We start from the raw sequence: 72,089 nt of genomic DNA on the forward strand, positions 1-72,089 counted from the left end.
GTATACTTGGACAAATAAAAGAGATGTGGATGAAAGGATTTGGTCCAATCTTGATAGGGTTTTGGTGAATCCTGGTTGGTTGGCGGCATACCCAAATACTCAGGTGACCATTTTACCTTCTGGGATCTCTAATCATTCACCTTTGCTGATCCAGGTGGTGGAAAATTATAAAATTACTAAGAGGTTCAGCTATTTGAATTGTTGGGAGGATTATCCTGACTATGATACTATTGTCCAGAATGCTTGGGATATTCTTGTGAGGGGGAATCCTATGTTTAGGCTGTTTGCTAGGCTCAAAAATGTTAGGCATAGCTTACAATCCTTACATAGAACTCACTTTGCAGGGTTAACTAAAAGAGTTCAGGAAGCTAAGAAGGAACTAGAGGATTGTCAATATCAAATCCAACAGAACCTCCTTACTTCTGGCTGCTTGTCAAAGAGAAAAGCCTGTTGGAAGTTTATTTGAGTTTAAAGAAGACTGAGAGAAGTTCCTTAATTCAGCGTGCTAAGGTGCAAAGCATTCAGCACAATGATGCCCCAAATAGTTTTTTCTCCAGAATTGCTATTAGGAAGAACCAAAGTATAATTGGGAAGATTCATGACAGGAATGGGCAGATCAGAGATGGGATTCATAATGTTAATCAAGCTTTTGTGGAATATTATCAAGCTTTATTGGGTAAGAAGGTGGAGACAATTGGTATGGATTCTAGTTTGCTGAGAGGGTCTCAGGTGCCTGACTCTGAATGGCCTAATCTTTGCAAACCAGTTGAGGAAATGGAAATTCAGAGAGCTTTGTTTTCCATTGACTCCAATAAAAGTCCTGGACATGATGGATTTTCTGCTCAGTTTTTCAAGAAATCCTGGCCTATGATTAAACATGATTTTTGCTGTGCTATACAACATTTCTTCAGAACTGGAGTTATGTCTAAGCAGGCTAACACTACTCTATTGGCTTTGATCCCTAAAAAACAGACAGTTTCCACAGTCATGGACTATAGGCCTATTGCTTGTTGTACTGTGTTTTTCAAGACTGTGAGTAAAATACTATGTGAACGCATGAAGCCTCTTTTACCAAACATTGTGGGACTTGAACAAGGAGCTTTTGTGAAGGGGAGAAGCATCTTTGAGAATATCATGCTCACTCAATCCCTTATTAAAGGATATGGCCAACAAGGAGTGTCCCCTAGATGTCTCATTAAGGTGGATATCAAAAAAGCTTTTGACTCCCTTCAATGGAGTTTTCTAGGTCAGATGCTTGAACTTTATAATTTCCCACCTCAGTTCCAGAAATGGATTATGGGATGTGTAACTTCTACCTAGTTTAGCCTTAAAATCAATGGTACAATAGCTGGGTTCTTTAAAGGAGAAAGTGGGTTGAGACAGGGTGACCCACTGTCTCCTTTTCTCTCTGTTATGGGCATGGAATACCTCTCTCGTATTCTAAGGGGGATTCATAAACAACATCAAGTCTCTTATCATCCCAAGTGTGGTAGAATTGGATTAAATCACTTGATTTTTGCAGATGATTTAATGATTTTTGTCAGAGGGGATACTCCATCTGTCAGGGCAGTTACTCAGTCTCTTGGGGTGTTTGCTCAACTTTCTGGGTTACAGGCAAATCCTGAGAAGACTAGTATTTATATGGGAGGAATAAGGGAGGATATCCAAGGAGAAATACTCAGGGCTAGTGGATACACTGAAGGAAGTTTTCCCTTTAGGTATTTGGGTGTGCCTCTAAATGAGGGCAAACTGAATAAAGCAATGTTTGCAGATCTTCTTCAGAAAGTACAACAGGCAATGCATCATTGGTCCACTCATCAGCTTTCCTATGCTGGCAAAATTAATTTGATTAACACTGTGATTTTTGGGCCAGAACAGTTCTGGTGTTCTACTTTACTGATCCCTAAAGGAGTTATTAAACTCATTACTAAGTTCTGCAGGAATTTCTTATGGAACTCAGAGGAAGGTCACCGGAGACTGATTCTAAAAAGCTGGGCTTCTAGTTGTATGCCACTGAGGGAAGGAGGTTTCAATATTAAGGAAGTACTAGCATGGAATAAGTGCATCCTTTGTAAATGGATTTGGGAGATTGAGAGACATTCTGACAGCTCTTGGGTCATCTGGAATTATACATATAACATCAAACTGTTGGGAAATGTGTCCTCAACAATAGTGCGATCACATGATTTAAATATCATTATTAAATCTCATTTTAAAGAATACAATTGGGAAGTAATATTGTTACTGTCAACTGGTCAACATATATCGGTAATGATTGGCTGACTAGAGTTTGACATTACTGTCGTGTGACGGTGGTGATCAGTTGACCCCCTAGGTCATACCTAAAGGGCAATACTCTTAATTGATTATTTAATTAATCGTATAATGTTGCGAGTTAATTAAATTACTTGAAAATTGACGGACGATTTTGGAAGTATAATTTACGTATCAAATTGAAATGTGATTAAATGAGATACGGTCTGAGTAATCAAATTGTATAATTACTCGGATGAAATAAATTGTTTAAAGAAACAATCAAAACTGAATGAATTATTATAAATACAAGATGTTGTGATTTATAAATTGGTAAAATTTTTGGTACAAGTAATTATGAATTACTAAGTCGTTTTTGTTTATGACGTATTTTTGATGATACGTTGATTTTTAATAAGTTAAAAATACATAACAATTTTATGTGACATGTGATATGTGACATATGACAAATTGACAAATTGACAAAGATAAAATGGAATCCATTTTATCTTATTTGGGCCGAAAATTAGAAGGGAGTATGGTGTTTAAATTATGTTTTATTTTGAGTGGAAAACAACATAATTAGACCTAGCCATAGCCTTGCATGCCTATGTTTTCTTGGAAAGAAAAACTTCACCATGCATTGGCTCCCTCTCACTCTTGGCAACCGGTTTTTCAAGGGGCAAATAGAGAGTTTTCTCTATCAATTATTCATTCATACTTTTGCATATTTTTCCTAGAGAAAGAATGAGAAGATACTCTCTACATCTAATGAAATGAGAGAGATAAAAACTCCAAAAATGCTTCTACTCTATGCCGAAATTATAGAGTGCAAAATAATATTTTGGGTCAATTTTTGGTAAGATTAATATTATACTAGATCAAATAATATTAATTAGATTAAGTGAAAGCCTTGGGTATAAAGCTTAGGGAGAGATCTTATACTTAGATCTTTGTTCTTCCATAAGGATAAGCTCAAGAACAAGAGAGAAAGGTGATCTCTCTTGTGCCCAATATAGCCGAAATATTGAATGTAAGGACATTATTTCTCTTCTTTTATATTGTTGTTTGCATGCATAAAATCCGTTTTAATTTTATGACAAATTAATTTCGACATATATGAGTATGTTATATATGTATATGAATATACATTTCCTTCAATCGGTATCAAGAGCCACGGTTGTTTGCATGCAAATTGGTTAAAAGTTTTTCCGAGTTATAAGAATAACAAAATAAAACTTGTAAATTTTGTGTTATTATGATATATCATGAAATAATTACATGCATGTTAATATTTCTGGTCCTAAAGTGTTTTAGGATATTTTGGTTAAATTTTCGGATTTTTATTGTTCATATTTAATAATAATGACATTTAAATGTGATTTTATGAGTAAAAATGTCATTTTTGGTCTAAAAATAGCTATACTTCGAATTTTCACTTGGTTTTTGGATATGTTGTTACATATATTATTTTGAGATAACCTGCAAATTTTCATAATTTTTGGACTTGTTATGCTCGAAAAATGAATTTTTTCATTATTAAATTCGGATTTAAGAGAAAAATAGGTTAATATGAGTTAAATTTCGAATCTGGTCATAGAAAATTAATATGTTGTCACATGCAATTTTACAAGATGTGTGTAAAATAATTGGCTATAAAGAAGTCTTTTAGCATGATTTATGAATTTTTGAAGAAAAATAGCATAAATAGTGACATTATTAGTTGGAAATTAATAAAACATAATCTATGACTTAGGAAAAACGTCTAATGTTGCATTTTATTATCTTTTTCAGATCTAAAATTGAAAAGTTAGTGAAAATAATTTTTCCATGTTTTTATGATTATTTTATTAAATATCGATAAACCGCAACATTGTTTTTCCGGAAAAATTTCGAAATTTTTAACCTAAGATTTTGAACATTATGAGTGTCATGGATTTTTCCAGAATGTTCATTAATTTAAATTTCAAATTTTGAATTTATTTGAAATTTTTAGATTTATTTGAAGTTTAATGGCTTATTTTTGTAATTTTTGGTCCATTTATGAACAATTTTGTAAATAAAAGTTAATTATGGTCAAATTATTAGTGAAGACTATATTTTGAGTCCTAAGAGGTTAGGGTAATTAACTTATGCATAAATATGAGTTTATGTATTTTTGTGATTGTAAAATGTTGAAATCACGCAAATCCGTAAAAACCGAGTAATATACGATATTGGCAATTTAAAGGCGATTTAGCATAAAATGAAGCATGTTCATACATATTATAATGCTGCATTTTTCTTTATGATTGTCATAATTTTTATTTATGTAATTTTGAATTATGTAATTTTACTTAGTATGGCCTTAGATTTTAATTGGTATTTCCCGAAATGTATGGGAATATCGATTCGGTTGTAATTTTTATTGTGATCTCGTATCACCGTTTTGTAATTTAATAGATTTATTTTGTTTTAGTTACAATTGTATAATAGGAAATTATGTAATTTATTATGTAATTTTATTCATTCCGGAGTTCCTAAAGACGGATTTCTTCAAGAATGGCGATACATAAAGACGGTGTTACCTCGAGATGCGTGCCACAACCGAAGTTCAAGGGACCAATGGAGTTGGTTTCCGAATATGTAATAGTTAAAGAGTTTTTCTATTTTAGGAAAGGCCATACTAGGATTTATTTACTTTTATGCTTGCATTTTATTTTATGTCACATGCATTGCTAAATCGCCATAACTAAACATGCATTGTCATATTATCGAGTTCCTCGACCGTGTCAATTAGAATTATCGTTGTTCACCGCTTTAGTTCACTTAAAACGTGATAGATAATAAATTGACATGACCTCTCGCTAAAACAATCAATTGAGACTAGCCTTACCAAATAGTAGAAACCATGAAAACCTATTTCGTGAGGGAGTGCACTCGGCCACACCGGGGTACAAACCTTGTTACGTAGGGGAAGTGGGTGATGAATGTTAATCCACCGAATTCATGTTGATAAGGGATGTATCGGCCACACCGTGCCCAAGTTAATGTGGGTTTGGATCATGGACACATTTATTCGAAATTTGGATTGAACTCAACAAAAGTATTTGATAAGGGATGTATCGGCCCCACCGTGCCCTTGTCGATGTGTTTTGGGCTAAAGATAATTGTTAATGTAATATTATCGACCGAGAGTTCTAAAAGTAGAATCGATTAAACGTTAATCCACCGAGTTATATTGATGAAGGATGTATCGGCCCCACCGTGCCTAAATCGATATGAATTTGGGTCTTGGAATCATTTATCATAGTTGGGTAGAGGTCACTATGTAAATGCTATACTTGTTTACAAGTATTAATATAACGATAAATTTTTTTTTTCCACTATTCCGTTATCATATTGTTCTATTTCTTTACCACAATTCATATACGATATCATTTCGTTTTTGATTCAAATCTTCATTAAAACATCGTAACTAAAGACAAAATATGAATTTACTTCTAAAACCTCAAATGTACCATTGCTAAGGATCCCTTGCAAGGAGTATAGATTAATGTTATTCATTATCAAACAGGTTTTTGATTCTAGACTAACACATCTACTTACAATGGATTGTTTTTCATATACTTAAATGAATTAAGTACCTTGAAGCGATAAATTGTTTTGGTGATTAGACTTTCAGAATTAGTAATTGACCAAAATAACGCAACCACTTCAATGAAAGTTTTAAGACTAAAACGAACAAATGAAGAGTAATCTTCATAAGATTCAACTTTGCTTCTCTAAGTAAAGACTCATTGAATTAAGTGGGAGCATTCTCTTAAACCGTTAAGATGAGGACGAGGTTCAAGAAGTAAAGATTATAATGGAATTGATACAAGGTAATGTTAAAGGTAAAGTTGTTGAGAATAACGATACTAAACCTATCAATCCCGACCGATAAAGTTTCCATTGTCTTAAAATGTTGGACACGAGAAAGGAAACTACCCCAAATTATTGAAGAATCAACAAGTTAGTTGTGGGACATCTAATGGGACATTCTTCTTTAAAATGTTTATTTGATTAAACATAAATTTTGCTAGTACTACTTCATCAATATTAGAAACCAGTGGAGGTTTTCATCATTATGTTTGATACATAGGATGATTAGAATATGACGACTAGCAACAATGAAGTCGAGAGATAGAGTAATTGTGTACTCAATCTAGTTTTTGGATTTAAAGTGGTACTTAATTGTGACTATTAAGTGCATAAACTCTAAATAAGAATATAAACTTGTTAAGATACAAAAGAGGTTTCACTTTTGTGACCCTATACACCACGATTTGATGTATGGCAAGCCCATTATCAAGATGATTATATTCTAAACCAAACTAGAATGATATATCATGTAGATGATGTAAGATTCAAATTGGTAACCCAAGATTAAACCTTAAATTTTGGAATGATGAACGCAAAGAGTTATCGAGTACTCTTGAAACCATTAGATTGTTAATGGTATATGCGTATCTTGTATTCAAAGCAAGATGTCTCGTGCCTTTTGTTTGAAAAAGGAGATCGAGATTGTAAATCATTGATCCAAAATAGGTTGATCATTTTCTTTTACCAACGATTCAAGTTGACACTAGTGTGTTCACTTAATAAGGTAAATTGAGAAATCTTTGAAGAAGTTCAAAAGTTCAAGGAATCACGATTTAGTCGTGATGGGATTATCAAAGTGAAGACTTTGATATAAGCCAAAGGAAATGTGATATAGTATCACAAGTTAATCTCTCTTAGCACGCATCATGGAATAATGTGTGATTGGATAAGAAATCAAACGCTATTCGATATGGTTTGGATTTCAATCAAGTTACTTTGAGTTACTTGATCCTTTTGGGGATTTTATCATTTTTGTCTAAATTATTTTTCCACTAAATCGAATCATATGAGATATGAAATGGTAAGGGTACCATGGTTGTAAGTTCTCACAAGAAACAAATGCTCAATTTTTCCCTTTCAATTATCACGAGTACGACGGGTTTGCGGCTCATAAAGCTGTCTTTCTAAAATACAAGTTTATTTCTAGAAGACAGAGTGGGAGAAATTATTCAAAGAGCCACAAAGATGTTATGTCGCAAGAAACTGGTCTTTCTTGGCTACGTGAGATGTTTTGTGTAAAACGTTGTCGCAAGAAACTGGTCTTTCTTGGCTACATGAGACGTTTTGTGTAAGACATTGTTTCTTCAAAACCTAGGAGGTTAAAATTCGTCACTTGTTAAAAATGATGAATTCATGTTACTTTTAAGAAAGTAAAGAGCTTATAACTTACAAAAGAAATTGTTTGATTCAAGATGATTACTTCAAGAAAGTAATGAACATATGACTTACATAAGAGTGTTTAAGTCACAACTCAATATAAGGCTTAGAGCCATGAAAATCCGAAATTAAAAGGCTTGATTAGTTGCAAAGGGTTTTGCACTAATAAAGAGAGATTTCAAGGTTTGATTGGTTGCAAAGGGTTTTGCACCAATTGAAATGCTTAAGTCTATTTGGATCTTCTTAGGGATTGTGTTTCATTATTATGAAATACATAGCGAGTGAATCTAAAACCCACTTCTTCAATTAGAAGGAATGTATTCAATACATGTCTTGAGTTTTGAAGATTCTTGCAATCCTAAGATAATGTGAAACTTAAGAGAGGGTCTTAAGTAGGACATCAATGAGTTAGAATCAACATTTTGATCATGTGATAAAACATTTCTCGATAAGTCGAGAAGTTTTGTTTATACATGAAGTTTAGTGGGAGTTACGGAAATTTTAATTAGTCCGATATGTGGATGACATATTGATCATTGAGAATGATTTAAGACTTTTGGAGTATTATAATACATCTTGAATATCCGGATTTATGAAGATAAATCCACATGATATCAGCGTCAGTAAGAAGTCTTATGTTGATAAGATTCATGACTAGTTCAATTAAATTGAACATATTTGATTGATTCCATTTGCTTCCATTCTTGCCGGATCAATTAAATAAGTAATGATGTATAACACTTCATATACTTTGAGTATGATGAACTGTTTTCAAAATCGAATTTAAGTAATCTTTACCTAGTATATAAAGATTACCCTTAAGTGCTTGCAGAAGCATTAAGGATGTAAAGCAAAGTGTTTATGATGCAATTTTGTGTAAGAGTGTTACACAAGTGACAATTGACAATTGAGTTTGCGCATGGTTTCCGACAAAACCATAATCAAAACACATTAGGATGGTTAAGATACCATTGTGGCTATGATAATTAAGAAGTAGATTTTCTAGAATCGTTCTAGGCAATAAAGAACAATGAGAGATATTTATAACGGAAATTGAGTACATTTGCAATCATGAGATGTGCAAGAAGGATGAGTCCCGCACACTTAATGTGAAAACAAAGTGGGAGCTATTCTTAGGCTAGAGGGCCTATGTCTTGATTGGATCTCGACACGTACTCGGAAAGTTTTGTAATGCAAATGTATACATTACAAAGGAAAACGAGTATGTAGTAGGGTTGAGTAAGGTACAAGAAATTGATAAAACCTACTAACCAAAGCCTTCTCAAAGGCTAAACATGATGAGTCGTGTCATTTCAATTGAATTGAAATTAACAACTACATGCAAGATCAAATTAGATTATAGAATATGAAATAGTAATCAGGCATTGACTATTCATATGTGATAATCGCATTTGTCGTTCGAGTTTTTTCTTTAAAAACTCCTTTTATACCTTGTTACATCCAAACGGGTTGTAGAGACAATTGAACCCCGTTAAAGTGAACACGGATTAGCATGGTATTCGCCCATAGTCACTTGTATGAGGTGACGTCTCGAAGTGACTAGAGTGTGATGCGATTGATGGCAAGTTCAAGTGCCATAGAGTCATGTGAGATGACTAGTCGATCACATAGGCAGACTGTTAGGAACATTTTGTCGGGCCTAATGACCGCTTATAGAGTTCTGGCAAATTTATATAGCCTGGTCGTGGCGAGAGCTGCTATAGTATTCAAATGAGTCGATTCTTTTGACTAAAGACTATTCTCCTAAGATGGCTCAGTTTCAGATTAACTTTGATTTGTGTTACTACGACCTTCGTAAATGGGGTCAAATGGGCATATTTTGGGTTATGATGGCTGTGGCTAGTCGAAGGGAATGAGTGCGATAGGAATTGTCCATCCCCTTGTCAGGGTTATAACAATATCTCAGGGCCACTCGAGGAGTAATGAACTGTAAATGCGTGGCCACGCTCGGAAGGTATCCAGAGTGGATAAATCCGGTCAATCAGTTATTCTCCAGATCGAGGAAACCACTCTCGATATGATCACTTGCAAGTACGACCCGAAAGACACCTTGCATTGAGTGGGAGATAGTAATAGGACAAGAGAATTGGTGACGCACACTTGTCGAGGACAAGTGGGAGATTGTTGGGAAATGTGTCCTCAACAATAGTGCGATCACATGATTTAAATATCATTATTAAATCTCATTTTAAAGAATACAATTGGGAAGTAATATTGTTACTGTCAACTGGTCAACATATATCGGTAATGATTGGCTGACTAGAGTTTGACACTAATATCGTGTGACGGTGGTGATCAGTTGACCCCTAGGTCATACCTAAAGGGCAATACTCTTAATTGATTATTTAATTAATCGTATAATGTTGCGAGTTAATTAAATTACTTGAAAATTGACGGACGATTTTGGAAGTATAATTTACGTATCAAATTGAAATGTGATTAAATGAGATACGATTCGAGTAATCAAATTGTATAATTACTCGGATGAAATAAATTGTTTAAAGAAACAATCAAAACTGAATGAATTATTATAAATACAAGATGTTGTGATTTATAAATTGGTAAAATTTTTGGTACAAGTAATTATGAATTACTAAGTCGTTTTTGTTTATGACGTATTTTTGATGATACGTTGATTTTTAATAAGTTAAAAATACATAACAATTTTATGTGACATGTGATATGTGACATATGACAAATTGACAAATTGACAAAGATAAAATGGAATCCATTTTATCTTATTTAAATAAAATTAGAAGGGAGTATGGTGTTTAAATTATGTTTTATTTTGAGTGGAAAACAACATAATTAGACCTAGCCATAGCCTTGCATGCCTATGTTTTCTTGGAAAGAAAAACTTCACCATGCATTGGCTCCCTCTCACTCTTGGCAACCGGTTTTTCAAGGGGCAAATAGAGAGTTTTCTCTATCAATTATTCATTCATACTTTTGCATATTTTTCCTAGAGAAAGAATGAGAAGATACTCTCTACATCTAATGAAATGAGAGAGATAAAAACTCCAAAAATGCTTCTACTCTATGCCGAAATTATAGAGTGCAAAATAATATTTTGGGTCAATTTTTGGTAAGATTAATATTATACTAGATCAAATAATATTAATTAGATTAAGTGAAAGCCTTGGGTATAAAGCTTAGGGAGAGATCTTATACTTAGATCTTTGTTCTTCCATAAGGATAAGCTCAAGAACAAGAGAGAAAGGTGATCTCTCTTGTGCCCAATATAGCCGAAATATTGAATGTAAGGACATTATTTCTCTTCTTTTATATTGTTGTTTGCATGCATAAAATCCGTTTTAATTTTATGACAAATTAATTTCGACATATATGAGTATGTTATATATGTATATGAATATACATTTCCTTCACAAACATGCTGAGTTTTGGACTATGGATGTCAAACCTTATCACTCTGAGAGCTGGAGAAGTATTCTGAAGGTGCGGGATGAGCTATTGGAGAGAACTGGGAGTGCTGCAAATGCTAGAGCTTTCCTGCAGAGCTGTATCAAGCATGGTAAGCTTCAGTTATCAATGGTTTATGATCAGTTCAGGCAACAAGGAACCAAGCTTAGATGGGTAAATGCTGTTTGGAATAGGGCAGTTCTCCCAAAACACAGCTTTATTGTGACTTTAGCACAGCAGCGTAAATTGGCTACTATTGATCAACTTAACTACAGGGGACTGTATTTGGTTAATAGGTGCATCTTGTGTAAAGCTGCTGTAGAAACGCATCAACATCTCTTCTTTCAGTGTTCATTTGCTAAAGAAGCATGGCAAAGTCTTCTACAATGGATGAACATCTCTGGCCGTACTTTGAATTTGAGGAAGGAATTAAACTGGATAGCTGGTAAGCATGTGAGGAGACATTGGAAAGCTAGGTGGTTCACGAGCTGTTTGACTGCACTGGCATATAGTTTATGGGAAGAGCGAAATATCAGAATTTTTCAAGGCATTGAACATGACATACCTTACATAATTAGGAGAGTGCAACACTTAGTTAGTGTAAGACTGATTCATGTAACTCATTCTTCTCACAAGAATGAGATAGTTGAGCTTCTTAATGTTTAGAGGTCTAAGTTATTGGTTATACTTTGTAAGATTTTGCCTATTATTCCCTCAAATGGATGAATAAGATGGCTTGCCTTTCTTGCAAAAAAAAAAGGTTGTAAACAATTGATTAAAAGCACTAGGGTATCATGGGGTCATAGGGGAATCATGGGATTTGATCATACAAACATGTTCTCAAATTATAAGCAAGCAATTATTGTTGTGATGGATTGAGTTGGTTTATATCTTACAATCCTAGGAAAGTTTGGGTCCCGGAGCCGAATCGATTAGATTGTACAACACCTACAAGTCGACTTAATCTTCCCTACTCAACAACATGCATGGTCTAATGAGACTCGAGTTGGTTTATGTCTTACAAGTCTCATTGAAAAGATAGGTGATGGGTAAAAATTGCAAGGATTCATAGGCTCGCATTTCATCAAACATAACATGTGCATGAGTTGAGATCATAACAAGCAAGAAAATAAACCATGAAAGCATATTAATTTAAGCATGAATTATTCCCAATGTTGGTTTCCCCTAATTACCCATTAACTCTAGCTAGGTGACTACTCACTCATTATCATGTTGATCATGCTAGCAAGGTTGTCAATCATACCAACAAAATGAAACATGATGAATAAATGAAAGTAATTAGCAATAATTAAAAAGGGATTAAGAGGATTATACCTACTAATGATTCCAATAATAAAGCAAGAATAAAATAAGTACTTGATGCATGATTGAGAGGTTGTCAATCTCCCAATAATAACCCAAATAATCTTCAATTACCCAAAATAAAGGATGAACAAAAGAGAGATTAAGGAAATAAAACTTGTATTAAAACTTGATTAATTGTTGATTACAAAACTAAAGAGAGATTTGATTGATATTAACTACACTAGGAATTTATAAGAAAAAACATGATCTTCTCATTAGACTAATGGGGTATTTATAGTGGAAATTAGGGGGATGCATTAGGGTTAACTAAGGGCTAAACTAGTAATTACACTTTTTAGATTGAGCAGGGAGGAGCCGGTATTTTTCGAAGGAAGGGCTTCTTTCTTTGTAGCTTGGAGAAGACGAAATTGCGTTGTACAGGAATCCGTGCGTTTTGGAGTCGGGACGGGCGGATTCAGGTGGTCGAACACGGGCGGCTTCAGGTGAATCCGGGCGGATTCTGGTGGCTGCAAACCCGAGCGTCTTTGGAGGAAACCGCACGGATTGTGCATGTGGAGGACGGCCGGATTGTAGACAATCCGCACGGATTGTTCCTCAGCAACATTTCTTCTTCTTTTCTTCCCTTTTCTTCATAAAATCCTTGGGGATTTCCTCGGGGACTCAAGGATCCTTTCTCAACATTGCTCATCTACTATAATATGTACAAAGGCCTTCTAATCTTGTCTCTCCTTGATGCTTGGTCATTGGATTCGATCAATTTAGTCTCGTTTTGCCATGAAAATGCAAGATTCTTACTCCTTTCCTACCAAGGGATCAAAATCTCAAAGAATATGCAAAACAAAGAACTAAAGATAATAAATGACCCAAATATGCACTAAAAAGCATGGGAACAAGGCTAATTCGGGGGCTAAATATGCGCTAATTATGGTCACATCAAATATCCCCAAACCGAACCTTGGCTCGTCCCGAGTAAAGAGGTGACAAAGACTAGGACCATTATTTAAACTAACCTAACAACATAGCTGATATGAGACAATTAGCGGGTCTCACTCCGCCCCTTCAACTCACAACAAGACAACCATGAGGTAGGATGCCTTCTTGCAAGGCAAGGTGGGTCTTGCCAAAATGGCGACACATCCATACATTAAGCACACAAAATCACATAATGGATGCATCTACAAAAAGAATAGCCACTTTCCTCATCTAAGTGGCGGAAATTATCTACAAGGGAAACAATTCAAGGGTACACACTCCTTCATAGATGCAATTTCTTCAAACTACTAAGCCTAGAAGGATACCAATAAATCACCTCCAAATTGTGTCAAGCTAGGGTACCTTTGTCCTCAATCGTTAAATGCTTTTGTCAAGAATAGACTCCCTATGGTGTTAGAAACACTGGAGGATCGCGGAATTCCCCCTCTTGCCTAGACAAGAAGAAGGGTCGTCCCCTCTCTACCATGCACAAAAATGGATACGATGGATAAAGGGATCGATAGATATTTGAGTTTCATTTTGGGAGTTTGCTTTGTTGTTGTTTTTCCCCCCAATTTCTTGTGGCATTTGACATTTTGAGAACATTTTCTTTTTGCCATTTCTTTTTGATTTTTGGCAATTCAACACTTGACAACTTTCAACTTTTCTTTGCATTTTTCTTTGAACATTTTCAAAGTCACCCCATATGTAGGGAGGGTGGCTTATATTTGAAGCATAGGAGTTCTATTTTTGTTACTCCTCTTTTCTTTTGATGCATTTTGCAAACTTTTTCTTTTCTTTTCATTTCTTTGAACTCAAATTGATTTCTTTTTGTGCCCGTTCCCTTTTGTTGACAAAAATGTGGTAGAACATGGATGATGGATGGATGGATGGATGCATGGTTTCAAGGGTCACCTTGGAATAAACGGTAGCCAAGGAGTTATCACACCACAAGGTACTCTTGACTAGGCCTTAATACATGGGTCAAAGGATACTAGCATGACACATCCTAGGGTGTTTTACAAGCATTCTAACAAGCAAAGTCTTAAGAACAAAAAGCATCTACTAGGGCCTATATACACTTGTTAAGCTTCCCAAGTAGATGGTTTCGCAAAATTTTTCTAACATGCAACTACATGCCATGATGCAACTAACATATAAACATCCTAATGCAAATGATTCTACCAACTAATATGCCATATAAACTAAATGCAAGTCCTAAGTTCACATTGTTATACCGCATCGATCAAAATAAAGCCACATAGTCATTAACATAAAGAGGAAAAAGGAGATTGGAAAGATCATACCATGCGGTCTTCAATATCCTCATGTCTCGGATGTGGCGTAGTAGATCAATGTGAACAAGGATAGAACAAACACAATATATACAAGCAATATATACAAGACTACACTACAAAGGAAATGAACATGTTTTTGGTTTTTCAAATTTCAAATTTTTATGGATTTTCGAAAATTTTCAATTTTTTTGGATTTTTAAATAAAAGTTAAGTTAGAATTCCCCATCCCCACACTAATATGGGCATTGTCCTCAATGGCCAAAATGATGGGAAATTATGCAAATATGATGCATGATTTCTACACTAAATGCAAGCTACACTAATCTACACTACATGATGCATGGTTTTTGTTTATGACGGAGAGGATAATTTAGATTACCTCCCGTTGTGTATGTATTAACTTCCCCAAACCGAGTTAGAAACTATTGCTAATGTCCTAAGGATGGGTATAGTTCATGCATACACTATGCAATGCATGAAACTAATTTGTCATTTTGGATTTTGAAAGTGGGAACAATAAAATGAGAACACCTCAATGGTACCGAGGTATGAGTCCTCTATGATGCTAGGACTACTCCAACAATGATCAAGAAAAATAATTAAAACAAAGAGAGAAAGAAGCCAACCTCAAGAGGGTAGGAGCCTCCAAGCTTGCTAATCTTCCATCATATCATCACTATCATCATCTTCCTCATTAGAAGTGGTCTTATTGCCACTTCCCTCTTCATTTGCTTCTTCATCTTCTTCTTCACCTTGCTCATCATCCTCTTCTCCTTCTTCACTTGCTTCCTCATCAATGTTATCATCAACCTCTTCATTACCAACAACCTCATTATCACCCGAAACAACCCTAGATGCACTCGGAAAAAGGAGTTCTCTATCCGCCCAACTAGGCAAAGGACATGAAGGATCGAGTAGTCCTTGCCTATCTAAGTGTAGGAGGGGTGGATATTGAGCTAAGTAAGCATTTTTCCGATCTTCAAAGGCTTGCTTGTGCATCTCTTGCATGAGAAGAGTCAAATAATCATTTCTTGCTTCAATGCCATCGGGCTTGAACTCTTGGTACTCGAAAGGGTAGGGTGGTGTGACAATGGAAGAGGAGGGCATTTCAAGTTCACCCTTTTGTTGTCGGATAATGTACTCGGCCTCTTTTTAAAGGGGAGGTAGATAATTGGTCCGGTGGACGCTTAGACGACAAATCTTCGAAGGCAAAGTAAACGATCTAGCCTCACTACTGAGCCATCCATACTTGGTGTCAAGAGGGTTATGGGCAACCCACTTATACTTGTGTATCATAGTATGCATATCAATAAGATGACCACCCTCTTTCGCCTCATACTTGTTATCTTTGTTGAAGTTAGGATCAAAGTATTTAGCTAGGATAGTGACTAGGCCGCCATTCACAATAACGGTAGTGCCTTTCTTCCCACAATCAATGGTGAGCCATCTATCTACCAAAAGCCTTAGAGAGTTGAAAGGCTTGGTGTGTACTCTTCCAATGTTCAAAGCCGACTCAAGAAGAACAAAATCAAGTTTGGTGAAATGGTTGGTATCTTTCCTTGCGATGATGGTGTTTCCTATGACCTTGTGCCATACTCTTATGCCTGGATGGTGGACTAAAAGAGCACGACTCGTATGAAAGTCCTCAAATTTCCTTCCGGAAATCGCCTCCCAAAGAGGGTCAGGGTCATACTTGCCATAATTCTTGAAATAACTCGGTTCATCACTAAGACCCAAAGCTTTACCCATTTCCTCAAAGGAGATGCATCTACTAACATTAGCTAGACGAAACTCGAGGTTCTCCCTAGTCTCAACCTTGTTGACTTTCAAAGAACTCAAAAATTCCAAGGTAAGGGAGGGGTATGTCAACTCTTTTGATTCAAACAATTTCTTCAACCCCATGGCTTTAAAGAAAACTCTAGTTTGCTCAAGGACACCCAACTTATTTAAGGTATCTTCACAAATAAACTTGGTGGATTGAAATGATTTTCTATCAAACTTGGCAAAAGTGTCCCTATGGGTTTTGGAAATGAAATTTACCTCCGGATAGTGCAAAAGTTGATCAATTTCCGGAGTAGTAGATGTTGTTTCACCCATGGGAGGTTGTTGTTGTTGTTGCACTTCCAAGTTTGGGCTAGCTACCACCATAGCCAATGCTTTCTTTGCTTGAAGACTCTTTTGCCTTAATGAAAGAGTTTTTGCCTTTGGTGCCTTTGCCTTTGTTGCCTTTGTTGCTCCCTTAGTCCTTGTCATTGATGAATTAACCAAGAAAGAGTGAAAAATCTTCAATTTGTAGTGTACCCAAATTGATTTAAAGATGAAAGGCTTTGCCTTTATGAATTCAAAAATCGACTCAAAGGTTGAAGATTTTGTGCTTGGTTTTGATTTTTATTGAAAAAGGAGTGATTGATTTGTTGTTAAAAGGATGCTTTGATTTGATTTTGGTGAATGTTGTTGAGGAATTTTGTTTTTGTGATGGAGAGGATGAGGGTTTTGATGTTTATGAGTAGTGTTATGAATGAAGGAATGAAGAAATGAAGGTGGGAGGGGTTTTATAAAGCCCGAAAAATTCGAACTACAGGGGCAATCCGTGCGGTTTCTGCTCGGGACGGGCGGATTCTGCCTTTTATGGGTTGGGAAAAACTCGCCTAAAGACGGGCGTCTTTCAGGGAAGACGCTCGGATTTGCAAACACGGGACGGGCGGATTCTTCAGAAGACGGGCGGATTCCTTCACAGGGATTTTTCTTGTTTTCCTCAGCCAAGAAGACGGGCGTCTTCCCTTCAAGACGGGCGGATTTTCAAAGACGGGCGGATTTGTATTCAGGACGCCCGGATTCTTTTACAGTCAAAAATACTTCAAAAGTTCAGCTCAGAGGGACGTGCGTCTTCTACCCAACACGTCCGGATTGTCTGAAGACGGGCGGATTCTCCTGAATCCGCTCGGATTCGACCCCTTTGTACCCGGATTCAGTTCCATCCGTGTACAATGCATATCCCTTGTCATTCTTCCATTCTTCTTCATATCTTGTGTTCTTCATTGTGGGGGCACTACTAAGGCATGAATAGCCTTGGAAATTGCTATCCCCACACTAAGCTAAAGCACTACACATCAATTGAAATCATTAGTCCCTCCCTCACTTCTCTCAAACATGATGATTATCTTGATCAAAGTATAAAAATATCCAAAGATGACAAAAATGCAATAAAAGAATTGAAATGCGAGTTAGGGAGTTAGAAATATTTACAAATGGTGGTTTAGGGAGGACTCACCAAACTCTCATTCTTGATGAGATGTCAAGGGGGCATGTCCAAGGTGTTGTTGATGTTGCTCAACACCTTGAAGAAATAATCAAAAGCTTGTTCATTATCGTGATAAAGTTCTTCAATAGACCTTGGCCCTTGTTGTCGGTCTTGATCAATAGCATTTCCAACGTAGGGATTAAAGATCCCTTCAAATTCGTCGTCCCAAAGACCACATACTTCATCCACTTGATCATTGAAAATCTCTTGATTTGATGGAGACAACTCTCCCAATTTCTTTTCTTGGCCAATGAGGCCATCCTCTTCTTCTTTGCTTGATTTTGATGAGCTTTTCAAGCTCTCCTTGTCACAATTCACTTGCTCTTTGAATGGAGCATCTTCAATTTTCTTCTTCCATTGGAGTTCCGACTTCTTCCTTTCATCCTTCCGGCTATAATGATCAACCATGAAACACGGTTCATGCAAACGAGGAGCTCTCATAGTCTTGTCAAGATTGAAAGTTATGCTTTCATCTCCCACTTCTAGAGTGAGCTCACCATGTTTCACGTCAATCACCGCACCCGCGGTGTGTAAGAAAGGTCTTCCTAGAATGATTGGAATGTTGGAATCTTCTTCCATATCAACAATGACAAAGTCCACCGAGATGAAAAACCACTACTACAAAATCGCACAAAGAGAACGGTCAAAAACCGTCCTTAGAGCTTAAATGAACCGTCCTTAATTGAGCCGTCCTCTTTGCCTAAGAGGACGGTTTGCGGAAAGTCAAACCGTCTTCTTTTGGAGTTAATAAGAGGACGGTTTTAGTTATGAACCGTCTTCTTTTGGAGTAAGACAGTTGTGGTTATGAACCGTCTTGTTTTGTAAACATGGCGCGCCTAAATTTTGCTCATCTTCATCACGTTTGTTTAAGAAACCGTCATCTTTGCAGTTGCTTGAAATCAATTTAGCGCGTAATTTATGAATATTTCTAGCACGATTTTGGCACAAATCCACGCTCTTTCACCACTAGATTTTTATAAAAAAATAAAATCGTTACATTAAGGGTTGTATAGCTAAAGTATATCCTTTTACATTTCAGAAAAACCAACAAACTTTTCATTAATAATCTGAATCCAACCAAACAAAATGAGATAAGTTTCAACCCGTAAAATACATACTATCGACAACTAATCTTTTTATACAAGCACTAACACAAGTCGGGGCTCGGGAATTTTCCCAAAAAAATTTGTTATGCCTATGCCATTGGGAAAACCTTGAAAACTGGAAACTCGAGGGAATCAAGCACATAACGATACCTCCAACATGTTCTCAAAAGTCTCTCTCACGCACCAAAAAGATGTCTCCACCTGTTTCCAAAAATAATCTACACAGCAAATATCTGCCTTCCAGTATTTCACTATATAAAAAATGAGGCAACTTATCATCAGCAAATTATACTACCTCAGATAGCCAAAATGCATTACCGGGAAATACGTGACAAAACCCATCACCTAGAAAATTAATTTTGTACGTAAAACATAATAAAAGAGAAGCCATTATGTTCTATAGCAGGTAGCCCACACTAAAGGCAAGGGAGATGGTTCCAGACTCGGAAAACAATTCCCTCGCTCTACTAAAAATATGACCCTACAAAGCCATTCTTTTCTGGTGGAATCTTTAAGGAACAAATACTTTATGTATCAGTGAGAATAATAGATACTATGAATGCGATTAGTTCTTAATACTTTACTACTGTTATCCAATATTTTAATGTGTCTTATTAGAGAATTCTGATAACTATCACGATGAGTTATAGAGGTAAGACTTAAACTAGAAATTCTAAAAATAACTTAATATATAACGGTGTCCTCTAAAATGTTCAAAAAAAAATGCTATATATTTTCATTTACAAATGCAATCATGCCATATTCTACAAAGAGGGGCTGCCCCAAGTGTCTTGGTTAGCGCATGTTCATAGTTGCATCACTCGTAACTCTAACTAGTAAATGGTAAGAATTATGAAAAGAAAGTCTGAAGGCCCATAACAATGACACGATAATCAAATCATAATAATTGAAAGCCAACGACAAATTTGGATACGTAACTTACATTATTAGTTTATGTCTGGAAGTTTGCCCAAACAGAGTGAATTAGATGAATGTTGCACCTTTCGCCACCCTTTTCCATAGAAACTAGAACAAAAAATAATCAGAAAAAGGTAGCAATAGAAAATATTTCATCTAAAATAATCGATACCCTAACTCTTACTTTCTACTCCCTCCATTCAACTCCACTTTACATGTATTCCATTTCCGTCCATTCAACTCCACTTTACAGGTTTCCTTATTTGGCTAAAAAAATGACAATTCTATCCTTATTGAAAATCTTTATTTACAAAAAATGGCACTCATACCCCACACTAACCCACTATAAAACCCCACCTTTATGTTTTTTTAATATTTTTAACCTCTTCTTTCTCTTTCCCCATGTACTTTTAATACTTTTTTTAATCCGCTCCTTAATATCCGTGTAAAACCAAACTTGCAAAGTGGAGTTGAATGGAGGGAGTACCTTCTTAACAGAACCAAAAACAGAACATCGATCTTTTCATAGTTTCATGCACATCATAATCAATGAGATCCTATTTGGAGACATTTACTTAGCATTCAGGAATAAAAATAACCCTATACTTGCAAAATAAATCAAAGAGCATACATTAGCCAAGGCATTTAGTTTTTTCAAAACATTTTGAGGTCTTGCTTCTCGAGTTCCATACTAAACTTGCACATTACCTGAACAGATGTATAAAACAATTACAAGCGTCATAATTAATCCCCATTAAAATACAAAATCAGCTTAACTTTTAAGGCGGTATGGGTTTAGATGAGAACCATTTCTATATCTATCAGAAAATAGAAGTTAAGTATCATGTGTTGTCACAGCGCCATCTGCAAGCACCCAAAATCAACAATATTGGAGCAAATTATGAACTAGCCAATTAATAAAAAATATTGTTAGAAACCATCATTAACTTGCACATATAGCAATTCACCCGTACCCAAGTCTTCATCAGACGGCTCCACATTTAATTCATTTTAACCTATATATAAGCAACTGATAAGAAAGAATATATTCCTTAAGTAATTTACTCAAAATAAAGATTATCTCACAGATCACCAGCACGACCACCAACAGAGAAAAACATAATGGTCTATCAAGCCATTTGAACAACACATACACCAGTTCGAAGAAGCCTAATTGCTGCATTGATGCTGGGATGATGGGCCGTAGGCCTTTAGACCAATCAAACAAATGCATTTAGAAAACATTCACACATACGAAATCAAAAGAAATTGCATCTGGAATTGTTTCAGACAATAGAAGTCAAACCTGTGCAATAAATTTCTATTACATTATGCGTACCCTATTGATATAGAGCAATGTCATACATAATTATACATACGAATAAACTACAATGTCAGCTCCAATAAAGTATCAAAGTATATAGTGACGGGAAAAAAGTCGGGCAAGAGCGGCCCCTCAAAAATGAAAAAATTGAAATTTTAGTTAAAATATTGGATCTTTTTTACTAGTTTGTTCCATTGCATCATTAGTTAGCACTTTCTAAGCTCAAAATACGGGTTTTGCTGCTAATAATCATTTCCCTAAAAATAAGCATAATAAGAAATGTAATTTGGTACTCCTATGAAAATAAAAATTGTGACTTGAGTATAACAGTGGCTCTTGTAGTGCAGTATACAAGATACACTTCTGTTGGCAGTATAACAGTTGAGAGTAGTCTTATATCCTTCCTAAGCAACATAACGTATGTCGCATTAATCCATTTTATGACTAATATGGTGTAAAAATATGCTGTAAAAACCATCACAATGACTTTAAAATTACCTCAAATGCATCAGTAGTATGCGAGGTAATAGATGCATCCCATTCATTCGTTTTATTTTATGCTCACATGTTAATAAAGCAATTACACAGTAATCATATAATAAAACGGATCGAAGAATGAAATACATACAAGAATTAAGGGCGTCCTGGAGTTGAGGCGTGCAGCGGCGAACTGAGTGGAAGCCTAGTGATCGCGGTGACGTTAGGGCAAGTAGGTAGATAAGCTGTCGTAGTCGCGTTACAAATTACGAGGACTAGGGGTGATTGTTCGCAATCAGGGAGATGAAGGAGAGCGGTGGTGCTGACTTAGAGTGGTGATGCTAACGAGGGGCAGTGGTGTTGTGGTGGAGCGATGATGACGGAGAGTGTGGAGGTGACGAGAGACGATTGTGCTCCTTATGTTAGGGTTTATTTTTGATTGAATAAGAGAGATGCTAACGAGATTTGGGAATTTCAATTTTGATCAAAGAAAATGATGACGGTTCATTGATTGAACCGTCTTGGATATAATTAAGAGGACGGTTCAATGACTTAACCGTCTTGGATATATTTAGGAGGACGGTTAAATTGACCAACCGTGCTTGTCACTTTTTACAAGAGGACGGGTCTTTCTATCAACCGTGCTACACATGTGATTGGTGAAGGCGCCAAAATTAATTGGTTGATGTAAGACGGTTCCATTCCCAACCGTACTCTAAGGGGCGTCCTCTTTGCCTAAAATTGTAGTAGTGAACTTCCCAATTCGTACGGGAACATCTTCCCATATCCCTAATGGTGTCTTCGTCGATCTATCGGCCATTTGGAGTGTGATATTGGTGCACTTAAGCTCTCCCATCCCCAACCTTTTACTCACCGAGTACGGCATAACACTCACACTAGCCCCTAGATCACATAAGGCTTTGTTGATCGTGGTGTCGCCAATGGTACACGGTATTGAGAAGCTTCCCGGATCTTTGAGTTTTGGAGGTGAACTCCCTTGAAGTATTGCACTACTCACCTTGGTGAAGGCGATAGTCTCAAGTTTCCGGATCGACTTCTTCTTTGTGAGGATGTCTTTCATGTACTTTGCATAGGCCGGCACGTGATTGATTAATTCCGTGAAAGGAATCGAGACTTCCAAATTCTTCACAATTTCCATAAACTTTCCAAGTTGGTCATCAAATTTGGGCTTGGCTTGACGACTTGGAAAAGGAAGTCTAATCACAATGGGCTCCTTCTCCTTGACCTTGTTTTCATTTTTCTTTGAAACTTCTTCTTTTGATGATTCTCCATCCTTGGAGTTTTGCACAATTTCATTCTTATCACTAGCTTCCACAACTTCATCCTCAACTTGCCTCTTCGGTGCTTCATACCTTGTGCCACTTCTCAAGTGAATGGCACTAACCGTTTCATGTCTCGGGGGATTACTTTGAGGTGGTAATTGCCCCTTTTGTCTTTGTGAGCTTGAAGATGCTAGTTGAGTCAATTGTGTTTCCAACATTTTGGTGTGAGCTAGGATGTTGTTTATGGTGATTTCCTTTGCTTGACTATCTTTTTGCATTTGAGTGAAAAATTCTTGTTGATTCTTTTGCATTTGGAGGACCACTTTTTGTACATCCAAACCTTGGTCATGTTGTTGATTGTATGGAGATTGGTTTTGATAACCTTGGTTTTGGTTGTAAAAGGGTCTTTGGTTTTGGTTTCTCATGGGAGGTGGGGTGTATGTTGTTTGAGGATTTTGAACATTTTGGCTTTTGTATGAGAGATTTGGATGGAATTTGGTGTTTTCATTGTAATAGTTGGAATAAGGGGTACCACTCTTGTATGCTTGGAAAGCATTCACTTGTTCCGTTGTTCCCCTACATTCACCTTGGTCATGTCCTAAAGTTCCACAATTCTCACATATCCCACTTGGGATTGATAAAGATGCCGTCATGGCATTGACATGATGCTTTGGTGATTTTGAGACTTCTTCAAGTCTAGCCATTGCTTTCTCGAACTTCAAGTTGATAGTATCGATATGGGAGCTAAGTTGAGCACCTAATTGAGTAACGGCGTCCACTTCGTGCTTTCCTCCTCTAGTAGCCTTGCGAGGTCTACTATATTGTGAGTTGTGGATTGCCATCTCTTCAATTTTGCTCCAAGTTTGGTTGTCATCAACCTCGGTGAACATCCCATTCGATCCCATATTAAGGATATTTCTTGAATCTTCATAAAGACCATTCCAAAATTGTTGTACCAAGAACCATTCGCTAAGTCCATGATGAGGACATGAGCGACAAATTCCTTTGAACCGCTCCCAAGCTTCATACAAAGATTCTTCATCCCTTTGCTTAAAACCCGTAATTTGAGCTCTTAGCATGTTAGTCTTTTCCGGTGGGTAGAATGTTTTGTAGAAAGCTAGAGCCAACTTCTTCTAAGAATCTATTCCGAGAGTGGCCTTATCAAGGCTCTTTAACCATTGTTTGGCGGTGCCAAATAGAGAAAAAGGAAATAAGACCCATCGAATTTGGTCTTGAGTTACGCCGGTTTGTGAGATCGCATCACAATAGTCACAAAAAGCCTCCATATGAGAATGAGGGTCTTCACTAGGCATCCCCCCAAATTGGCTTCTTTCAACTAATTGGATAAATGCGGATTTGGCAATAAAATTTCCGGTTAGATGTTGTGGTGTGGGAGTACCATTGGGTAGGTTATCCTCAGTTGGTACGGAATGTGATGAAAACTTAGGCATTGTGGGTTGATTTTGTGTTGGGTTCTCCTCACCTTCTCTTGCAAAAGGGTTGATGAACTCAATAGTTGGTTGAATATCTACAACCTCACTAATACCTCTCAAATTTCTCCTAGCAAGTCTTCTATTGGTTGTCAAAGTTCTTTCAATTTCACGATCAAAAGGTAACAAGTCACCTGTGACCTTCTAGACATGCAAAATATCAAACAACTTGAAAACAATTAGAACAAACCTTGAGGAGTTTTACTTCCCCAAAGCAAAGAAAGACACAACTAATAACAATATAAGAAAATCTAAATCAAGCTAACACCGTCCCCGGCAACGGCGCCATTTTTGATCGGTTGCCGTTTCGTGTTCACAATTGAATAGATATTGTCGTTGGGTCACGTCCGAATCAAAACACAATTTATAGCTTCACAAACAACTCTACAATTAGTAAAGAGGCAACTAAAGGTCGTATACCAAGGGACGGGAATTGAGATGAGATTTCTATTGAAACTAGTGGTGTCTTAGGGGTGTCACAATTTGGATTGATGTAGAAGGTCACTAAACTAAATAGCAATGAAAGTAAACAAGCAAGATGAATTAAAAGGGTTGTAAACAATTGATTAAAAGCACTAGGGTATCATGGGGTCATAGGGGAATCATGGGATTTGATCATACAAACATGTTCTCAAATTATAAGCAAGCAATTATTGTTGTGATGGATTGAGTTGGTTTATATCTTACAATCCTAGGAAAGTTTGGGTCCGAATCGATTAGATTGTACAACACCTACAAGTCGACTTAATCTTCCCTACTCAACAACATGCATGGTCTAATGAGACTCGAGTTGGTTTATGTCTTACAAGTCTCATTGAAAAGATAGGTGATGGGTAAAAAATGCAAGGATTCATAGGCTCGCATTTCATCAAACATAACATGTGCATGAGTTGAGATCATAACAAGCAAGCAAATAAACCATGAAAGCATATTAATTTAAGCATGAATCATTCCCCATGTTGGTTTCCCCTAATTACCCATTAACCCTAGCTAGGTGACTACTCACTCATTATCATGTTGATCATGCTAGCAAGGTTGTCAATCATACCAACAAAATGAAACATGATGAATAAATGAAAGTAATTAGCAATAATTAAAAAGGGATTAAGAGGATTATACCTACTAATGATTCCAATAATAAAGCAAGAATAAAAGAAGTACTTGATGCTTGATTGAGAGGTTGTCAATCTCCCAATAATAACCCAAATAATCTTCAATTACCCAAAATAAAGGATGAACAAAAGAGAGATTAAGGAAATAAAACTTGTATTAAAACTTGATTAATTGTTGATTACAAAACTAAAGAGAGATTTGATTGATATTAACTACACTAGGAATTTATAAGAAGAACATGATCTTCTCATTAGACTAATGGGGTATTTATAGTGGAAATTAGGGGGATGCATTAGGGTTAACTAAGGGCTAAACTAGTAATTACACTTTTTAGATTGAGCAGGGAGGAGCCGGTATTTTTCGAAGGAAGGGCTTCTTTCTTTGTAGCTTGGAGAAGACGAAATTGCGCTGTACAGGAATCCGTGCGTTTTGGAGTCGGGACGGGCAGATTCAGGTGGTGGAACACGGGCGGCTTCAGGTGAATCCGGGCGGATTCTGGTGGCTGCAAACCCGAGCGTCTTTGGAGGAAACCGCACGGATTGTGCATGTGGAAGACGGCCGGATTGTAGACAATCCGCACGGATTGTTCCTCAGCAACATTTCTTCTTCTTTTCTTCCCTTTTCTTCATAAAATCCTTGGGGATTTCCTCGGGGACTCAAGGATCCTTTCTCAACATTGTTCATCTACTATAATATGTACAAAGGCCTTCTAATCTTGTCTCTCCTTGATGCTTGGTCATTGGATTCGATCAATTTAGTCTCGTTTTGCCATGAAAATGCAAGATTCTTACTCCTTTCCTACCAAGGGATCAAAATCTCAAAGAATATGCAAAACAAAGAACTAAAGATAATAAATGACCCAAATATGCACTAAAAAGCATGGGAACAAGGCTAATTCGGGGGCTAAATATGAGCTAATTATGGTCACATCACCCTGATTGTCGGGCCAAGGTTGAACTTGATCCTGAAGATGTTGCGGGAGTCCAGGCTCATCGACTGGTGCCAAACTTGGACTACCCTGACGGACCTGCCTTGATCGTCAGGCCAGAGTAGAATTCTATCCTGTCAGTAGTGCGAAATTCCAGGCCCAACAATTGCCCCTTATCTCCTTATTATTGTTGGGTCAGGCCAAAAATAAGGAGATAACCTTCTCTTTTCATCTTTGGATAACTTCTCCAGGACGATTCAGCGTGCTTTATCATTAAGAAAACAGCTACTTGTAGTAAATCCCAATCTTTACCGTCTATAAATAATTTCTTCACTTCATGCTTTATTATTCACCAAAACTTGATCAATTCCTCTAAATTTCTCTCAATCCTTCTTCCATCTTTATCTTCAACCTTCGTCTATTTTCCCAACAATTACTAGAAAATCTAACCATGGCTGTAAAAAGAAAACCAACCAGGGTTGTTGTTGCCCCTGGCACACCTTTCGTCCCAAACTCTGAAAATATTTCTGAAAACAAGCCTGAATCTTCTGGAAATCAACCCATCACTCTTGGAGATGCATCCCATGATCTAGCTGTTGATAAGGTCACCATCTTCTACAAAAATTTGAGTTTAAGCCGATGAAGGCTCTCGATGAACAACACTCTTTCCCCAATCGTCTAAAACCTGAGTTTGACAAAATTTTGAAGGATAACGGGATCATTCCTGCTGATCCTGACATATGGATTCCTTAAAATTCACCATCTGGGTGGACTGGATATATGTATCACGACCAACTTGGTTGGGCCTGACCTTCTTTGGAATTGACGATTAGCTGTTAATAGTTATTATCCCTCTGAAAGGGTAACTACTTTCCTGGCAATTCTTCTTATTGAGAGGTCCTGGCTATTCTGTTGTGGGGTGGAATGCTTTCTTCATTGTTCGAAGGCTGAAGGTTCCTAAGCATGTTAAGCCTGCTTGGGCTTCAACTTCTGGCAGTAAGGCTTTCTTTTCTCAGAATTGTCAATTTCGGCATAGAGGACTTGAATGCTAGGCTTGCCAAAGTCAAGCAGGAAAGTTCACAGGTGGTTGGCATGTCTTCAGTACTGGAGCTGATTTTGATAAGCTAATTGATCTGACTTATGCCCCTGCCATTCCTACTCGGTATATTCAACATGTTACCCTGTACGTTTGATTCAGTTATGTAGCCTGTGTATAATTGACCTGGCTTGTCTTTGCCCCACTATATAAATCAGTAATGTTTTCTTCTTGATAAATTGTATTCACGGAGTGTCTGTGAGTCAATGTTCATTGCTGCGACAAGGCAGGGTAAGACTAGACCGGGCAAAAGTATACCGAACCCGAAAAACCGATCGAAAATACCCGAATCGACACCTGACCGTACACCCGAAAGGTATAACCGAACTTCACCCCGAAACCTTAATCGACCTGAATTAATTCGAAATCGAACCGAATTTGTAATATCCGAAATAGACCCAAGATCGAATGAACCTGAACCGTTTCAACCTGAATTGTTTTAATCTGAACCGATATATACCTGAGCCGATTTCAACCCGTACATTGATGACAGAAACCCAACATTCAAACCCGAAATGACACGAATGAACCTAGGCATCACATTTAGGGTGTCTTTTTGTACATGAGTGTCACCCTTTTTACGTCAATGAATTAATATTATATCGTAGTTATGCAAAAAAACATTATTTATTACTTTTTTTAAAAAAAAATTATTCGTATTATATCCAATCTTTTGAATAAAGACCTAATCCCTTAACATCCGATCCGATTATGACCTGACTCAAATCTCATCTGCTCTGATATTGACCCGACTCGAACCTTATTTGCACCGATATTGACCCAACTCGAATCTGAACCAACCTGAAATATCTACAACCGATTAAAAGTGAAAACTGAATCCAACCTGAATTGAACCGAACTGAAATCGAAAAAAAAGATAAACCGAAATAACCCGATCCGAAAGAACCCGAACCGAAACTGATCCGATTGACCCGTTTGCCACCTCTAGGTAAGACAAGGATTAATTGGAAAAGTGTCCTGAGCCGATGAAGGCTAGTATGTTTTGTGAGAAAGAGGAATTATGGCGCTCGGGAAGGCGAGGAATAATTTATGATCGGTGTGAGTATCTAGCCCTGACAAGAGGGATGTCATTCACCGAAACGTCAGGCAATGGTATTTTGTCCAACCAAGGAGAATGTCCTTGGTAGAATCATTAAGCATTTTGTTCGTTTGCCTAGGGAGAATGTCCTTGTAAAGACAATTTTATATTTTGTTGGTCCTAGTCAGGGAGGTTATCCCTGATAGGATAGATATACATTTTGCTACCTTTGCCCCAGAGGGTAAGGATTTTATTAATGATATAAAGTTCGTCTTTTAGGCTTGCTTTGTTCAATCCTGTCATTCTTCAAGCATGTTAACCTGTTTTCTTCAAACCTGTTAACCTGTTTTCTTCAAATCTGTTAACCTGTTAGATTTTTGAATCTGTCTTGCGGTTGAAGCCATCGTAAGTAATTCAACCATGTATGGTTTTTGCCGTAGTGGTTGAAGGGGTGGGAAAACCGACCTAACAGGAGGGCTTATGTCCCCTGCCTGACTGGAGGGCTTGGTACTCGGCCTGATAGGAGGGCTTTTTAGACTGATGGTCGGGAGAGAACGCCCTTGCACCGTCTTGCTGCGTCCAGCCGGTTGTAAATATGTGCAGTAAACCTAGTCACGTCAGGCAATTATTTCATGCCTGATTGGTCCTGATATTTACTGTATCCGGTGATGGTTACCAACTCGTTAGGCACAATTAAGTGCAAAGTTTTGTTTCAGAAATTGATATATAGTAGAGTAGCCCTCAATCCTGAATATTTATGCATAAAAACATTTATCATGTGTAATTGTTCAGGATTCAAAAATAAGAGAAATTGGGTTAGTTAAATATATAGACATGGATTGCACATAGGACATGTGAAGCACGTAATTTTTCAGATAGCACGTCAGGTTGAAACACTGATAGCAAAGATACAGTTTTTACCTGATTCAGGGCTGATATAGATTCTTATACATGAAATAATTTCAAATGTGTTACATTCCAAGATCTTGGGATCATTTCTCCTTTTAATGTTTGGAGCATGTAAGATTCTTCAATCTGTTGGGGTCAGGCTGATATTTGCTTCAAAGATATTCAAACCATATCCACATGGATTTCAGCAGGGATGGCTTCTTCACAATCATAAACCAATGAACAAGGAGTTTGTCCAGACTGGCAATTTTTTTGTTTTCTTTTTTACGACCACCTTTTCATTTAATTTCAGCTTGACCATTTGCTTTAGGGTAGCCATGCCCCAGTCCACAAATGGCTAGGGTGTAGATATTGGATGTAATAACTTAGACGGTTGATGAATAGTCGGAGCATGCTTATGGCATGCTTCACATTTCATGCTGTAGTCCAGGCTGTCAGCCCTCAGGGTTGGCCAATAGTAGCCAGTCTTGAGAACATTGCTTTGCTTCATGTGGTACGACAAATCTCAAGTATGGTCCGACCTGAAATCTTTTAAACAAATTATCATTGATGATAAAATAGGTAGAAGCTCTAATTCTAAACGCTCTAGCCATATGCCTGGCTTGAGGTAGTATATCTCGCAGGAACCAATCATAAAAAGCCTTAATCTATGAATCATTGTCAGTATTGACATGGTTCACCTATTCAGGCTTGCTGATGGCAGGTTCAAGTAAATGTACAATAAGTACTTTATCGTGGTAGGGGTGAAATTTGAACCAAGGCTGGCCAAAGCATCAGCCTGGGTATTAAGGTCTCTTGGTATTTTCTCAATATCAAATGAAATGAATTTATCGCAAAGTATTTTAGCATATTCCAAAAATCATTTTTTCATTCTTTGCTTTATAAATTCCTTTTATTTGATTTGCAATTAAAAGTGAATCAGTTTTTACCTTTAGGTTTTGAACACCGAGGTCTAGACATACCTTGAGTCCTGCTATAAGAGCTTCATACTCAGCCTCATTATTTCTAGTTTTGAATTCACAGCTTACGGCCCGAGCTATCATGTCTCCCTGTGGCGATTTAAGCACTAATACTAACCTTGTCCCCCTGGCATTGGATGCCCCATCCGTGAATAGGATCCATTCTAGGTCTGAGGTCTTATTGTCTAATTGGTTAGCTTCCTTGGCCAGGTCTAATTCCAGGTTAGGGCTGAAATCCGCCATAAAGTCTGTTAAGGCATGTGATTTGATTGTTGTCCTGGGTTCAAAGGTGATATCATAGGTGCTAACTGCACTGACCATTTGGCCACCATGCCTGACAGTTCAGGCTTTCGCAGGATAACTTTTATGGGTAGATTATGTTAGAAATCATATTAATCTCATTAATTTACATATTCTTATATGTGACATTTTAATTTAGTCATAAAATTAAAACTAGATCTTATGCATGCAAACATAATAAAAGGGAGATGAAAAAATCAATTTCTCACCATCTAAATTTCGGCCATTTGGGCACCAACAAGATCTCCTTCTTGTTAGTTCTTGAGATTTCCAACAATGGATGAACAAGGTTCAAAATAGAACCTCTCCCAAAAGTATATACCCAAGGAAATCTCTTAATAACTAACATTATTATGATCTAGTAATAATATTAATCTAGCTTAAATATTTGACCCAAAATATTGATTTTGTTCTCCTCTATTTCGGTTTAGAGGAGAGGATTTTTGTGTGTTTTTCTTTCTCTAAAATTTCACAAGTTGTAGAGAGAAAATAAATATTTTATTACACTAGAAAAATTAGTTGAAGTTGTGAATAAAAATGATAGAGGAAAAACCCTCTATCTTTGCTCTAGAAAACCGGTGGGAGGAGGGACAAGGGAAGCCAATGCATGGCCTTGTTCTTCTCAACGTGAGACTAGGCATGTAAGGCTAGTCATTTAGGTTAATCATCATGTTTTCCACTTAACATAATCAAAACACAATATTAACCTTATTCCCTCCAATATTTCGGTACACTTATCATAAAATGGAAGGTCAATTTTATTTTGTCATATGTCAATTGTGACATATGTCACATGTGAAATTGTAATTTATTTTTAACATATTAAAAATCAACATACTCATAAAATATGTCATTTACAAAATCGACTAGTAATTCGTAATTACTTGTACCAAAACGGTTTATCAATTATAAATCACAACGTCTTGTATTTATAATAAATTATTCATTCAATTTCAATTTCAATTGTTTCGTAAACAATAATTTTATCCAAGTAATAAAACAATTCGATTACTTAGACCGTATCTAATTTAATCGAATTACAATAAGACACGTTAACTTTACTCACAAAATCATCCGTCAATTTTAAGCAATTTAATTAACTCGTATCGGCATACGATTAATTAAATAATCAATTAAGAGTATTTCCCTATAGGTATGACCTAAGGGGATCAACTGATCACCACCGTCGCACGACAGTAATGTCAAACTCTAGTCAGCCAATCATTACCGATATGTGTGGACCAGTTGACTGTAAAATATTACATCCCAAATGTATTCTTAAAATGAGATTTAAACATGTGATCATTATGATCAACAGTTGTGATCGCATTATTGTCGGAGGACACATATTCCAACAATCTCCCACTTGTCCTCGACAAGTGTGTGTCACCAATTCTCTTGTCCTATTACTATCTCCCACTCAATGAAAGGTGTCTTTCAGGTCGTACTTGCAAGTGATCATATCGAGAGTGGTTTCCTCGATCTGGAGAATAACTGATTGACCGGAATTATCTCCCATAGATACCTTCCGAGCGTGGCCACAAATTTCCAGTTCATTACTCCTCGAGTGGCCCTGAGATATTGTTATAACCCTGACAAGGGGTGGACAATTCATATCGCACTTATTCCCTTCGACTAGCCACAGCCATCATAACCCAAAATATGCCCATTTGACCCCATTTACGAAGGTCGTAGTAACATAAATCAAAGTTAATCTGAAACCGTGCCACCTTAGGCGAACAGTCTTTAGTCAAAAGAATCGACTCATTAGAATACTATAGTAGCTTTCGCCACGACCAGGCTATATAAATTTGCCAGAACTCTATAAGCGGTCATTAGCCCGACAAAGTGTTCCTAACAGTCTGCCTATGTGATCGACTAGTCATCTCACATGACTCTATGGCACTTGAACTTGCCATCAATCGCATCACACTCTAGTCACTTCGAGACGTCACCTCATACAAGTGACTATGGGCGAATACCATGTTAATCCGGGTTCACTTTAACGGGGTTCAATATTGTCTCTACAACCCGTTTGGATGTAACAAAGTATAAAAGGAGTTTTATAAAAACTCGAACGACAAATGTGATTATCACATATGAATAGTCAATGCCTGATTACTATTTCATATTCTATAATCTAATTTGATCTTGTATGTAGTTATTCATCTCAATCCAATTGAAATGACATGACTCATCATGTTAAGCCTATGAAAAGGCTTTGGTTAGTAGGTTTTATCAACTTCTTGTACCTTACTCAACCTTACTACATACTCGTTTTCCTTTGTAATGTATACATTTGCATTACCAAACTTTATGAGTACGTGTCTAGATCCAATCTAGACATAGGCCCTCTAGCCTTAGAATGGCTCCCACTGTTTTCACAGTGTGCGGGACCTATCCCTCTCGCACATCTCATGATTGCAAGTGTACTCAATTTCCGTTGTAAGCATCTCACATTGTTCTTTATTGCCTAGAACGATTCTAACAAATCCATTTCTTAAATAACATAGCCACAATGGTTCCTTAACCATCTTTGGGTGTTTTGAATACGGTTTTGTCGGAAACCATGCGCGATATCAATTGTCAATTGTCATTTGTGTAACACCCTTTACACAAAATTGCATCAAAAACACTTAACTTTCCATCCTTAATGCTTCTACAAGCACTTAAAGATAATCTATATGGCTACTTGGTAACTATTACTTGAATTCGATTTTAAAACATTTCATCATACTCAAAGTATATGAAGTGTTATACATCATTACTCATTTAATTGATCCGGCAGCGGAAGCAAATGGAATCAATCAAACATGTTCGACTCGATTGAACTAGTCATGAATCTTATCAACATAAGACTTCTTATTTGACGCTAATATCATGTGGATTTATCTCCATAAATCCGGATATTAAGATGTATTATTTTTCTCCTAGTCTTAAATCATTCCCAATGATCAATATGTCATCCACATATAAGACTAATTAAAATTTTCGTAACTCCCACCAAACTCCATGTATAAACACAACTTCTCGACTTATCGAGAAAAGTTTTATAACATGATCAAAACATTGATTCCAACTCATTGATGTCCTACTTAAGACCCTCTCTTAAGTTTCACATTATCTTAGGATTACAAGAATCTACAAAACTCAAGACATGTATTGAATACATTCCTTCTAATTGAAGAAGTGGGTTTTAGATTCACTTGCTATATGTATATCATTATAATGAAACACAATCCCTAAGAAGATCCAAATAGACTTAAGCATTTCAACTAGTGCAAATCCCTTTGCCACCAATCAAGCTTGATATCTCTCAATTCACTTGGAATTTATTTCGGATTTTCATGGCTCTAAGCCTTGTATTGAGTTGTAACTTAAACATTCTCATGTAAGTCATACATTCATTACTTTCCAGAAGTAATTTTAATCAAACAATTTCTTTGTAAGTTTTCTTTACTTTTTTTAAAAGTAACATGAATTCATCATCTTTAACAAGTGACGAATTTAACCTTCTAGGTTTTGAAGAAACAACGTCATGTAGCCAAGAAAGACCAGTTTCTTGCGACATAACATCCTTTTGTGGCTCTTCATAACATTATTTTGTGGCTCTTGAATATTTTCTCCCACTCTGTCTTCTAGAAATAAACTTGTATTCTAGGAAGACAGCTTCACGAGCCACAAACCGGTTGTACTCGTGATTATAGTAAGGAAAAATGAGCATTTATTTCTTTTGAAAAACTTACAAACATGGTACCCTACCATTTCATATCTCATATGATTCGTTTTAGATTTAGTGGAAAAATAATTTAGACAAAATGATAAAATCCTTAAAAGGATCAAGTAACTCAAAGTAACTTGATTGAAGTCGAAACCATATCGAATAGCGTTTGATTTCTTTATCCATCCACACATTATCCCATGATGCGTGCTAAGAGAGATTAATTTGTGATACTATATCACATTTCCTTTGGCTTATATCAAAATATTCACTTTGATAATCACATCACGACTAAATTGTGATTCTTTGAACTCATTGAACTTCTTCAAGGATTTTTCTATTTACCTTATTAAGTGAACACATTAGCGTCAACTTAAATCGTTGGTAAAAGAAAATGATCAACCTATTTTGGATCAATGATTTACAACCTCGATCTCCTTTTCAACCAAAAGGCACGAGACATCTTGCTTTGAATACAAGATACGCATATACCATAAGATTAACAATCTAATGGTTTCAAGAGTACTCGATAACTCTTTGCGTTCATCATTCCAGAATTTAAGGTTTAAACTTGTGATACAAATTTGAGTCTTGCATCATCTTCATGATGTGTCATTCTAGTTTGGTTTAGAATATACTCACCTTGATAATGGGCTAGCCATACATCAAATCATGGTGCATAGGGTCACAAAAGTGAAACCTCTTTTGTATCTTAACAAGTATATGTTCTTATTTAGAGTTTATGCACTTAATAGTCACAATTAAGTACAACTCTAAACCCAAAAACTAGATTGAGTACACAATGACTCTATCTCTCGACATCATTGTTGCTAGTCGTCATATTCTAATCATCCTATGTATCAAACACAATGATGAAAACCTACACTGGTTTCTAATATTGACGAAGTAGTACTAGCAAAATTTATGTCAATCAAATAAACATTTAAAGAAGAAGGTCCCATTAGATGTCCCACAACTAACTTGTTGATTCTTCAATAATTTGGGGTAGCTTCCTTTCTAGCGTCCAACAATTAAGACAATGGAAACTTTATTGGTTGGGATTGATAGGTTTAGTATTGTTATTCTCAATAACGTTACTTTTAACATTACCTTGTATCAATTCCATTCTAATTTTACTTCTTATAACCTTATCCTTTTCTTAACGGTTTAAGAGAATGCTCCCACTCATTCAATGAGTCTTTGCTTAGAGAAGCAAAATTTGAATTTCATGAAGACTACTCTTCATTCGTTCGTTTAGTCTTAAAAATTTTATTGAAGTGGTTGCGGTATTTTGGTCAATTTTGATTTCCAACAAATCTAGTTACCAAAATGATGTAACGTTTCAAAGTACTTAACTCAATTAAGCATATGAGAAACAATTGTAAGTAGATATGTTAGTCAAGAATCAAAAACCCTTTTGATCACGAATAACTTTTATCTATACTCTTTACAAGAGATCCTTGCAATGGATAATTCGAGGTTTTTAGAAGAAAATTCTAATTTTGTCTTTCGTTACGATGTTTTAATGGAGATTTGAACAAAAAACGAAATGATATCGTATACAATTGAGGTAAAGAAATAGAACAAAATGACAACGGAATAGTGAAAAACAAAACATTTATCGTTATAATAATACTTGTAAATAATTTTAACAAGTAAAGCATTCACATAGTGACCTCTAGCCAACTATGATAAATGATTCCAAGATCCAAATTCATATTAACTTGGGCACGGTAGGGCCGATTCATCCCTTATCAATATAACTCGGTGGATTAACTCTTTAATCGATTCTACTTTTAGAACTCTTGGTCGATAAAATTACATTAATGTTTATCTTTAGCCCGGAACACATGCGACTACGGTCACGAATACTTCCGTTGAGTTCAATCCAAATTTCGAATAAATGTGTCCATGATCCAAATCCACATCAACTTGGGCACGGTAGGGCCGATTCATCCCTTATCAACATGAATTCGGTGGATAGACATTTATCACCCACTTCCCCTACGTAACAAGGTTTGTACCCCGGTAGGGCCGAGCGCACTCCCTCATGAAATAGGTTTTCATGGTTTCTACTTTTTGGTAAGGCTAAGTCTCAATTGTTTATTTTAGCGAGAGGTCATGTCAATTTATTATCTATCACGTTTTAAGTGAACTAAAGCGGTGAACTACGATAATTGTAATTGACACGGTCGATAAACTCGATTTAATGATAATGCATGTTTTAGTTATGGCGATTTAGCGATGCATGCAACATATAAATAAAATGCAAAGCATAAATAAAATCCTAGTATGGCCTTCCTAAAATAGTAAATCTAATAAACTATTACAAATTCGGAAACCAACTCCTTTGGTCCCTAGAGCTTTGGTCTTGGCACGCATTTCAAGGCAACAATTTCTTTGATGGATCGCCTTCCCGAGTGGCACCGTCTTCAAGGTACTCCGGAATAAATAAATTACAAAATGAATTACATAATATCCTATTATAAATTTGTAATTAAAATAAAAATAAATCTATTAAATTACAAAACGGTGATACGAGATCACAATAATTACAACCGAATCGATATTCCCATACATTTCGGGTAATATCAATTAAAACTAAGGCCATACTAAGTAAAATTACATAATTCAAAAATTACATAAAACTAAAATATGACAATCATAAATAAAATGCAACATTATAATATGTATGAGCATGCCAAATTTTATGCTAAATCGCCTTTAAGAGCCAATATCGTATATTAATCGGTTTTTACGGATTTGCGTGATTTAACTTATTAAAATCACAATAATTACATAAATTCATATTTATGTACAAGTTAATTACCCTAACCATCTTAGGACTCAAAATTAGTCTCCACTAACATTTGACAATAATTAAACTTGATTTCTTAATATTGTTCATAAATGGATCCAAAAATACAAAATTTATGCTATAAACCTCAAATTAAATTATAAAAATTTCAAATAAATTTGAAATTTGAAATTTAAACTACTGAACATTCTGGAAAAATACCATGACACTCATAATGTTCAAAACTTAGGTTAAAAATTTCGAAAATTTATCGAGAAAAACAATGTTGCGGTTAATCGGTTTTAACAATTATGACCATAAAAATATTAGAAAAATTATATTCATCAACTTTTCACTTTTAGATCTGAAATATATGATAAAATGCAACATGTGACGTTTTTCCTTAGTCATGAAGTATGTTTTAGCATTTTTACTAATTAAAGTCACTATTTATGTGATTTTTCATCAAAAATTCATAAATCATGCATAAAGACTTCATTATAGCCAAATATTTTACACACATCTTGTACAATTGCATGTGACAACATACTAAATATCCATGACCAGATTCGAAATATAACTCATATTAACCTATTTACCCATTTAAATACGATTTTAACTTTAAAAATCCATATTTCGAGCAAAACAACTCATTTTATCATGATAATTTACAGGCCATCATTAGAAAATATATGTGAAAACATATCCAAAAACCACTGAAAAATTCGAAGTTTAGCTATTTTTCGTCCAAAAATGACATTTTTATCATAAAAATCACATTTTAATGCCAATATTATATAAAATGAACAATAAAATCCATAAATAAACCAAAATGTCCTAAAAATCACTTAGGACCAGAAACGTTTAACATGCAAGGTTATTTTTAGGTTTATCTTCATAAAACCAAATTAATTAGTTTTGTATGTTAATCATATAACTCGGAAAAACTATAAACCGATTTGCATGCAAACAACCTAAGGCTCATGATACCGCTTGTTAGAAATCATATTAATCTCATTAATTTACATATTCATATATGTGACATTTTAATTTAGTCATAAAATTAAAACTAGATCTTATGCATGCAAACATAATAAAAGGGAGATGGAAAAATCAATTTCTCACCATCTAAATTTCGGCCATTTGGACACCAACAAGATCTCCTTCTTGTTAGTTCTTGAGATTTCCAACAATGGATGAACAAGGTTCAAAATAGAACCTCTCCCAAAATTATATACCCAAGGAAATCTCTTAATAACTAACATTATTATGATCTAGTAATAATATTAATCTAGCTTAAATATTTGACCCAAAATATTGATTTTGTTCTCCTCTATTTCGGTTTAGAGGAGAGGATTTTTGTGTGTTTTTCTTTCTCTAAACTTTCACAAGTTGTAGAGAGAAAATACATTTTCTTACACTAGAAAAATTAGTTGAAGTTGTGAATTAAAATGATAGAGGAAAAACCCTCTCTCTTTGCTCTAGAAAACCGGTGGGAGGAAGGACAAGGGAAGCCAATGCATGGTCTTGTTCTTCTCAAGGTGAGACTAGGCATGTAAGGCTAGTCATTTAGGTTAATCATCATGTTTTCCACTTAACATAATCAAAACACAATATTAACCTTATTCCCTCCAATATTTCGGTACACTTATCATAAAATGGAAGGTCCATTTTATTTTGTCATATGTCAATTGTGACATATGTGACATGTTACTTGACATGTGAAATTGTAATGTATTTTTAACATATTAAAAATCAACATACTCATAAAATATGTCATTTACAAAATCGACTAGTAATTCGTAATTACTTGTACCAAAACGGTTTATCAATTATAAATCACAACGTCTTGTATTTATAATAAATTATTCATTCAATTTCAATTTCAATTGTTTCGTAAACAATAATTTTATCCAAGTAATAAAACAATTCGATTACTTAGACCGTATCTAATTTAATCGAATTACAATAAGACACGTTAACTTTACTCACAAAATCATCCGTCAATTTTAAGCAATTTAATTAACTCGTATCGGCATACGATTAATTAAATAATCAATTAAGAGTATTTCCCTATAGGTATGACCTAAGGGGATCAACTGATCGCCATCGTCGCACGACAGTAATGTCAAACTCTAGTAAGCCAATCATTACCGATATGTGTGGACCAGTTGACTGTAAAATATTACATCCCACATGTATTCTTAAAATGAGATTTAAACATGTGATCATTATGATCAACAGTTGTGATCGCATTATTATCGGAGGACACATATTCCAACAGATTAGTTTTAACTAATATAGGGTGAGACTCAAAATAAGGACGCAACTTGGTTTACGATATAATTAAAGCTAAAACATATTTTTCAAGTAAATCATACCTCATTTCAGCATCTAGTAGACTTTTACTTACATCGTAGACATGACGTTGCTGACCTTCCTCTACTTTAACTAGACACTGACAGTAGTGTCAACGAGAGAGAGGTAAACCGGCAGGGGTTTTCCTTTGCCTGGCTTGGCCAGTAAAAATGGAGACGATGATAAATATAGCTTATAATCCTTGAATAATGTTGCCTCGTATTTAGGAGTTTTTTACTTCTTCGTAGATGTTTATATTTCTTTCAGGGGTGGATTTGTGTTGTTTCTGCCGCACAGACTTCAAAGATGTGTCAATATTGAGCCTATAGGTGATAACATTAGCATATACTTCAATTGTATAAAAATTAGATCAAGCAAAGCTATATATATATTTACGTATTTTTTTTTTAGAAACTTACTAATTTAGGCCTGACAGAATCAGGGGAATGAGATCTTATTAGGACATGCATGTCAGGGTACTCATACCTGATCTATTTCCATGTCGGGTGATGCTACACATGTGCCCCTAACTAGGTACTTTAATTGCTAGGTGAGAAACTTACCTGACTCAGAAGGCTTTAAGGTTTCAAAATAACAATCCAGGGCTGAGTTTTGTTGAGGTCAGAATCCGGCCTGTCAGTTTTGGATGCCCTGACTGGTTTTGGTAATTGGAACTCCAGTATTGCTTTAGTCCGTTCAGGACTGACTGTTATGTCTCCTTTGGTCACCATGTAACTCATAAACTTACCACATGTCACATAAAGTTTCACTTGGCAGGACTGAAATATCTTACAAGGATATCACAAGTGGCTTATAAATGATACACATGAATTATAAATCACAACCATGTTAACTAGCAGGCCATGATAGATTATGTCTCCAAACGTTCATGTTATGTAATGTGTGTAACATATTAATATTAAAAATTCTATTGATCAAAGGTTCTAATATCATCCTAGACATGCTTGATATACAATAAGGAAAAGTTAATGAGTAATCAATGTACGGATTCATAACAGTAGTATGATAATAGATCTAAGCATATCAGGACAGGCTAGTTATGACAGGTTAATTCATCCTTCAAAAAGACAATCAGGTCAGGCTTGGTCGATTTATTTTTCCATGATCAGTCAGGTCAGGTTAGGCTTGACTAACCCTGGTATATCAGGACTGCCCAAAACTATCTTATGTAATATGGTCACTATTAAAAATGATTCATATCTATCTTGGAATATGTACTTATGATGACATATTTATTTAAAAGTTATGTAAATGATACGACTTGCCTGTGCAGGAATATTACTCAATACCTTTGATGATTTATTTTTTTGTTATTGTGTTTCATACCATCGATCAGCATTCCCTGTCCTGATTGGATCTTTACCGGCAGTCAGGCTTAATTAAGCGAGAAACTTCATTTTTGAGAGCACTTTCTTCATTGACGTTGTTCACTTTTTTCCTTCCTCAAGCTCGTTCCACTAAGGGTGTACCACATTGAGTGATATAAACTTCTGTGTGTCTAATCTTAGGCTTGGTACAGCCGTTCAGGGTTGAACTGAATGGCCAGGCTTGTAATGACGTTGAGGCCTGCCCTGATACTGTCCAGAACTGACTTTGAAGCCTGTCACGATCAGGACTGGATTGCCCTGCCAGGCTTGAATTTTCGAAGTTCAAGGTTTCATTTCCTAAAAAACATCAAATTATTAGAATTAAGAAAATTCACCATAGAATAAAAGCTAAAAGTACCGAAATTTTAAGATATATTGTTAACATTTTGCAAAACTTGTATTAGATCTAGGAAAACTTATCTTTAAAAATTTTTTGTGACAAATATGTCCTTGAAATCCACATTCTCTTAGTCAACGCTGAAAGTTGTTATACTTATGATCGTTGGAAGGAATTTTGACTTGATTTGGTAATTTTTCTTTTGGATCTAGCAAATCTTCATTGGAAATGGGAGTTATGGAAACTCTTGTATCAATCTTTCCCAAGGTTCTCAAACTTGTGAGAAGAGAAAATCTTGTGAACACTCTTGTAGGATTAATAAACTAGTTTCCCCACAGACGGCGCCAATTGTTTTGTCCATATTTTGCTTATGGCTGTAAATACGACCAGGGTAGAATAGTATGGGGGTTAACTAGTATTATCCTATTTTGATGTTATCGTGATCGTACCTAGGCAGGATTGATTATAATAAAAGTAGTGCAAATAAGGTAAATAATGTGACAAAGGGATTTGTACGTGGAAAACCCTTGAATGGGAAAAAACCACGGGCACCAAGCCAGGAGAGGATTTCACTATGATTTAAGAGGATTATAATATCACGAGCACAAAGTATAATATTTTCTCTAAGTATTATAATAGTCTTGCTTGCAATGTGATAAGTTGTGTTGTGTATGTTATAGTATGCCTTGTCTTGCCAAATGATCTTCAAATGCTCCTTATATAGCCAAGCTGAATGGCTGCCAAATCTTTGTACTTAATGCTGAATATTCCTCCTTAATTGTTGTCTTGATTGCTGTCTTTATTGCGCATTAATGCCTATTAATGCTCCTTCTTTATGACCAAATCTTCCTCTTTAATGACCATATTTATGTTGTAGAAATCTTATATATAATTATCCATGACTTGGTCAAATGTTGACCTTACACTTGACCGTTGTCCTCTCCGGCCTGGTGCCTGTCTTCTTGTACCTTGATGGCTTGACGTCCTGACACCCTGATTGTCAGGCCAAGGTTGAACTTGATCCTGAAGATGATGCGGGAGTTCAGGCTCATCGACTGGTGCCAAACTTGGACTACCTTGACGGACCTGCCCTGATCGTCAGGCCAGGGTAGAATTCTATCCTGTCAGTAGTGCGAAATTCCAGGCCCAACAGATACCATCCTTAAACAAGTGGTCAAGTTGAAGTTTCGAATAGAGAGATCAAGCAAATTATTGAAAAGGTTGTCAACAAGGCTCGTAAGGATTGGAGTATGAAGCTTGATGACACTCTTTGGGCTTATAGGACGGCCTATAAGACTCCCATGGAGCCTCCCCTTACTAGCTAGTCTATGGAAAGGCGTGCCATTTGCCAATCGAATTGGAGTACAAAGCCTTTTGGGCAATTAAAGCTCTCAACCTTGACCGCAAGTTAAGTGGTCAAAAGAGGATAATGCAAATTCAAGAGTTGGAGGAATTCCGACTACAATCCTACGAAAATGCAAAGATCTACAAGGAAAGGACAAAATTGCTTCATGACAAAAGGATTAGACAAAAAGCTTTGCACAAGGGAGACAAAGTCCTTCTATTTAACTCCCGATATCGACTCTTTCCCGGGAAGTTAAACTCAAGATGGATGGGGCCCTATGTAATCACCGAAGTGGGAAAATATGGCGACTTTGAAATAAAGTCGGAAGATGGAAACAAGTTCAAAGTCAGCGGCCAAAGGTTGAAACCATATTATGAAGGAGCATTCATCGGAGAAGTAGAGGTCATCCGCCTCGAGCCTCTCCCGCCATGAATAGACCATCAATGAGAGAGTTTGGTGGAGTCCTCTCCAAACCACCATTTGTAAATATACTAACTCTTCTCACTTGTATTTTTAACTTTATTGCATTTACATATAGTTTCCATAAAGCATGATTTTGACATGAGAGTTGGTGAGGGAGTGTTACTAACTCGTTTGATGAATGAAGGATTTAGGAATTCAAGTGTGGGGAAGCACTCTTATCAATGAATGAAATGAGGAGAAAGAATAACAAAAAGGAGGAAACCCCATGGGTAGACCTGAGCCCGTGGGAACTAAAGATGATCCGGGCGTCCCAGAAGAGGATCCGAGCGTCCTGGCCTTAGGACGCGGGTCCTGGGAAAGCTGGAATTGAAGAAAGTGTACTGTTACAAAATCTGAGCAGATCGCCAGCAAGACGCTCGTCCCAGACTATGAGCCGCTCATCTTGAAACTGATACGAGCGTCCTGGCATGCTTCAATTTCATGAGTTCACACTGTTTGAAAATATGCTCGTCCCCAGGGGGATCCGAGCCTCCCCATAAGGAATCTGCTCGAGCTGAGAAGGCATTAGAAGGATCTGCGCATCCTGGCACGGGTTGGTAAATTAAGGGCGTACTGTGTTAGAATCCATGCATCCTGAGCTTGATCCGCCCGTCCCCATCTGCTCGTATGAATTATCTGCAAAGCAAAGATCCGCCCGTCCCGAGCACGATCCGCGCGTCTCCCTCCTGTGCTGCTCTTCTACTTTCGACAAGTGCATTCTTCCACCCACCGCACATATTATGACACCTCATCCTTCTTTCCTCTATAAAACATAAAATCCCCTCCCAAATAACTCAAGACACACCAAAAGCACCCATTTACCTCTCCAAAATAAAAACCCCCAAAATCTAGGGTTTCAAGAAGGATCTCAATTACAAAGAATATCTTCATCTTCAACAAGCAAAACTTCAAGATCTACTTTTAAGATGAGAACAAGAGGGTCCTTGCCTAGAGAAAGAAGAAGAAGAACAAGGTTAATCGGAAGCTCTTCAACATCTCACCTCAACACATTGAGGAGAGAGAATGAAGAAATTATTGATCTCTCAAGACTTAATGAGTTCTCCAACATAGAATTCGTCAATGACGCTCAAAGAATCGTCTTTCACCGTCTCCTTGGTAAGAATATTCTTCCTACTCGATTCATGTGCCATGAGACATTAAGGAAACTAGTAATTTATCATCAAACCGAGGCACTCTTTGAATTATTTGGTCTTTCAACTATGTTCAACATGCATGAGCTCACATATCGACCACTAGTCCTCAAATTTTTGAGTTTTCTGAAAATATCTACCTTGAACAAGACGATTTGTGTGGAGTTTAGACTAGAGAACACAACACGAATGATGACTCTTGTGGAATTTGTTAGTGTGTTGGGTCTTGATGTATCGCCTACCCGTACATCAAAACCGCGGAATTATAGCATAGAACCCCTATGGCGAGCCTTGACGGGTCGCGATTTCTCATTAATCAAGGAATGCTCGGCCTCTTATATCCAAAACCCCATTATCCGACTCACCTACCGCTTTATTACAAGCACTCTCATAGCTCGCCGCGATCCCGCGGTTGTAAAGGAACTTGATCTAGTCTTTATGGAGTCTTATTTGAAGATACAAGGGAGGTGCAGTTATCATTTCAGTGCCCCCTTAGTACTTCTTGAGAGGTGGACAAAATTCCAGAATGGAGATGATGATGGTATGATCCATATTGTCAATGGAGGATTAATAACAAGACTTGCTAAATTCTTCAATCTATCTTTCAACAATAACAATGCTTATGTACCTCTTCCGGCTACTACCAAGATTGATGAGATGTTAATCTTCCGACACCACCATTCGATCACCTTTGAAGGTTATGAGCGAAAGATCAAGTGGCTCATCAAGGGGAGCACCCCCATCTTTCCCCCGATGGAAGGATTAATAAGAGTATCACCTAGAAGGGGTCCCCTTTCAGAAGTACCATCTTACCTTGTCTCAACTCGTTCAAGTCAATCAAATCGAACCCCACCTTCTTCTCAACCTCAACAAAATGAACCTCAAACAAATGAAAAAGACCAAGTTGCTATCCCGCCTTACCCCTTTCCATATCAACCTTACAATCACCCAAATACCATCATCCTTTCGAGAGATGACTTTGTAACGGGTCTACTCCAAGATTTACACCGAAATCAATATGAAGCTAGAGTAGACAATTATTATGCTCTCTATCCACAATTTCACCGGTTGGCCCACCAAGGGCATATTAGTGAAGAGGGAATGCTTCCCTCTTGGGCCCAAATGGAGATTCTATTTCCCAACTCGGAGCATGCCAACGGTAGAGCACATAGAGAAGGAGAAGGTGCGGGGTCGGGGTCAAGTGGCGGTGATACGATGGAAGTCAATAGCGATGGAGACGAATTTACGGATTTCTATGAGAGCGATGCATCACAAGCACAATGGGATAATGATCTTGGAGGGGATGATGGTAATCAATGAAGATATTTATAGGCTTGGTGGAGCGGGCATGAGGCACCCACCATGGCTTCGTTAAATCTCTTCATTTCCCCCTCATTTTTCTTGCCAAAAATTTCATGCTTTTCTAACTTGGTTATTGATTAATTGTTTCAAATCTAGAGGGGTCCTTGTAAGTATTGAGGACTATTTCCACCTTAGCAACATCAAGGTGATGACAAGTTTATTATTCCCACTTGTACATTCCAAAATGACAATTAGGATTCATGCATTGCATCCTTTTCTTGTGCATGAACTCCCCCTATTTATACACTTGAAATAGTGTCTTACTTGGTTTGGAGAAGTTTAAACACAAGAAATACGAGTTAATTCAAATTAGCTCTCCGAACAATAAAAAGCATGCATCATATAGAGTAGATTAGAATGCATCATTTATATATATGTCATATAGTTTGCATAATAGTGTAGAAATCATGCATTCTCATTTAGCTTGCATAATTTCCTATCGTATTGGCCATTGAGGACAATGCCCATACTAGTGTGGGGATGGGAAATTCTAACTTAACTTTTAAAATCAAAAATGATAAAAATTTAAAAATTTAAAAAAAAAAATCAAAAACATGTTCTTTCATTTCACAAAAACAAAAACCATAAAAAAAATCAAAAATTTAAAAATTCAAAAACATGTTCAATTCCTTTGTAGTGTAGAGATGTATATTTTGTATATACTTGTGTTTGTTTGTCCTCCTATTACATTGGATCGGCTACGTCACATCCGAGGCATGAGGAATATGAAGACCGCATGGTATGATCTTTCCAATCTCCTTTTTGCTCTCTATGTTAATGACTATGTGGCTTTATTTTGATTGATGCGGTATACACCAATGTGATCTTAGGAGTTGCATTTAGATTACATGGCATAATAGTTGATAGAAGCATATGCATTAGAGTTGTATATATGTTAGTTGCATCATGCCATGTAGTTGCATTTTAGGAAAAATTTTGTGAAAACATCTATTTGGGAATCTTGACAAGTGTATATAAGGCCCTTGTAGATACTTTTTCTTCTTGAGACTTTACTCATTAGAATGTCTCTAAAACACCCTAATATGTGTCATGCTAGTATCCTTTGACCCATGGATTAAGGCCTAGTCAAGAGTACCTTGTGATGTGATGACTCTTTGGCTACCGTTTATTCCAAGGTGACCCTTGAAACCATGCAACCATCTTCCACTTCTATCACATTTTGTCAAAAAAAAGGGAATGGGCACAAAAACTATCAATTTGAGTTCAAGTACCAAAGTGAAAATCAAGAAGTTTGCAATTTGCATCAAAGAAAAGAGGAGTACAAAAACAAGAACTCCTATGCTTCAAATATAAGCACCCTCGTTACAAATTAGGGTGACTTTGAAAATGTTCAGAAAATGCAAAAGTTGAAAATTGTCAAGTATTGAAATGTCAAACATCAAAGAAATGGCAAAAAGAAATCGTTCTAAAAAATGTCAAATGCCACAAGAAATTGGGGGGAATAACAAAATCAAATGCAAACTCCCATTATGAAACTCAAAAACATTGATCCCTTTTTCCATTTGAACCCACTTTTGTGCATGGTGGAGAGAGGACGACCCTTCTTCTTGTCTAGGCAAGAGGGGGAATTCCGCGATCCTACAGTGTTTCTAACATCATAAAAAGACTACTCTTGACGAGAGCATTTAGCGATTGAGGACAAAGGTACCCTAGCTTGACACAACTTGGAGGTGATTTATTGGTATCCTCCTAGGCTTAGTAGTTTGGAGTAACCGTATCTATGATGGAGTGTGTACCCTTAGATTGCTTCCCTTTTAGATAATTTCCGCCACTTAGATGAGGAAAGTGGCCTTTCTTTTGTAGATACATCCTTTACTTGTTTTGTGTGCTTAATGCTTGGATGTATCGCCATTTTGGCAAGCCCCACCTTGCCTTGCAAGAAAGCATCCTACCTCATGGTTGTCTTGTTGTGAGTTGAAGGGGCGGAGTGAGACCCGCTAATTGTCTCATATCGGTTATATTAGTAGGCTAGTTTAAATAAAGGTCCTAGTTTTAGTCACCTCTTTACTCGGGACGAGCAATGGTTCGGTTTAGGGATGTTTGATATGACTCATATTTGAGCACATTTAGTCCCCGAATTAACCTCGTTCCTATGATTTTTAGCACATAATTGGGTCATTTATTATCTTTAGTTTCCCATTTTGCATATTCTTTAAGGTTTTGTCTCCTTGATAGGAAAGGATTGCTAACCTTGCATTTGTGAGGCGAAATGGAGCTAAATGGATCGCATCTAATGACCAAGCATCAAAGAGAAGACCGACACTAGAGGCCCAAGTAGATAAATAAAGTGAAATGGGCAATGATGAAAAGATCCTTGCATCCCCAACACGATCCTTGTGGATTTTTAAGGAGCTAAGCAAGAGAACTACTCTGCCCAAGGATCCGAGCGGCCCGAGCATGATCCGGGCGTACCAATCTGCCAGGATCCGAGCGACTTGATCCCAGGACGAGCGGACTGGAGATCAAGGATCCGAGCATCCCCTCCCTGATCCGAGCGGATCTCAAGACAGAACAGCCCAAGCCACAGCACGGGACGAGCGGATCGAGGCAGGACTAGCAAGGAGGATCCGCGCATGTCCCTCGGGAGTAGCATTTCCTCAAGTTTTTCTTAGGGTCTTAATAGTCATTTGAGCCCTTAGTAACCCCAATCCTTGTACGTAATTTTAGTATAAATACCCCTTTGTACTACCTAGATTAGGATCCAATCTTATCAACTCTTAATACTCTCTTAATCCTATCATAATTTGTCTTAATTTAGTTGTAATACATTTCTCAATATTAATCACATCTTAATCTTTCCTTAATTTCTCTATTGTTCTTCCTTTTATTTGGGTAATTAGAAGATTATTTGGGTTTATTTGGAGGATTGACAACCTTCCATCAATCATCAAGTACTTCTATTATTCTTTGCTTTATTATTTGGATCATCTTCATAGGTATAATTCTTCTTTACCTTTGTTTAATTATTGTTAATCACTTTTATTTGTTCATCATGTTTTGCTTTGTTAGTATGATTGACAACCTTATTAGCATGCTAAACTTGATCATGAGTGAGTAGTTCATTAGCTAGGGTTAATGGGGAATTAGTGGAAACAAACATGGGGATTGATCTATGCTTAATCTAATATGTTCTCATAATTAATTTGCTTGCTTTTTGTGATTTCAACATATGCACATGTTATGTTTGATGAAATGCGAGCCTATGAATCCTTGCATTTTTTGATCCATCCCTTATCTTTTCAATGAGGCTTGTAAGATATAAACCAACTCGAGCCTCATTAGACCATGCATAAAGTTGAATAGGAAGAATTAAGTCGACTTGTAGGTGTTGTACAGTCTAGACGACTCGGCTCCGGGACCCAAACCTTCCTAGGGATTGTAAGATATACACTAACTCGATCCCATCACAACAATAAGTGCTTGCATCTAATTGAGAACATGTTTGTATGATCTACTCCCATGAATCCCCTATGAACCCATGACAACTTAGTGCCTTTAATCAAATGTTTACAAACCCCTTTATTTGCTTTACTTTGTTTACATTAATTCACTTTCATTTTGTTGATTAGTTTAGACTTCATCTCATCTCAAACCCAAATTGTGACACCCTAAGACATAGCTTTTTACAATTGAGAATCCTACATCAATCCCCGTCCCTTGGGATCCGACCTTTACTTACCTCTTTACTAAGAGAAGTTTGTGAAGTTATAAATATTGTTTTGGTTGGTATATTTTGACGACGAGTTTGAACCACACCAACAAACGTGGCTTAGATGGGAGTGGGGGAGCCGTTGGGGAGCTAAACTATTACAACCCAGACGATTCACGTCGACTCGATTTGCAAACAATTGAATTGAAGATAAAACTCGATCTAAATACAATTGCTAAAACATGACACTTGACACACGCTTGACACGCCTATCTAGGCATCTTGAAAAACATGCCAATGATGAGGCCACGGGTCACATGGACTTCGTCCTTGGCCTCATCATCGTTTTGCGCACTCGCTTCGATTTAATTGACTAAATACTTCAATTTAACCAACTAAAACAAAGGTTTTGTAAAATCAGTTTGACTCAAAATAAAGGACTAACTTGATCCATATTTAAAGTATGAATTACATTGCTTGAAATGAATTACAGTAATTACAACGATTAAATAACAATAACAATTGAAATAAACCGCAATAATTAAATAAAACAAAACAAACCGAACCAAAGCGGCACGAAGGCCGAGACAAAAAGGGCACGGAGGCCGAGGCACCACACGGCCAAAACGGGTGGTCAATGTTGACTATACTAGTCATCGAGTGTCATGAATCGGATGCTAAGCACGCGCAATTCAACTAGCGAGAAATCGCCATAAAATGAGATGAATTCATTAAATTCTTTAAAGAGATTCATTTAAACTCCTATGTCGGGTTTTGTATGACCTATGAATGTCTAATTCATTTAACATGCTTTTTACATATTAATTCGGCCAAGTTACGATTTAGCAACGATAAACGATACAAATAAACATACATGTATCATAAATCAAATAAAACAAATCTAACATGTGAATTAATCTTAACTATTTCATAATTAAAACTAAAACAAGTCATTAAACATGTGAATTAATCTAATTACTTCGTAATTAAACTAGTGTGAAACATGTGAGAACGAATTAAACTAACCAAAAGTTCATTTTAATTAATTTAAAACATGTTATCGTCATACAATTAACAAACTATTTCATTTTATGATATTAAGCATGATAATTATTCTAACTAACATGTTATCGTCATAAATTGAAAATAAACATATGATTAACTAATCCTAACAACAATTAATCCACATCATTAACAACAAATAATTACGAAACATTAACTAATGAAACTATAATTAACGAACGATGCAAAAAACGAAATAAAAAGGCCATAAGGCCGTGACAAACACGAGTAAAAGGAGAAGGAAAGAGACGGGATTTTGTGCACTCTCAATTTACATGTAAACTTGGACACCACTTGTAATACTACGGTTTTATGAGTCTCTGGGTACTCTATCGAGTGGGCCTTACTCTGTCGAGTAAAGGTATTTTGCAATTTAAAATAGTTTCTGACCTGTAGGGTACTCGATCGAGTAGCCTTGGTACTCGATCGAGTAGGCGGCACTCGATCGAGTACGTCAGTTACTCGATCGAGTAGCCCGGTTTACGGGTAATGTTTTGTCGGGTTTTGTTAATAATGCGAATTAGTATATAAACACTTCCGTCACTTTCATAATACGCTTTTAAAAACCTAATTACTTTGAAAAAGAGATTTCAACCTACGTACTTCGCATTCGTCGCATTATTGACAAATCCCGGAGCTTGGAAGGTCGGAATTCATCTTTCTTTACATCTTTGTGATCCTTGCGTCGAGGGTAAGATCTACGTACCGAATTTGTTATATTTAATTAAGTTTCGTTAAACCCTAATTTTGGGAATTGGGGATTTGTGTTAGTTTTGTGTGGTTAGTGATATATGTGATGTTATGTTAGGAGGAGGATTCGTAGAGGAGGCTTTTTGATAACAGCTGTTGAGATCGTCTGACTGTATTGCATTCCATGTAGGGTTTCCCTACTCAGTATTAGTCCCATAATGTGTTGGTGGTGATTCGTGATTGTTGATTGTTATCATACGAGTATTGTGACGGTTGTTGGTTTTGATTTTTGATTAGTAGTTCGATTGTTTGTATCATGTCGTGTTCTTCGAGGTGCGTCCCCTGGCCGAGTGGAGTCACTTGCGGGAGTGGCTTCACGCCCATTATTCGCCTTCTGTGGAACCCGCCACAGAAGGGATGTGCACATTAATGGATTTAGGTTTATCGCTCGACGGAGATGAGCGGGACTTAGGTGGGAACGGCTGCGGTCCCCCGGGCGGCGAGGAGTAACTGTTGCGATGGGTACTGCAGGGCTACACACTTTAGTGTGTAGTCAGTATTGTGGAGTTGGTGATGGAGTTCGGAGTACATCTATGACGATTGAGCTGTGTTGTTTGTTGTATTGTTGAGTTATATAAATTGTGTGATTAGTACTGACCCCGTTTATTGTTTGAAAAAATGTGGTGATTGACACGTCTGTCGCGTACCTGTCAAAAATAACCAACTGGCCAACTAACTAATATAGCTAGGGAAGTCGGGTCGAATCCACAGAGAGGTAGGAATTTGTCGGCTAAATTCAAGTTCGTCTAAGTAACCAAATTGGGGTTTATAATTTGTGAATTCTAAACTAAAGAGAGTAGAGAAAAGAGAAATAAAGAAAGAGGATTTAACAGATAAAGGGGAATAGCTAAGACAACCGGTTCACCACAATCGTCCGGTCGAGTAATCTAGGTCCCAGGTCAATGCAATATAGTCTAAGGGGCAGCGAACGTCACCTTTCGGTCCTTAATTCACCCTAAAACGTAAACAGTTTAACTTTCGCCCTCGCTGCAATATTCTATTGTCTGCTACTAGTCTCCCTCTTCCAACCTTTCGGTCTAGGTTAAGGTCCACTAAGAATAAGGGTCTAATTGCGTCGACTCAATTAGGCAATTACAATTATATGTAGCATTTTAACAACATGGACGATACTAGCATTAACCCAGTAATTCGATTACTCTCCCTTCAAATCATGGATCCCCTATAGTCCTAGCATGGGAATTTAGCTACTCATAATTATCAATTCAACAATAACAATAGCCAAACAATTGAAACTAAACATAGTGAATAATCTAATTAATTAAACAATAACGAATTAAAGAGGGAAAAGGGATTAAAAGAATAAAAACGAAAGAGAAGTAAATTAATTGATGATACCGAATTTGAGTGGCAAAGTAAAGAATAAAATTCCAAGAACAATCAAGAGTAACAGAAGAAATGTGCGTGGTAGTCGAGATAGGAGTCACGTAGTGTTCTCCTCAGTCTTATACTGTAAAATGTTTAAAACCTAATCCATGGACTGATTAACAAAGCCCATAGAAGATTAGGCGGAAATAACACTAAAAGGCGAAATCCTCTCGATCGAGCTAGAGATATTACTCGATCGATCTCAAAATCACTCGATCGAGCTATGCTTGATGAACGTCCTCGATCGACTCCTGACATGGTCGATCGACCAGTCTCGAGTGTAAAAAGCATTCGATCGAGCACCCAAGTACTCGATCGAGCTATATAGGCGCATCAGGACTTGAATATCTTCCTCAACTCAGCTCATACGTCCCCCTCGTGTAAGATTCCTCAGCTCTGGCTCCTTATCTCCCATAAATGCATACAAATGGGATAATTAAGGCTCGATTTAGCTCCTCCTCGGTCTATTCCTGCAAATAACAATAAACAGACCAAAGTAGAATATTCGGGGGTATTTGTAGCCAGATGCTACATAAAAAGCACGGAAATGCGTGCTAAAATGAGGTAAAAACCTTATATAAAAGACACGCATCAAATCTCCCCAAACCAAACCTTTGCTTGTCCCCAAGCAAATATGAGTGCAACTAAGGGTGAACAAAAGAACGGAACCAACGCATCAGCTACAAATCATCCAATAGAACCAATTTAATGCAACGAAATGACAAAGTGGCAACTGAAAATTGCAAACGAGTTAAATTAATATTTCAAGCCTACTGAACCGTCGACCTTGCAAGATTCAAAGATGTCGGACTCTCACGGGTCGCTCGTCACTCAAAGCCAGGTACAGGGTGAGTATATATGTGAAAGATAGGAAGAAGTAAGACACTCACCTAACTCGACCTATAAGTACATGCATGCAGTTAACATGAATAAAGTCTCTACAACCGTACATACGCATTCCAACCATACTAATGACCAAGACACGTGCCGAGGACTTACATTGGGGTTAGTGAGGTAATGGGTAAGAAGGGGCTAAAATGAATTTGGATACGTGGGGTTAATAGCTAGGCTAGCAACAACGGATCCAAATGTAGACTGCATCCCAACTTCGTGCTCATTACAACAAGATTAAACGGTGCAAAATTATGCACAAAACTCACAAAACCACCAAAAATCATCGACTCCCCATAAAATATAAATAAAGCATGGGAGTGTGAAACAACGTGCAATTCTTATCATTCCTCTTTTTTTTCATTTTCACAACTCAACACATTTTTCTTCTTTCTTTCCCTTCAATTCTTCCACCATATTCCGAAATCAGACGAAACAACCATATTGCAATAACAAATTCCAAGAACTACTCGTTACTAGCTCAGCTAGGGTAGGAAATATTATAGAAAGTAGTTGATGGGCAAAAAGGGCAATTTGGCTATGTGAGGCTCATGGGTAGAATGAAATAAGGGGAGCTACCTCTCCTAACACGTGTCACCATCCACAGACCGAATGCATACAGGTATTAAGAAGACTAAACTCATGCTTATGCAAATTGATGTTACATGTCTTAAAGAGAGTACTACTCACATTCTAAATGAAACCGGTCATGAATGTCACCAGTTTAATAAGCTCTAACCTCAGAATGTTATTGTAGCTTGCCGACATAAAGAATCAAGTCTATTCGTTCAGATAAGAGAGAAATAAAAACTCGTAGATTATGCACATAGTCATGCCAACTAAAAGTCAAGAATATGCAAGGCTCAAGTAAGGATTCAAAGTAGCGTCAGTGTTCAAACGTTCCGACTCAATTTGAAACATGAAAATATGGAAAAATTTTTTTGAATTTTATGAGTTTTTGGAATTAATTAAAACAACAATGCATGCGGAAATAAATAAACGTGCAAGCAGAAATGCAAGAAACATGCAGACACGGATATGGATGCATACCTCCCCAAACCAAACCGTACAATGCCCTCATTGTACCAAAAATAGGGAAAGAAATGCAAACTGAAAGGAAAACGAGAAGTGGAGTCGGGAACTTACAAAACGTCATTTAGCGGAACCTCCCCAAACCGACCATGAACATGGGAGGTCAAAGAAAGTCAAACAGCGGCCTTGCAGACGTAAAAACAGCGGCTGGCGGTCAATACCCATCGATCGAGCACTTGGGATAGCTCGATCGACTGTTTCACAGCAGGAGTGGACTCGATCGAGCACAGATGCACTCGATCGAGTAGACATGGGTAAGGATCTGGTCGATCGAGGACATGACCCCTCGATCGAGTGACTGCCGCATCAGAAAGTGCTCGATCGAGCACAAAGTCCTTCGATCGAGTACTTTTAATCTGCCAAAACGCATAAAAGCAAGGAAAAACACAAGAATTGTTCCAAAGCAGCGTCTAAATGTTAACTTAAGGTTTAAAGAAAAACAATTAAAGCAAATAGTTCAACAAAAGCATAAATAAAACTGTCCGGGCTGCCTCCCGGAGAGCGCTGGTTTAAGAGGTCCCGCACGACCTTTCTGGTATCAAGTAACTGGCGCGTCGAGCTCGTCGAAGTGCAGGACTTCAACGGGATTGTCCGCTTCACTTGCCTCATAGTAATGCTTCACGTATTGGCCATTCACCTTGAATCTGTGGCCCTCGGAATCTTCAAGCTCTACGGATCCAAATTCGGTAACACCCGTCACCGTGTATGGACCAGTCCACCTGGACTTCAGCTTGCCAGGAAATAGTCTCAACCGGGCATTGAACAGCAACACCTTTTGCCCCACATGGAACTCCCGAGGTAAGATTCTCTTGTCATGCCATCTCTTCGTCTTTTCCTTGTAGATGCGCGAACTGTCATAGGCATTGAGCCTAAATTCTTCTAATTCATCTAGCTGCAAAAGACGATTCTGACCACACAGTTTAGGATCATAATTAAGCTCACGAATTGCCCACCAGGCCTTACATTCCAGCTCAACAGGTAAGTGACACGATTTCCCATAAACTAACCTATAAGGTGATGCACCAATTGGTGTCTTAAAGGCAGTTCTATAAGCCCATAACGTGTCATCTAGCTTAAGACTCCAGTCTTTCCGCGATTTAGAAACTACTTTAGACAAGATCTCTTTCAGTTCACGATTAGAGACCTCTACCTGACCACTAGTTTGGGGATGATACCCCAAACCACGCCGGTGTTGGACACCAACTCTAGACAGTATGGAAGTGAGTTTCTTTTCCTTAAAATGCATCCCCCCATCACTAATGACGACCCTAGGGACACCAAAACGGGGGAATATGATCTTTTTGAACATTTTTATCACGGTCTTACCGTCACAATGAGGTGAAGCAATTGCCTCAACCCACTTTGACACATAGTCTCTGACTACTAAAATGTACCATTACCTTTATCGGATGGGAACGGTCCTTGGAAATCGATGCCCCAGACATCGAAAACCTCAACCTCTAGGATGCCGTTTTGTGGCATCTCATGTCTCTTCGAAATGTTCCCTGATCGTTGGCATGCATCACAAGCTGAAACAAAAGACTTGGCGTCAGCAAACAAAGAAGGCCAGAAAAACCGGCCCGAAGTACCTTAGCCACGGTGCGCGATGGACCGTGGTGACCACCATATGAAGAGGAGTGACAGCCTTCCAGGACTATTTTGGTCTCCCACTGCGGAATACACCGTCGTAGAGACCGTCGCACATTCCTTAAACAAGTAAGGGTCGTCCCGGAAATCGCTTAGCGTTATAAAGGAAACGCTTCTTTTCTTTGATGAGAAAGGTCGGCAAGACTTGCCACTGACAACGAAGTTAGCTATATCTGCATACCAAGGTTCCTGGTCAACAATAGACGACACAAAAGCAATTAGACTATCATCAGGAAAAGAATCATCAATGGGTAAAGAATCTTCCCCTTCTTGTCGCATCAGCCGCGACAAGTGATCAGCTACAACGTTCTCAGCTCCTTTCTTATCTTTGATCTGCAAATCAAACTCCTGGAGGAGGAGTATCCACCTCAGTAGCCGTGGTTTTGCCTCCTTCTTAGCAAGGAGATGCCTCAGAGCTGCATGATCAGTAAAAACAGTGACTTCTGACCCAACTAAATAAGTACGAAACTTTTCTAAGGCATAAACTACAGCTAGCAACTCCTTCTCAGTGGTAGTGTACTTCACTTGAGCCTCATCCAGAGTTCGGCTCGCGTAGTAAATAGCATTCAAGGCTTTGTCTTTCCTCTGGCCAAGCACCGCTCCCAGTGCGTAGTCACTCGCGTCACACATGATCTCGAACGGCAAGTCCCAGTTGGGAGGCTGTATGATCGGCGCGGAGACTAAGGCCCGCTTTAACTGTTAAAAGCGAGAAAGACAAGCATCGATAAACACAAAAGGGGCATCCTTAAGCAAAAATTTGTGTAAGTGGTTTAGCAATTTTGGAGAAATCCTTGATGAACCGACGATAAAAGCCGGCGTGACCAAGGAAGCTCCTCACCCCCTTAACATTAACAGGAGGCGGTAATTCTTTGAATCACTTCCACCTTTGCTTTGTCAACTTCTATTCCCCTATCGAAACCAAGTGCCCTAAGACAACTCCCTCGTTGACCATAAAGTGGCACTTCTCCCGATTCAAAGACAAGGTTAACCTCAATACAAGTACTGCAACACTTTCTCAAGGTTAGACAGACAATCGAAAAATCACTTCCGTAAACACCGAAGTCATCCATAAAAACTTCCATGATAGACTCAATATACTCGGAAAATATCCCCATCATACACCTTTGGAAGGTGGCGGGGGCATTGCACAAACCAAAAGGCATTCTGCGGTACGCAAAAACGCCCTTAGGACAGGTAAATGTAGTCTTGGCCCGATCATCCGGGTGGATAGGGATCCGGAAGAACCCGAATACCCGTCTAAATAGCGAGAAAAATTTGTGGGATGCTAACCTTTCTACCATTTGATCAATAAAAGGAAGGGGAAAGTGATCTTTCTTGGTAGCGGCATTCATTGTCTCGTAGTCTATGCACATCCGCCAACCAGTCACTATTCGAGTAGGTATTAATTCATTCTTCTCATTCTTAACTACAGTTGTCCCTCCTTTCTTCGGGACTACTGCACGGGGCTTACCCATCTAGAATTGCCTACCGAATAGATAATACCGCATCCAGCAGACTTCATTACCTCAGTCACAACATCCTCCATCTTCCGGTTCAAAGACGCCGACCCTGTCTCGCAAGGTTTGTGATCCTCCTCCGGCTCTATCCCGTGCATACGAGATATCGGGATCGATCCCGTGATATCATCCAGTGAATAGCCCATTGCTTTCTGTTTTTCTTAAGTACTGACTAACAAAGAGGTCATTGTTCATCACTAAGCTTAGCACTAACGATGACAGGATACTGCTCTGTGTCATCTAGAAAAGCATATTTAAGATGAGAAGGAAGAGGCTTACGTTCCGGTACCTTTACCTCAATGGAGCAAAGAGTGCTGATCATTTGTTCCACTTGCTCTCCCTCATGCTCATCCAAATCATCGACAAGCAAATCCAATGCAGCGTCATCGTCCTCTGGGCTATCTGCACACTCATTAAAAAGCATGAGAGCTTCTAGTGGGTCCTTCATAAAAGAACCCGACCAGAAGTCATAAATAGACTCATCAATGATATCGACCGAATAGCAAGTGTCCTCTATCATTGGGTGGGCTAAAGTGCGAGGCAAACTAAATGTGATAGCGTCATCCCCTACCGCAAGAGTCAGACGCCCTTGTCTGACATCAATGACGGCCCCAGCTGTACAAAGGAATGGTCTTCCTAAAATAATGCGGGGTCCGGTGTCCTCGCCTATGTCCAAAACAACGAAATCTCGGGATGTAAAGCTTGCCTATCTTCACAGGCACATCCTCCAAGACACCTAAAGGTCTCCTAACCGATCTATCAGCCATCTGTAGGGTAATGTTAGTCACCTTGAAGTGACTCATCTTCAATTGCTTACAGACAAGGAGGGGCATGACACTGACGCTAGCACCTAAATCACAAAGTGCGTTATCAATAACCAAATTACCTATGACACAGGTAATAGAAAAGCTGCCCGGGTCTTTCATTTTTGGAGGGGCCTTATTTAACAGTAGGTTACTAGACTCTTCCATAAATGAAATCGTCTCAAATTCGCTCAAGTTTCTCTTACGCGTTATAATATCCTTCATAAACTTAGCGTAAGTAGGAACCTGAGTGACAAGTTCAGAGAAAGGAACAGTTACCTGAAGGTTCTTCACGATGTCCACGAACTTACCGTACTGTTGCTCGATCCTTGCATCCTTCAGGCGACTCGGAAAAGGTACCCTGGTAGCTATGAGTGGTCCTGCGGCCTTTCCCTTACCCTTATCAATTCGTGACGTCTCCACAGCAGGGGGAGATGACACGGGGGCCGTATTAATTAACAAATTGGGAATCCCGCCACTTACGGCACTGGATCGAACATCTTCACTGGTCGATCGACCAGTTTCTTCCTCAACTTCACTCGATCGACCTATCCTGGCATTCGATCGAGTGCTTTCTTCAGCCTCTTTACTCGATCGACCAACCTGGAGCTCTATACTTCTCGATCGACTATCAATGTCACTCGATCGAGTGACTGGGTGATTAGAACCACTCGATCGAGTGGATATGCTGCTCGATCGAGTTGTTATTGCACACGCAGCAAGCATTTCCTGCAGGAACTCATCCAAATCGTCCTCTTCATCAGCTGTCAACACCTCGTTTCTTTCGTGAAGAAGGTCACCTTGGAAATTCGTCCCACTGACGGGATCACAATTTGGAGAAGTCTTGGCTTGATCTGCCGCGAGTGTTAACTGCGCGACTTGCTCTCTTAACTCCGATATAACAGAATCCGATTGTAACATGATGGATTTCAGTTCGGCAATTGCTTCTCTTGAAGAAGGAGAACCCGGCTGTGATATTGGCGTAGAAGGGGTTGAAACGCTCTTTATTTCCTCATACAACTGGGAGAACGGAACTCCCTGCTTGAACTTCTTGTATGCAATGGCACGCTCTACACCTGCCGTGCACTCATAAAGGTCATGCCCTTCCTCGCCGCATCTACCACATGGCTCTGTAATCGTAGGCATCTTGACGAATAGACTGTTATCCTGCAAATCTAATCAAAGCTTCGCGAAAATGAGATCAGTCTCAAGGAACGAATCCCTTGAGACGAAAGACAAACTTAATTAAAGCAACAAAGATTGCGCCACCTCCCCGGCAACGGCGCCAAAATTTGACACGTCTGTCGCGTACCTGTCAAAAATAACCAACTGGCCAACTAACTAATATAGCTAGGGAAGTCGGGTCGAATCCACAGAGAGGTAGGAATTTGTCGGCTAAATTCAAGTTCGTCTAAGTAACCAAATTGGGGTTTATAATTTGTGAATTCTAAACTAAAGAGAGTAGAGAAAAGAGAAATAAAGAAAGAGGATTTAACAGATAAAGGGGAATAGCTAAGACAACCGGTTCACCACAATCGTCCGGTCGAGTAATCTAGGTCCCAGGTCAATGCAATATAGTCTAAGGGGCAGCGAACGTCACCTTTCGGTCCTTAATTCACCCTAAAACGTAAACAGTTTAACTTTCGCCCTCGCTGCAATATTCTATTGTCTGCTACTAGTCTCCCTCTTCCAACCTTTCGGTCTAGGTTAAGGTCCACTAAGAATAAGGGTCTAATTGCGTCGACTCAATTAGGCAATTACAATTATATGTAGCATTTTAACAACATGGACGATACTAGCATTAACTTGAAGAATTCGATTACTCTCCCTTCAAATCATGGATCCCCTATAGTCCTAGCATGGGAATTTAGCTACTCATAATTATCAATTCAACAATAACAATAGCCAAACAATTGAAACTAAACATAGTGAATAATCTAATTAATTAAACAATAACGAATTAAAGAGGGAAAAGGGATTAAAAGAATAAAAACGAAAGAGAAGTAAATTAATTGATGATACCGAATTTGAGTGGCAAAGTAAAGAATAAAATTCCAAGAACAATCAAGAGTAACAGAAGAAATGTGCGTGGTAGTCGAGATAGGAGTCACGTAGTGTTCTCCTCAGTCTTATACTGTAAAATGTTTAAAACCTAATCCATGGACTGATTAACAAAGCCCATAGAAGATTAGGCGGAAATAACACTAAAAGCAGACGAAATCCTCTCGATCGAGCTAGAGATATTACTCGATCGATCTCAAAATCACTCGATCGAGCTATGCTTGATGAACGTCCTCGATCGACTCCTGACATGGTCGATCGACCAGTCTCGAGTGTAAAAAGCATTCGATCGAGCACCCAAGTACTCGATCGAGCTATATAGGCGCATCAGGACTTGAATATCTTCCTCAACTCAGCTCATACGTCCCCCTCGTGTAAGATTCCTCAGCTCTGGCTCCTTATCTCCCATAAATGCATACAAATGGGATAATTAAGGCTCGATTTAGCTCCTCCTCGGTCTATTCCTGCAAATAACAATAAACAGACCAAAGTAGAATATTCGGGGGTATTTGTAGCCAGATGCTACATAAAAAGCACGGAAATGCGTGCTAAAATGAGGTAAAAACCTTATATAAAAGACACGCATCAGTGATCCATTCGGGGATGGTGAGCAGTTGTTGAGCAGGTATGAGTCGAGATACATGGGCTAGCTGGGATGTGTCACCTTCAGATGTTAGAGTCTTCCGTTGTAGCTTGAATAGTTTGCCAGACATTTTACTTAGTTGATGAGATAGTTATTTTGAGAACATGTAACCCGTATTTTGGGCATTTGGTTTTGGATTGTATTCTTTCACTAAACTTATACTATTTAAATGTCGTTTCGTTATTGTCTTATGATTATCATTGCCTCGGGGAACCGAGATGGTAACATCTTTATACCTGGGTGGTCCTGGTAAGGCACTTGGAGTATGGGGGTGTTACAAAATGGTATCAGAGCGACGATCCTGAAACCTGTAACTAATGAATCTAATGCATATAGGGAGTCAATTAAAATGAACCCGGGGTAAAGGTTGTAGGAGCTAATGCAAAGGCTTGGGAGACGTCCTAAAGTCGCAACCTCGCCCTACAATTTTGAACCGATCACATGGGGGGATATATGTCAAGGTCGTATGTGGTGTCTGTTAGCTGGTATGTGAACGTAACGATATATGTTGTGAATTGTTGGATGTTGGGAGTAGAGGATTGAAATTGTGATTGAAAATTTGGTGGGGTGTGTATATATGTTGGTTTGAATAAAGAAGCATGATGGTTATTTATTATATGGAATTTGATAACATGAAGTAGTTTATTTTGTTGATTATATGAGGAATTGTGTAGAATTGCATGCGTAGTTATATTATAATGTTGAGATTATGAAGTTGCATAGTATGTTGGGTTATGAGAGATAACATGCGGGTAGTATGTACGAGTCAGCATGACTCGATCGAGTAGGGGGCACTCGATCGAGTAGGTGAGGTACTCGATCGAGTGGGTCTGACTCGATCGAGTGGGTATTTTGACGTTTTTATGATCAGAAGCGTGTTTTTGGGTACTCGATCGAGTACATAGGGGCACTCGATCGAGTAGGGGGTCACTCGATCGAGTGGCTATGCTATTCGGTCGAGTATGTTAGAGATCAGAAGGTCTGTTTTGGGTCTGGAGTCGGGGCACTCGATCGAGTATGTTGGGCACTCGATCGAGTAGCCTCTACTCGATCGAGTAGGTTTAGGCACTCGATCGAGTGGGTTCTGGGCAGGTTGTTTTCGTGTTTTGGATTATAGTACGTATGTTTATATCTACCTTTTCTTATATAGTTTCAAGATGCCGCCAAAGAAAACCGATTTGTATGCGAGAGCTGAGAGCATGAACATCGACGATATAGTTAAGATGTTGGAGCATCAAGATGCTCTTACGGAGGCCTTAAAGAGAGTGAGGAAGGATAAGGAGGTTGATCACTCTAAGATCAGTCTTTATATAACGAGGTTTAACCAAAAAGAGTACAAGGGGACCGGGGAGCCAATTCTTCTTGACAATTGGCATCGTGAGATGGAGAACATTCTGGATCTGATACATTGTCCTGATGAGATGAAAGTAGAACAGGCTGCGTTCTACTTGAGGGAAGCGGCTGGTGAGTGGTGGGATAAGGTGAAGGTGAGTGCTAGGTAGATGTATGCGAAGCAGGGCCTGCCTGCTATACCTTGGGAAGAGTTCCGGAGGGCTATGAGGAGAGAGTTCGTACCTGAGCATGTGAGGAGTAAGCTGAGGGAGGAGTTCGATGGGTTTAGGATGACATCTGATATGTCGGTTGCTGAGTACTACAAGCAGTTTAATGAGAAGTCTAGATATGCTGAGGACATGGGTTTGAGTGAGGAGAACCTAGCGAGATTTGAGAGGGGTTGACCCCCAGGATTATGGACAAGTTACCTGTGGGAGTCCTTACTGATGTTAAGGAAGCTTATGAGAGGGCTGGGAGAGCTGAGTGGTTGGTGGAGATGGCCCGGGAGAGAGGTAGTGAGAAAAGAAAGGCTGAGAGTGAAGGTGGTGGCCAATCTAATTACAAGAAAGGCAACCACAGTCAGGCTAGAGCGTTTTCTTCTGGTTCGGGGTTCAGTGCTGGGGCTTCCTTTGGGCGTGGTCGTGGGAGCGGTAGTGGTAGTTGGGGGATGACTTGCTTTGGCTGTGGCGGTGTAGGCCACAAGAGACATGAGTGCACGAGTGTACCGGGGGCTTTTCAGAGACTGGCTTAGGGGAACTATTCTCAGGGACCGGCACAGAGTTATGCGAGCAACAGACCAGCTGGGTCATGGTCCAACCGGGGAGGTCAGAGCAACCAGGTTGGAGGTAACCGCAATGGCGGTAATTCTTATCAGAAACCAGCTACGAACAACCACAACAATCAGGGGTCGGGTGCTAAGCCGACCACATCAGCCAGTACTGTCAAGGGAGGTGGACAGAAGACCAGTGGAAAGCTGTTTATGATGGACAAGAAAGTAGTTGAGGACGATGCACTTGTTATCACTGGTACCTTTCTTGTTAACGGTATTCATACCTTTGTTTTGTTTGATTCGGGGGCGTCTCAGTCATTTTTATCTTCGAGTCATGTTAAAGGGTTGGGTTTGAGGGTATATGAGTCTGTAAGTGAGAAATTTTTTATTTCTTCGGGTGAGTCTGTATCATGTGGGAGGTTGTTTAGGGATGTATCTATGATAGTTGGGCAAGTTGACCTATCTGTAGACTTGCTAGAGTTTCCTTTAGACGGTTTTGAGATGATAGTCGGGATGGATTGGTTGGGAAAGTACAAAGCTAAGGTAGACTGACATCAAAAGAAAGTGTCTTTGAGAGGTCCTAAGGGCGTTAGTGTGTCTTATCGTGGGTTTGTGGTCAAACCCAAAGTTAAGTTGATTGCAGCTGTGACCTTGAAGTCCTATCTGAGGAAGGGATGCCCTTTGATCTTGTGCCATGTGAGAGATGACCGGATAGAGAGTCCGACAGTTGATTAGATACCAGTGGTGGGTGAGTTTGCAGATGTCTTTCCAGAGGAGATTCCGGGGTTGCCACCGAAGAGGGAGATAGATATCACGGTTGAGTTGAAACCGGGGACGGGGCCAATCTCTAAGGCACCGTACCAGATGGGTCCTAAAGAGATGGAGGAGCTCAGAAAACAGTTAGATGATCTGATAGAGAAGGGATACATTAGACCTAGTGTATCACCGTGGGGAGCACCAGTTCTTTTTGTGAAGAAGAAAGATGGGAGCTTGAGGTTGTGTATAGATTACAGGGAGCTGAACCGAGTGACGGTGAAGAACAAGTATCCTTTACCAAGGATAGACGACCTGTTTGATCAGTTCAGTGGTGCATCGGTCTTTTCCAAGATTGATTTGAGGTTGGGGTACCATCAGGTGAAGATTAGAGAGGTGGACATACCAAAGACAGCTTTCACAGCGAGGTATGGCAATTATGAGTATGTGGTGATGCCTTTTGGGTTATCTAATGCACGAGCTGTGTTTATGGATTTGATGAACAGAATCTTCAGACAGTTTTTGGACAAGTTTGTGGTGGTGTTTATCGATGACATCTTAGTCTATTCCAAGACTAAGGAGGAGCATGAGGAGCATCTGAGGGTTGTGTTGCAGACCTTGAGGGAGCACGAGCTATATGCTAAGCTGTCCAAGTGTGAGTTCTGGTTAGAGAGAGTTTCTTTTCTGGGGCATGTGATCTCTAAGGATGGGGTAGCTGTGGATCCGGCAAAGATTGAGGCAGTGACCAAGTGGGAAGCACCAAAGAATGTTGCTGAGATCAGGAGTTTCTTGGGTTTAGCTGGATATTACAGACGGTTCGTGAAGGATTTCTCCAAGATTGCTAGACCTATGACAGCTTTGATGAGGAAAGAGAACAGGTTTCGTTGGGATGAGAGTTGTGAGACGGCGTTCCAAACATTAAAGGAGCGTTTGACCACAGCTCCTATCTTAGCATTGCTTGAAGGGATTGAGAACTTTGAGGTTTATACGGATGCCTCAAAGAATGGGTTGGGATGTGTGTTGATGCAGAACGGGAAAGTGATTGTCTATGCTTCTATGCAATTGAAGCCTTATGAGGAGAATTATCCTACACACGATCTAGAGTTGGGTGCAGTGGTGTTTGCTCTCAAGATTTGGAGACATTACCTTTATGGGGCGACCTTTAAGGTATTTTCTGATCACAAGAGTCTCAAGTACATCTTCACTCAAAAGGAGTTGAACATGAGACAGAGGAGGTGGATGGAGTTGATTGGCGATTATGACATGGATATTATCTACCATGAAGGGAAAGCCAATGTTGTTGTAGATGCTTTGAGTAGGAAGAGTGTACATTCTTTGTGTACAGCTTTATCTTTGATGAGGTTGAGAGATGAGGTGGGGAAGTTTGGGATACATATGATGAAGAGAGGGGTTGCCATGGGAGATTTGACAGTACAACCTGATCTTTATGATGATATTCGAGGTAAACATGTGTTGGATCCTAAGATGGTAGAGTGGAGGGCTGGAGTAGAGAAAGGGACAGTGTCTCGATTCTCTATTCATACAGATGGTAGTCTGAGGTTTGATGGGAGGTGGTGTGTCCCTAATGATGAGGAGCTGAAAAAGACAATCATGACAGAGGCACATTGTACACCGTATTCGGTACATCCAGGTGGTGACAAACTGTACAAAGATTTAAAGAACACGTTCTGGTGGCCTGGGATGAAGAAAGAAACAGCTGAGTTTGTGGCCCGTTGTTTGACATGCCAGATATTTAAAGGGGAACAGCGACGACCACAAGGTAAGATTCAGTCTTTAGAGGTACCTGAGTGGAAGTGGGAATCCATTTCTATGGATTTTATCGTGGGTTTGCCGAAGAGTCAACAGGGTAACAACATGATATGGCTAATAGTGGATCGACTGACCAAGTCAGCTCATTTTGTGCCAATGAAAGATACATGGACTAAGGCACAATTAGCTATGGCTTATCGGAAGAATGTGCTAAAGTTGCATGGAGTCCCTAAGGACATAGTATCTGACAGAGATGCGAGGTTTATCTCAAAGTTTTGGAAGGAGTTGCAGGAATCTTTGGGAACGACATTGAAGATGAGTACAGCATTTCATCCTGCGACAGACGGTCAGACTGAGAGAACAATCAAGACTCTTGAGGATATGTTACAAGCTTGTGTGATGGACTTTGGTGGTAGCTGGGAACAGAGATTAGATTTGATTGAGTTTTCTTACAACAACAGCTATCACTCTAGTATTGGCATGGCACCGTTTGAGGCCTTATATGGGAGGAGATGTAGGAGTCCGATTTGTTGGGACGACAGTGTTGAGGCAATGGTTCTAGGACCAGAGATGGTACATGAGATGGTTGAGCAGATTAAGATGATCAGGGAAAAGATGAGAGCGGCTCAGGATAGGCAAAAGAGTTATGCAGATCTACATCGCCGGGATATAGAGTTTCAGGTTGGGGACAGGGTTCTTCTGAAAGTCTCCTATGCGTGGGGTTATGAGATTTGGGAAGAAAGGCAAGCTGAGTCAGAAGTTCATAGGGCCTTATGAGATCTTAGAACGGGTTGGAGAGGTTACTTATCGTTTGGCTTTACCAGCTGCGTTGGAGAGGGTGCATAATGTGTTTCATGTATCTCAGTTGCGCAAGTATGTGAGTGATCCGTCACATGTGTTAGAGGCAGAGAGCATAGAGCTAGATGAGTCCTTGTTCTATCTTGAGGTGCCTAAGCAGATTCTTGACCGGAAGGTTAGGAAGACTAGGAGTGGTGAGACAGTTTTGCTCAAAATCCTTTGGTCTAATCACGAGACTGAGAAAGCTACATGGGAGGCAGAGGAGGCCATGAGAGAGCGTTACCCTTTCCTTTTTGATCAGGTATGTATGGTTACGGGGACGTAACCTTGTTTCTTTTAGGGGGGTAGGAGATGATCGCAAAGAGTTTTTAAGAGTTTTTACATCTTTTTGTGTTGTGTCGGTATGGTTAGTAATGGTTTGAGTCGAGTGAGTTTGGTTGGTAACATGTTTTTGTGTTGAGTTTTGGTTTGGTTGTTGTGTCGGGAGTGTGGTGTATGTCTTTTCTTTGTTGTGGCTTGAACTTCGGGGACGAAGTTCTTTTTAAGGAGGGAAGACTGTAATACTACGGTTTTATGAGTCTCTGGGTACTCTATCGAGTGGGCCTTACTCTGTCGAGTAAGGGTATTTTGCAATTTAAAATAGTTTCTGACCTGTAGGGTACTCGATCGAGTAGCCTTGGTACTCGATCGAGTAACCCGGTTTACGGGTAATGTTTTGTCGGGTTTTGTTAATAATGCGAATTAGTATATAAACACTTCCGTCACTTTCATAATACGCTTTTACAAACCTAATTACTTTGAAAAAGAGATTTCAACCTACGTACTTCGCATTCGTCGCATTATTGACAAATCCCGGAGCTTGGAAGGTCGGAATTCATCTTTCTTTACATCTTTGTGATCCTTGCGTCGAGGGTAAGATCTACGTACCGAATTTGTTATATTTAATTAAGTCTCGTTAAACCCTAATTTTGGGAATTGGGGATTTGTGTTAGTTTTGTGTGGTTAGTGATATATGTGATGTTATGTTAGGAGGAGGATTCGTAGAGGAGGCTTTTTGATAACAGCTGTTGAGATCGTCTGACTGTATTGCATTCCATGTAGGGTTTCCCTACTCAGTATTAGTCCCATAATGTGTTGGTGGTGATTCGTGATTGTTGATTGTTATCATACGAGTATTGTGACGGTTGTTGGTTTTGATTGCTGATTAGTAGTTGTGATTGTTTATATCTGTCTGTGTTCTTCGGGGTGCGTCCCTGGCTGAGTGGAGTCACTTGCGGGAGTGGCTTCACGCCCATTATTTGCCTTATGTGGAACCCGCCACAGAAGGGATGTGCACATCATGAGTGAGTAGTTCATTAGCTAGGGTTAATGGGGAATTAGTGGAAACAAACATGGGGATTGATCTATGCTTAATCTAATATGTTCTCATAATTAATTTGCTTGCTTTTTGTGATTTCAACATATGCACATGTTATGTTTGATGAAATGCGAGCCTATGAATCCTTGCATTTTTTGATCCATCCCTTATCTTTTCAATGAGGCTTGTAAGATATAAACCAACTCGAGCCTCATTAGACCATGCATAAAGTTGAATAGGAAGAATTAAGTCGACTTGTAGGTGTTGTACAGTCTAGACGACTCGGCTCCGGGACCCAAACCTTCCTAGGGATTGTAAGATATACACTAACTCGATCCCATCACAACAATAAGTGCTTGCATCTAATTGAGAACATGTTTGTATGATCTACTCCCATGAATCCCCTATGAACCCATGACAACTTAGTGCCTTTAATCAAATGTTTACAAACCCCTTTATTTGCTTTACTTTGTTTACATTAATTCACTTTCATTTTGTTGATTAGTTTAGACTTCATCTCATCTCAAACCCAAATTGTGACACCCTAAGACATAGCTTTTTACAATTGAGAATCCTACATCAATCCCCGTCCCTTGGGATCCGACCTTTACTTACCTCTTTACTAAGAGAAGTTTGTGAAGTTATAAATATTGTTTTGGTTGGTATATTTTGACGACGAGTTTGAACCACACCAACAAACGTGGCTTAGATGGGAGTGGGGGAGCCGTTGGGGAGCTAAACTATTACAACCCAGACGATTCACGTCGACTCGATTTGCAAACAATTGAATTGAAGATAAAACTCGATCTAAATACAATTGCTAAAACATGACACTTGACACACGCTTGACACGCCTATCTAGGCATCTTGAAAAACATGCCAATGATGAGGCCACGGGTCACATGGACTTCGTCCTTGGCCTCATCATCGTTTTTTTGCACTCGCTTCGATTTAATTGACTAAATACTTCAATTTAACCAACTAAAACAAAGGTTTTGTAAAATCAGTTTGACTCAAAATAAAGGACTAACTTGATCCATATTTAAAGTACGAATTACATTGCTTGAAATGAATTACAGTAATTACAACGATTAAATAACAATAACAATTGAAATAAACCGCAATAATTAAATAAAACAAAACAAACCGAACCAAAGCGGCACGAAGGCCGAGACAAAAAGGGCACGGAGGCCGAGGCACCACACGGCCAAAACGGGTGGTCAATGTTGACTATACTAGTCATCGAGTGTCATGAATCGGATGCTAAGCACGCGCAATTCAACTAGCGAGAAATCGCCATAAAATGAGATGAATTCATTAAATTCTTTAAAGAGATTCATTTAAACTCCTATGTCGGGTTTTGTATGACCTATGAATGTCTAATTCATTTAACATGCTTTTTACATATTAATTCGGCCAAGTTACGATTTAGCAACGATAAACGATACAAATAAACATACATGTATCATAAATCAAATAAAACAAATCTAACATGTGAATTAATCTTAACTATTTCATAATTAAAACTAAAACAAGTCATTAAACATGTGAATTAATCTAATTACTTCGTAATTAAACTAGTGTGAAACATGTGAGAACGAATTAAACTAACCAAAAGTTCATTTTAATTAATTTAAAACATGTTATCGTCATACAATTAACAAACTATTTCATTTTATGATATTAAGCATGATAATTATTCTAACTAACATGTTATCGTCATAAATTGAAAATAAACATATGATTAACTAATCCTAACAACAATTAATCCACATCATTAACAACAAATAATTACGAAACATTAACTAATGAAACTATAATTAACGAACGATGCAAAAAACGAAATAAAAAGGCCATAAGGCCGTGACAAACACGAGTAAAAGGAGAAGGAAAGAGACGGGATTTTGTGCACTCTCAATTTACATGTAAACTTGGACACCACTTGTAATACTACGGTTTTATGAGTCTCTGGGTACTCTATCGAGTGGGCCTTACTCTGTCGAGTAAAGGTATTTTGCAATTTAAAATAGTTTCTGACCTGTAGGGTACTCGATCGAGTAGCCTTGGTACTCGATCGAGTAGGCGGCACTCGATCGAGTACGTCAGTTACTCGATCGAGTAGCCCGGTTTACGGGTAATGTTTTGTCGGGTTTTGTTAATAATGCGAATTAGTATATAAACACTTCCGTCACTTTCATAATACGCTTTTAAAAACCTAATTACTTTGAAAAAGAGATTTCAACCTACGTACTTCGCATTCGTCGCATTATTGACAAATCCCGGAGCTTGGAAGGTCGGAATTCATCTTTCTTTACATCTTTGTGATCCTTGCGTCGAGGGTAAGATCTACGTACCGAATTTGTTATATTTAATTAAGTCTCGTTAAACCCTAATTTTGGGAATTGGGGATTTGTGTTAGTTTTGTGTGGTTAGTGATATATGTGATGTTATGTTAGGAGGAGGATTCGTAGAGGAGGCTTTTTGATAACAAATTGTTGAGATCGTCGATCAGATTGCATTCCATGTAGGGTTTCCCTACTCAGTATTAGTCCCATAATGTGTTGGTGGTGATTCGTGATTGTTGATTGTTATCATACGAGTATTGTGACGGTTGTTGGTTTTGATTGCTGATTAGTAGTTGTGATTGTTTATATCTGTCTGTGTTCTTCGGGGTGCGTCCCTGGCTGAGTGGAGTCACTTGCGGGAGTGGCTTCACGCCCATTATTTGCCTTCTGTGGAACCCGCCACAGAAGGGATGTGCACATTAATGGATTTGGGTTTATCGCTCGACGGAGATGAGCGGGGCTTAGGTGGGAACGGCTGTGGTCCCCCACTGGCGGCAAGGAGTAACCTGTTGCGATGGGTACTCTGGCAGGGCTACACACTTTAGTGTGTAGTCAGTATTGTGGAGTTGGTGATGGAGTTCGGAGTACATCCGTGACGATTGAGTTTGTGTTGTTTGTTGTATTGTTGAGTTATATAAATGGTGTGATTAGTATCGACGTTTATATTGTTTTAAAAACTGTGGTGATCCATTCGGGGATGGTGAGCAGTTGTTGAGCAGGTATGAGTCGAGATACATGGGCTAGCTGGGATGTGTCACCTTCAGATGTTAGAGTCTTCCGCTGTAGCTTGAATAGTTTGCCAGACATTTTATTTTGTTTATGAGATAGTTGTTTTGAGAACATGTAACCCGTATTTTGGGCATTTGGTTTTGGATTGTGTTCTTTCACTAAACTTTTACTATTTAAATGTCGTTTCGTTATTGTCTTATGATTATCATTGCCTCGGGGAACCGAGATGGTAACATCTTTATACCTGGGTGGTCCTGGTAAGGCACTTGGAGTATAGGGGTGTTACACCACTCGGGATCCTATATGCAAGTGTTGATTAGAAGGCGCATCTTCAATGATCGTAAAACAAATATCAAAACAATTTAACAAAATCAATTTCGAAAAACAAAAACAATTTCTCGCGTAAAAGGCACTTCGTGCAGCGATTTTCAAACGAAGATTGTGACTTTGTTTCTTACTCAAATTTAAATCCGAATGATGTTCTGGAATCCTTAGACTCCAAAGATTCAAACATTAGCAAAAAACAGAGGTAAAAATGATAAAAACATGACTCAAAACGAATGAGAACAGGTGATGTCCAGAACGCGAGAGAACACGAAAAAGAGAGCAAATCGATGCTCTAATGTTCATCTAATATCTTGTGTAAAATTTGCGCTTTGTTTCTGGGTATGAGAGGAGTTTAGGGTTGCTTTGTAACATGAGAAAGGAGGGCAATTGCTAGGGTTTTTAGAGCTCTCAAAACTGTGTTGTTTCGTCCCCTTTTTTCGGTGTTCAAGTGTGTAGTTTATACAGGAAAACGGGAATGGGGTGCTAGGGTTAGGTTATATGGCTGGTATGGTGTTGTCTTGTGGAAGGGGTAAGAGAGTTTAGTCGAAATATGGAAGGTGGAGAGGATAATTTGATTTTGGAACGGATGTGGAAGGAGATTATGTTTCGGTTTTGTGGAGATTGTGTGAGCTGGGTAGGATAGGGGAAATATC

At 38.3% G+C, this 72,089-nt stretch overlaps 1 protein-coding gene and 1 non-coding gene across 2 annotated transcripts; both read left to right on the forward strand.

Moving 5' to 3' along the window:
• Window positions 1-10,962: 10,962 nt before the first annotated feature.
• Window positions 10,963-11,640, forward strand: LOC141651613 (uncharacterized). Its single transcript, XM_074459317.1, has one exon. It carries the CDS (start codon window positions 10,963-10,965, stop codon window positions 11,638-11,640), a length of 678 nt encoding a protein of 225 aa, XP_074315418.1.
• Window positions 11,641-23,951: 12,311 nt separating this feature from the next.
• On the forward strand, window positions 23,952-24,058 carry LOC141654196 (small nucleolar RNA R71). Its single transcript, XR_012547760.1, has one exon. It is a non-coding gene; the product is annotated as a small nucleolar RNA R71 (small nucleolar RNA).
• Window positions 24,059-72,089: the final 48,031 nt, after the last annotated feature.

The sequence above is a fragment of the Silene latifolia genome, chromosome 4 (assembly GCF_048544455.1).
Source record: "Silene latifolia isolate original U9 population chromosome 4, ASM4854445v1, whole genome shotgun sequence".
NCBI classification, from domain to species: Eukaryota; Viridiplantae; Streptophyta; class Magnoliopsida; order Caryophyllales; family Caryophyllaceae; genus Silene; species Silene latifolia.

Excerpts from the sequence above, each read along its gene's own strand:
- LOC141651613 (XM_074459317.1), top strand. The coding sequence starts at position 10,963 with ATGGATGTCAAACCTTATCACTCTGAGAGCTGGAGAAGTATTCTGAAG.